Source organism: Elgaria multicarinata, chromosome 5 (assembly GCF_023053635.1).
Source record: "Elgaria multicarinata webbii isolate HBS135686 ecotype San Diego chromosome 5, rElgMul1.1.pri, whole genome shotgun sequence".
Classification (NCBI taxonomy): domain Eukaryota; kingdom Metazoa; phylum Chordata; class Lepidosauria; order Squamata; family Anguidae; genus Elgaria; species Elgaria multicarinata.
In genome coordinates, this window is record NC_086175.1 from 76,252,110 (window position 1) to 76,314,609 (window position 62,500).

At 40.6% G+C, this 62,500-nt stretch overlaps 3 protein-coding genes across 6 annotated transcripts; 2 read left to right on the plus strand and 1 right to left on the minus strand.

The window, feature by feature from the left end:
* The first annotated feature begins 13,703 nt into the window (after nucleotides 1-13,703).
* Nucleotides 13,704-27,703, plus strand: CCT8 (chaperonin containing TCP1 subunit 8). Of its 3 annotated transcripts, none has more exons than XM_063126719.1 (16): nucleotides 13,704-13,858; nucleotides 16,170-16,260; nucleotides 16,592-16,671; nucleotides 17,228-17,377; nucleotides 17,888-18,068; nucleotides 18,876-18,937; nucleotides 19,689-19,826; nucleotides 21,062-21,240; nucleotides 23,102-23,168; nucleotides 23,250-23,337; nucleotides 23,460-23,575; nucleotides 23,993-24,064; nucleotides 24,145-24,309; nucleotides 25,682-25,801; nucleotides 26,105-26,213; nucleotides 27,386-27,475. In XM_063126719.1, the coding sequence occupies exons 1-15, from the start codon at nucleotides 13,799-13,801 to the stop codon at nucleotides 26,195-26,197; spliced, it is 1,662 nt and encodes a 553-aa protein (XP_062982789.1). In that variant the 5' UTR covers nucleotides 13,704-13,798; the 3' UTR covers nucleotides 26,198-26,213; nucleotides 27,386-27,475. The 3 variants fall into 3 exon arrangements, with proteins under 3 accessions (XP_062982789.1, XP_062982788.1, XP_062982790.1); XM_063126718.1 differs by having other exon boundaries at nucleotides 26,105-26,203; nucleotides 27,386-27,467; XM_063126720.1 differs by lacking the exon at nucleotides 26,105-26,213 and having other exon boundaries at nucleotides 27,386-27,703.
* Nucleotides 27,704-28,224: 521 nt separating this feature from the next.
* On the minus strand, nucleotides 28,225-54,947 carry USP16 (ubiquitin specific peptidase 16). Its single transcript, XM_063126724.1, has 18 exons — nucleotides 54,860-54,947; nucleotides 52,163-52,263; nucleotides 50,305-50,486; nucleotides 48,726-48,829; nucleotides 47,492-47,595; nucleotides 46,655-46,842; nucleotides 45,213-45,308; nucleotides 44,534-44,664; nucleotides 43,207-43,294; nucleotides 38,422-38,500; nucleotides 37,094-37,185; nucleotides 35,663-35,719; nucleotides 34,618-34,791; nucleotides 31,576-32,269; nucleotides 30,305-30,399; nucleotides 29,578-29,664; nucleotides 28,616-28,772; nucleotides 28,225-28,499 (listed from the first exon to the last, which is right to left on the minus strand). The coding sequence occupies exons 2-18, from the start codon at nucleotides 52,221-52,223 to the stop codon at nucleotides 28,375-28,377; spliced, it is 2,514 nt and encodes an 837-aa protein (XP_062982794.1). The 5' UTR covers nucleotides 52,224-52,263; nucleotides 54,860-54,947; the 3' UTR covers nucleotides 28,225-28,374.
* A 2-nt stretch (nucleotides 54,948-54,949) lies between these two features.
* RWDD2B (RWD domain containing 2B) lies at nucleotides 54,950-60,176 on the plus strand. 2 transcript variants are annotated; one of them, XM_063126725.1, is made up of 5 exons: nucleotides 54,950-55,027; nucleotides 56,576-56,804; nucleotides 56,900-56,967; nucleotides 58,508-58,870; nucleotides 59,828-60,176. In XM_063126725.1, exons 2-5 carry the CDS (start codon nucleotides 56,598-56,600, stop codon nucleotides 60,060-60,062), a joined length of 873 nt encoding a protein of 290 aa, XP_062982795.1. In that variant the 5' UTR covers nucleotides 54,950-55,027; nucleotides 56,576-56,597; the 3' UTR covers nucleotides 60,063-60,176. The 2 variants fall into 2 exon arrangements, with proteins under 2 accessions (XP_062982795.1, XP_062982796.1); XM_063126726.1 differs by having other exon boundaries at nucleotides 58,508-58,874; nucleotides 59,834-59,909.
* Nucleotides 60,177-62,500: the final 2,324 nt, after the last annotated feature.

The window sequence follows — 62,500 nt, forward strand, 5'->3', positions numbered from 1 at the left end:
ACTATGACTCTGAATACCAGTTGCTAGGGAATACGAATGGGAGGGTGGTACTGTGTTCCTGTCACTTATAGCCTTCTCGTAGGCATCTGATTGGATATGTGGGAACAAAATGCTGGACTAGATAAGCCTTTGATCTGATCCAGCACACCTCTTCTTATGTTCTTAACCTATGTACAAATGTTGCTACATCTGAAATGACCCTATGGACACACTATGCTGCTCCCAATGCACATATGTCCGGTGTGCATATAGAATCATAGAATAGTAGAGTTGGAAGGGGCCTATAAGGCCATCAAGTCCAACCCCTTGCTCAATGCAGGAATCCACCTTAAAGTATCCCTGACAGATGGTTGTCCAGCTGCCTCTTGAATGCCTCTAGTGTGAGAGAGCCCACAACCTCCCTAGGTAACTGGTTCCATTGTCGTACTGCTGTAACAGTCAGGAAGTTTTTCCTGATGTCCAGCTGGACTCTGACTTCCTTTAACTTGGGCCCATTATTCAGTGTCCTGCACTCTGGGAGGATCGAGAAGAGATCCTGGCCCTCCTCTGTGTGACAACCTTTTAAGTATTTGAAGAGTGCTATCATCTCTCCCCTCAATCTTCTCTTCTCCAGACTATACATGCCCAGTTCTTTCAGTCACTCTTCATAGGGTTTCCACAGACCCTATGATCATCCTGGTTGCCCTCCTTTGAACACGTTCCAGTCTGTCTGCATCCTTCTTGAAGTGTGGTGCCCAGAACTGGACGCAATACTCAAGATGAGGCCTAACCAGTGTCAAATAGATGTGTGGACAGACTACAGGGGATCTCCTAATGTGGGAAATTACTTTACACACAAAGTTCCCCCTAAGACAAGAGAAATGGAGATGTATGGTATTGGTGATAAAGGTAATATAGCTAACTGGTATAAGGAAGTTGTGATAATGACCTTTATGCTGAAGATCTTTAATACCTGGTTGGTTGAGCGTTAAGTGCACATTTTGGAGGTTAAAGTTTTCATTCTTCCATCATTATTCAGTTTTAAGGAAGGTATGAACACTGTTGATCTTATGGTGTTTCTGACATAAGGTGCTTCCAGATGACAGTTTGGCCATTTCTACACCAGCCTTTTCCCCCAGGATCGTCCCTGGATCGTTTCTGTGCATCCAAATGCCACACAGGGGATCCTGGGAGCAGCCAGAGATGATCCCTCCATTTTCCTGGGATAACCCTTAGATGAAGACAGGGCCTTAGATCATGCCATCTCCCTGCCTCATTCATGGAATTTCAAGGGTGGTTCAGACAAACAAATACAAAGAGCAAGAGGTCCATGAGATAAGATGTTTCTGGAGAATCCAGTTTCAATCACAGAGTAACTCTTAGTGCAGAAACAAGATTGTAAGACTCTTTAGTTTAATTACAGTGGCCACAGGTGTATTTAGATTGGAATTGAACAAAGATACAAATCACCCAACACTAGATCAAGAGTTCACAATTTAATTTCGTTTAAGCATATTACTACAATACATACAGAAATATCTAGCTAATAAAAACACATACAAAGGAAATCATGCCTCTCTTGTATAGATCATTCGTCGCTCCTCTGGCTTACATAGGTGGGCCAGTCATTTATGCCCAAGACATTTTACTGCCTGAAGCAAAGGACAAGATGGTGCCCCCTCTCATCTTCAGAAGCTGCTCAGAATGGTAGTTTAATTTTATTTCAACATTGGCAGTTTCACCACACTGCAGGCTAGTTTAGGCAGCACAAGGAAAGCTATGTGGCACCACCATTTTGCCACCCCTCAGTATCTGCCTCCTGATGCAGCTGCTTCACTCTAATTAATAGTGGGACTAGCCCTGATTCCAAGCACAGAGAATAAAGATGGGTACAATCTCTTCTATAGCAGGCAGGTGAAATTAGACAGTCAAGATTGCATCAGTTCTTTGATTTCACAGCGATGGTGAGAGAGTCCCCAGGCATGTACCCACAGTTATTCTTGGGCTTCTTACATAATGCTTTCTTACTGGGCTTGTCTGTTTTCCTGGCTGTCTTATCCTGGTTTCAGTCTAGGCTAGTTGTTATAGGCAAAAAACCAAACCAAACAACAACAACAACAACCCCATACAATCGAGTTAAACCATGTACAAGGGTCAGTAGCAAGTTCCTCGCATGACAGCTTTCATGACTGGTATGAACAATTAAGGTAGGACTAGCCATCCTGTTTGCTTCTAACATGATCCTTGGAACACTTCTTCGTATTTTCTATATGTTGTACCAAGCCTAATCTTTTTTTTCCCCATTTGTGCATTACCTTAATTGTCCAATTTGCAGTTAGTTCGCCATTTCCTAATATATTTCATGCAGAGGGGAACCCAAGATAATGTATGTTGTACCACGGACCAGTTTAACCACAAATTAGTTAATTCATTCTTGTTCCATTGTCTTACTTCCAGTCAAACCTACAGCCTAACTGTCCCCAACCTGATGCCTTCCAGATGTTTTGGACTTCAATTCCCATCAGCCCCAGCCAGCATTGCCAGTGGTCTGGCATACTGGAAACTATAGTCTAAAACATCTGGAGAGCACCAGATTGGGGAAGGCTGACAAAGGGCATCTTACCACATATGCTGTTAGACATTTCTTATCCCCAGAGCCACTCTGCCTTTCAGCTTAGATCCTTAGCCATGTTCTTAGTTCTTGGAGACTCATTCCAGTCCCAGGTTTTTGGAGTTCCTGCATCATTACAAGACTCAGAGATATAAGCTTTCATGAGCTAGAGCCAACTTCATCAGCTGCATGAAGTTTCTAGTCCACAATAAATCCATCTATTAAAGTGACACAATAATCTCTGAGTTTTTTTGGTGTGACAAAGCAAAAAATTGTCTTTGGGTGTTTCTAGATGAGCAGTGCTACCATTCAAAAGATATTATGCAGCTTTTCCATTTTTCCCTCCTTAACTGATTTTGTGGGGGGAAGATGGGAAAACATTTAGGAAAAGAAAGGAGGGTTACAAGTAGCAGATGATGATGTTTGGACCCCCTGTAACATTCCGTGAATGAGCCAGGGCAGTTGCACAATCAAAACCATCTCTGGAAGCACTCTTAGCCCAGAGTGGAAGTGAAGGGAGAGAATATGAATTAATCAAAGGGGACTCTTTTAGACAATAGGAAGCTGGCTGTCCTCAAAGACTGTTCTAGAATGCCCCCTTCTGATCTTCATGCACTTGCTCTACACCAATATCCATGCCATAAGGACAGGCAAATTGCTTCATTCATGAGTATACTACTAGCTGTGTATCTTGTCCACGAGGACTGAGAAATCAAGAGTTCTCTTTAATCTGTACTGCTGTGGCTGGCAGCAAGGTATATACCCCCCCCCTCCGGATTACATTCCCTATGAACTGATAATTTAAAACTCATTTATGGATGTATTAAAATGTATTTGAAGTACAATTCTGCATTCAGTATTTCTCCCTTTAGAAGTAAATTGCTGGCTTTTAACAATAAAGGAATTGTCAAAGGTTTGACTACCAAAGTGCTGAAATAGGCAGTGCTGGATATGAACCTGGGTCTCCTTGGTCTTAGTCCGACACCATGCATTGAGCCACATTGGCTCACATCTTTTTATCCTTTATAGCTCTAGACAAGATGAGCTCATACTTTTCAGCGGACTTTCTACAAATGGCAAGGAATGAAGAATGCCTGTTACTACTAAAAATAAAGTCTTGAAGAAGATACAGAGAGCCAGTGTGGTGTACTGGTTAGTGTATTGGACTGGGAGTCGGGAGATCTGGGCTCTAGTCCCCACATGGCCATGGAAGCTCACAGGGTGACTTTGGGCCAGTCAGAGATTCTCAGCCCAACCTACCTCACAGTGCTGTTGCTGCAAGGACAAAACGGAGAGGAAGAAGATTATGTATGCCACCTTGGTTTCCTTGGAGGAAACAAAATGGGATATAAATGCAATAAATAAATAAATAAATGGATTAAAGCATCCTGTCTTCATAAAGAAAAACAAAGGTGGGGGGAAGATAAGGAAGTTTTTACAAAGTCAAAAACAAAACACCACCACCTATTGCTAGGAGGAACTGAGATGAAATGCAATATTGTGGCATTCACTGCCATACATATGGCAGTAGGCATCTGTTTAAACAAGGGTGCTTAAACTGGCTGCATTTATTTCAGACCCTACTCCAGTTTTCTCCTGAAAATTTCCCCTTGTTTGACTGCTATTTGCCCTCAAATGTCCAGTTTGTAATAAACACCAAACCAGACATTTGGAAGGGGCAAAAAGCACCCACGAGGAAGCAATTTTCAATAGAAAACTAGCATTGGTCCCAATCCACCCCAGGAGCCCATGGGTGCTTTTCCTCCAAAATAAAACTGGTCAGGTTAAGCACCTTTGTTTAAATGTGTAACTAATATCACATGTAATTTGTCCAGAAGCTCATGTCAAACAGAGGGATGGAGACAATTTGAAGCCATGCTGTCTTCAGAAAATCTGAGTCTGTAATTATTAGTACTTTAAGCTTTAGAAATCAAAAATGCTGTTTAAAAATCAGTGGCATTCCTGTATCAATGAACTGGAATCGGTCAAGGATACGAGGCTATCCCTAGAAATAGCTTTGGAGGAGCACCTTGCCTGAGAAGAACAACACTGTCTTTTTTTCATTGGTGTTAGGTCAACAAAAGACCCTTCTGACCTTTGACTCTCCTTTCTATAGGTTCAAAAGCAAAATGAGAACCCAAAGCAGATATCGTTTTTAATGCACTTCTTATCATTCTACTGCAGTCTCTTTAACACCACAAAATAGGGCACCCATCAGAGGGAATGTTCATAATGAATTTGCTCTCCAATACTGCCACCAAGAGAACACATTTGAAAAGTTCTTTATATATAAAAAATGGTAAAACGTAGTTTGATAAGAGACAAGCTGATCTGTTTTCAGACTAGAAGTGGTTAAGTGCTGAAAAATTAAGGGTTGCATGATGCTTTTATTGATGTTACTTTGCTCATAGAAGTTGCCTCCATCTGATTTTGGAGGATCCCCATCATCCCTCCACCACAATCCACCCCATTCTGCAGGGTCTTCAGGGGGCTAGTGGAACCAGGGAAGTAGGAAAAGGAGAGGAACCTCTCATGCAAAGCACTTGAGTCATTACTGACTGCTAGAGGGACGCCTGCTTTCGTTGACATTTTCTTGGCAGACTTTGTAGCGGGGTGGTTTGCCATTGCCTTCCCCAGTCATGGTTACCTTTTCCCCAGCTAGTTGGGTACTCATTTTACCGACCTTGGAAGGATGGAAGGCTGAGTCGACCTGAGCCGGCTGCCTGAGAACCAGCTTCTGCTGGGATCGAACTCAGGCTGTGGGGAGAGTTTCAGCTTCAGTAACTACCGCTTACCACTCTGCGTCACACGAGGCACAGTAACACATGCCTAAATCTGGATCCAGCCCTAGGCATCACTTAAAATGCCCGCCAAATTGTAGGAATATGTATAAAACTGTTGCCTAAAGAAGAGCAGTATGGGTGGAATTAATTACAGGCCCAACTTTTCTTCCTAGCTGGTTTTGCTGCATCTTACTTTCAGTGGGACCATTATGTTTGCATTTCTCTGTTCTGGGAGATTCTTACTTCTGTCCTGCTTCCCTAAATCCTGCATCATCACTCAAGTCTTGTTGTTGTTCATCTCCTCCCTCATGCCCCCCCCGTCATGTGTGTGTGTGTGTGTATGTGTATTCCTGTGTGTCCATCTTCACTCCTAAATATCGCCATCCATTCTGTCTCTTGCTGTGCAGTCACGGATGTTTCATACGATTCCCCCTCTGGACACATCTCATATTGTTATAGAAATATCCAGTCTCTCAGGAAGCCACAATACAAGAAACAGAATAGAAAGATATCCTATATCAATGTATCTATGATGTCCAGTATTTTCTTACAGCCATTGCTCAACTATGGCAGATTCACTCTGAGGAGAATCTTGAGTGCGTTCCTTTTCTCAACTGACATAGCTGAAGAACAGCTGAACAAATCATGCCAATTATAGTGTGTAACATTTTCTTCACCAAACCATATGTTGTACCCTTAAGGCATATGGTCCATGTTTCATGATTTCACAGTTGGCTGAGATTCCAATTCATGCACTGTCATCATTATTTTGGATTCTTACAACCAAATGTGCCTGTCTGGTACAGAAATGGCTCAAGTTTTTTATACAGAGAGATTCACTGGAACGTCATGACACCAACAGCAATTCAACCAACCCACATCATAATCCTAGACCTATGCATGTATGCACAGCATACTCCATCTGGGTAAGTAAGTCAGCAAATCACCTAAAAGAACCAGTTCAGCCTAAAACACTGCTATGCTTAAGAGGCTTGGAAGCAAAAGTCAGGAGGGAACAAAGGAATACAGAGACAAGCAGTTACTGAAGATGCATAACTGAATGACAGTGCAAGACTTGGGGTAGCACGGACATGTTTTCCAGATGCTTGGGCAAACAAAAATAAAAACAAACTCTGTTCATTATGATTTGCATTTTTCAGAACCTGCCATTTTGTGGGCATCGTGCTTATAATGTAGGGGGACTACACAAGTAAGGTGAAATAATAGCTGCTTTTATTTCTTGTTCTTTCTCCATACAATTCTCCCTCTTGGAACCACACTCAAAAAAGGACCAAGCTGGAGTATGCTAGTTCCAATTTTGACCATTAGGCAATAACAACTTAAACATGTATTACACTACGAAAATGATTATGGGAATAATTGCAGCTGAATAGGATTGAGGAAGACAATGTAGGCAGACCACACATCTAGGGCTAGCACCATACAGCAGTTGCTGTGGGTCCATTGCTGACGTAAAACACTGCCTCCTGGGCTCAGCAGCCCTTGTAGCACTGGATGGCCCAGTACTGGTTTTCCTTGGCCCAGTGTTAAAGCTTGGGCTGCTGCTACTGCTGCCCACCATACTAGTTCCCCCCAAATGCCTCTGGGGCCCTACTGTAGCATTACTCTAGAGAGACACTATGTTGGCCCCTAGGGACATCACAGGAGAATTAAGGTGGTGGATACCAGCAACAGTGCTTGCTGTGGGACCATCTTTTATGCTACTGCTGGGTCTGCCTGCTATTGTCAAGGTAAGAGGAAGGGGGCCATCATCCCTGGAGAGGGAAATTGGAAGAATCCCCTGCCCTGAATGTCGAGGACTGAAGGAGGAATACAAATGTGGACAGAGTCCAGAAATAGGGGGATGGGTGTCCTACTTTACAGAAGACAGTTCTCTATTTGAAGAGATGTTCCAGTCCAAGTCTGGTTTAAAGTCAAAGTACCATAAGGAGAGAGAGAGCGGGGCCTTGAAGTTGCCCATCAATTAGCACTTAGACAGCAGACTGAGCAGGCACACAAGTCACCGAGGCAGGATCTACGCTACTGCTCTATAATGGTTTATAACAGTATCGACACCTGTTGGGGCCCAGGGCACATTCCATGTACCATTTTCAAATCGCTTTCAAAGTATCATATCCTGCTTGGTGTAGATCTGGTATTTCTATTTAAATTCTTATTATTTCTAAATTTTCAACAATACATATACATTTTCATATGCAGATTGGTGTCCTCTTTTACAGTGATGAATTTCCTCTTTTTGGTTACCCTACCCGGAAAAGGAAAGAGAGAAGGAGCAGGGGACCTAGCAGAGGAGGCCTGGAGGAATCTAGGGACAAAGCAAAGAAATCTGGAGCAATGCCAGCCAAGAACAGGGCAGAAAAAGCTTCACATCCCCACTTTATGGACATGTTTATTTACAGATCCCCATGCCTTCATGTCCAAAATGCCTAAGCCTGGCCTGCATAGTAAGGAATGCTGTATCCAGCTTCACTTTGGAGAGCCACCTCCTCAACATACCATTCATATTATGAATGGGTATGCACATGCATACCATTCATAGCATAGGCAAAAGGTCTACTAACTTACAAAACTGTGTTTCTTTAATGTTGTTTACTGTAACTGTAAAATAAAAAGAAATGCTTTCCTTCCTAGCTCTTGGAGAGCACTGACAATCCATCCCTACATGTCAACTAATAACACAATCGCAGCTGCACATATCCAACTGTTCACAATTACATTGTCCCCATGTAAATGAGCAGAGGTTATAGCACCCATGGAATGGCAACAGCATAACTTGTGTGTGTAACTTTAACCATGGACTTTTGGTATTCTGGGTATGCCAAACAGGGCATAAAAATGGAGATATCCTGCCTGGTGTGACTGATGAAGCCAAAGGGACATGTTTGTCGGCCAAAATGCAGGTGACATCTCTAAACATTTTGTGAGCTTCTGAAATGTTTTCACAGCCATCGACCAAATATTTATTGGCAAACTGCAAGACGTAGGAAGAAATAGCTTGGATGTTACGGCCTTATTGAAAAACTATTACTTGGTGAGACTAATAAAAGCTGGCAAGTAAGGGGATGGGGGGATGGGAGGAACCATCCAGGTGTTTTTGGCTGGTTGCTTTCTCCAAGAATCCCATACATGTACATATGATATAGAAAATGAAATCTGTGTCTAGCATCCAAGCAGAAGTGCAAACCCTGCACAGTCTCTGCTGAGAGTTTTCTAGCGGAAAGCTGTCACTTCCCAATCTAGTCTATCGAAGGGTGAAACTTTGACACACACACACACACACACACACACACACATATAGTCTACTAGTTTTCATTCAATCCATTCCCTGTCCTTTATATTCAGGGACAATGATTACAGCTTCAGATACAGAGTCCAGTTTCCAAGGTATTTATGTTTAGTATCCTGCCAATTTATTTATTTATGAAATTTATATACCGCCCCATAGCTAACGCCCTCTGGGCGGTTTACAAAAGTGAACATTAAAAAGTATACAGTGAACATTAAAAAGTATACAAAATTTGAAACCATCAAAAATATAAAAACAACATTATAAAACAACAGTATCCATTTAAACAATTCTTACACATTTGAGTTTTCTGCTCCAGCAATTGCTTAGGTCAGTGGTTTCCAAACTGGGAGTCCTCAATGAAAAAACCAGTAATGGTGAACAAGATTTTCTGACAGACAGTTTGTGCATCATGCACCCTCCTGAAATGTGCAGCTTGCAGCATATTGTTAGAGGTGTTTTCGTATGCCTGGCCAGTATCCTGCATGAGCTGGGTGTGTACCCAGAATTTTCTGCAATGTGCTGAGGTTCTGTGGCAGAAATGAAAAGATTCCTCACAAAAAAAGCTATGTGGAAAATGTTCCATGAAGTTAGAAAGTATTGCAGTTTATTCTTTTAAATAAAACATAGCCATCTAGTGGTGGAATAAATGCCATAATAAATTAGACACTGGGTTATCTCTGTATTTTTAAAGCACGGGATTACAGGTGGGAAACCAGGGGAGGTGTCCTGGTTGTTGGTGACTTCATGTAATCAACCTGCAAACTTCCGTGAGTGGCCAGTCACGAGCGTGCTATAAATCACTTTAGAGAAGCCCTCAACCTGGCCTAAGTACCATTTGTATTTTACATACTGTATCAGTTTGTCAAAGCTTTTAAAGTTTTCCACCTACCCATTGCAGCAAATCCTAGATTGCACGGATAACTGTGAAATAACAAACTTGTAACATTCTCATTTCCAAAATTTTGCGAATTTTTGTTAAAAAATTAACAACCACCCATGAAATTTGTCAGAACGTGTGTGCAGATAAGCTGAGGATTTCCATCTGTACAGTAATAGATTTTGGCTGGTAAAAAGAGGACTACTGCCAACAGTCAAGTCTGTGACCTTTGGATGGTCCTCTATCAAGGCCAACCACCCTGCAGAATATAAACCGTGTGGCTAAATAAAGATCAAGGCCAACTCAAAGTCATGACCAGACGCTGAGCCCCAAATAAATATTCAAGACACATTCCAAGTTTGTGGGGACATATGCTTTTCAGTTATTTTAGTCAGTTGTTATTAGGAAGGCATTTTAAGAAGATACCTTAATATTTGAATAAGGCACTGGAAATCCAACTCTACCACATCTGTCCAGCATGCTCAATCTGCACAACCTTTATGTCATGGTTTGCAATATGTGGCAGTGGAGCAACCCTTAGAATCAGGACACATCAAAAAATGTTATTTGACAAATTTATTTAGTATAAGTTTTATTATAAACAACAAAATAAAGCTCTAGAATATCAGCTAAATTATTTACTTCCTAAAATTGTTGACATTTCAAAATTTATTTTATTTTGAAATTGTTGACATTTTGAAATTCTGCCTCCTTGAATAAAATAAGCATTTTATCAGTGACAAGAGTGGCTTACATGCTTTTTCCCCGTAACTCCCCAAAAGGTTTCCCTGGAGGTAGAAAGTATGGATCTATCTGTTTAGGTTATGTATTAAGGAAATACAGTTACTGCATTTATATTCAGAACTTTAGATATCAGGTTGCTTTATGAATAATTGCATTACTCCCAGGTAACAGTTTTGCAGCTTTAAGCAATATATTTTATTGCATTTCATACTGTGGAACTGTAATACTACACACAGAATACTGACTGCATGGAAAAACTGAGGGTAGTATCCAACTCTGCCCCAGCGCTAGTGCTAATGCTGTTGTGCTAGTTTAATCCTATGGGCAAAATCCAACATAAGTCTTACTTAGGGTATACCACTTATATTCCATACATTTCAATGGGTTTACTCTAATTAAGGCTTATGCTGGATTTTTCCTAATGCTTGCACAAATAAAGCTTGCTAGTACAATGGGGAAAACAGTGATTTGCTGAACTTTGGTGGCACTACAGAATTACAGTGGCAAAGTGCCACTTTTCCCATTGCCCTAGCAAATGCTAGTTATGTTGTATAAGCATTGGTTTATGCTAGTGCAAAGTCATTAGCAGTAACGCTGGGGTACATTTGGATATTACTCTAATTAATTACAATAAACTGCTGCAATCAACATTCCTTGTACTTATCCCTGCATTTTCAGTATAACACCATAATAATTGGGATGACTGTTTAAAGCCATTGAGCTGCTTTAGTTTCATTATCTTGTTCTCTATAACATAAAAGTCAGCATACTGTTGTCTTACTTTCCTTTTTTATTCCATAACGTATATTTTGGGTGGGGCATGTTGACAACTGTATGACCTTTTTCTTTCTAAACATGGATAGGATTGCACCCTTATTTTCAGATTGCACCGTGCTGTCGTCTCAAGTTAGTAGAGGGTTTTGTTCCTTTATTTCATGTGTTGGCAAAGATTTAAGGATACTAAAGACAAAATTGTTCTGTTCTAAATTTACTGACTTTAAAGAATATAGTTTTTCTACTTTTAGAGTATTAACTACTTAGAGAGCAATTCTATGGTCCCTAGGCAAGTGTCACAGGGACCAAAGGATGGCTTGGAAAACCCCTCCAAGGTCAGAGACAGCACTCCGACCTTGGAAGGAGGAGTCGGAGATCCGCTCACAGACCCCTTCCCTTCTCAGTTGGTGGAGAAAGAACTGCATCAGCTGTCTCTCCAATACGGAATGAAGCCCTGAGAGTTGGCCCTGTTCCAGGAACCAGCCTGGCAGAGCACTAGGCAATGCACACTTTCCAAGGCCTCCAGAAAGTGTGCAATTTCCCCAGCACACCGTTAGCATGCTGGGTGGAATTGTGCACTTTCCAGAGGCCCTGGAAAGGCCATGATCGGCACAGGTGGGGGAACACGATTTTCCCAAGGATGGGGAAATCGCGTATTTCCCCCTCAACTCTAATGACGACCACCTTGGGGAAATAATGTTTCTCTACCTCCCACCCCACCGAGGGGGCCCTTAAAGACCCTGTCAATAGGGCCTCTAAGGCCCCCATCAGCAGGGGGTGGGGAGAGAAATGTAATTTCCCCAAGACTGCAGAAATTGTGTATTTTCTCCTGCTGCATTGGTGGCTGCCATTAACAAGGACAAAGGACATGTGCCAGTCTGAGTGGAATGGAGTTCTGCCCGGACCTGCACCCCCTTTGTCCTGCAGACAGCGATGGGACGAAATTCACCAGGCACATCTGTCAGGGCCTGGGAAGGCTGGACGCCTTTTCAGTGGTGGCCCCCCAATTATGGAATGATCTCACCGACGAGGCTCGCTTGGCGCCAACATTTTTCTTTTCGGCACCAGGTCAAGACTTTTCTTTTCTCCCAGGCATTTAACAGCATATGCTGAGTTTTTTAACTGACCCCAGAATAGTTGTTTTAACTGGATATTGTCTGTTTTTATGCTTTTTAAATTTTGTATACTTGTTTTTAATTTTCAATGTTTTAATCTTTGTAAACCTCCCAGAGAGCTTTGGCAATGGGGCAGTATATAAATGTAAATAATAATAACAACAACATCAACAACAACAACAACAATAACTACACTGGTTTCTTGTCCTTCAAACCTCTCCATGCAGTTTTAATATAACTGGACACATTGCGCTTGTGACCCAGCTCTGAAAATCTGCTGCTCCCTGAAATGACTCCACGCTTTCTCTCGTTACCTCTTAAATTTAGAACTGCATCCCAAACCATGTCTATGGTGGCACCCAGGGCTGGGCAAAGCTGGTAATAGGCCCGGGCCAGATGGTAAATGTAGGCCCCATTTCAAACTGCTCATTAATTATTTTTAATCAGTTCTAAATACATATGAACTAGAACGATTTCTAAAGAAAGTAATAGCAAGCGCTTTTATTCAAAATGTATATAAGACATCACTTCTTCACATTCAGAAATGCTTTATGTGTTTTTCTTTGGGCAAAGTCATCAACAACAGAAAAATCAAGCAATTTTGCCTTGTCAATGTTAGTACTGCTCACTCACAGGAGAGCTACTTTGTAACAAATCTTTACCAAAGGGTCCCCCTTTGCCTCTACCAGGGGGACTCGGAGTAGGCCCCCTCAAAATCGTAGGCCCATGCCAACTGGCCCCACTGGCCCCCCTCTGCCCAGCCCTGGTGGTACCCCGTTCCTAAAACCCCTCCTCAAAGCCCAGTTTTCCCACAAACTCTTCCCACAAACAGTTTTCCCACAAACCAGTTTTCCTCTGGTTCTCATGTCTTGCAATAACTAAGGCAAAGCATGGGTAATTGACATGCTTCAGTTTCCCTTCCCTTTGTCTATGTAGGGTAGGAGAAAGTTGTACCTGCCAAACTCTCCTCTTTTGTACAACTCTTAAGAGAAAGGGAGCTCTTTAAAACAAGAAGCTATACTGGGTATAAAAATTAAAGGTGATACTAAAATCAACAGTTCTCTCTATAACAGGCTTAAGACGAGGACATCCAAACCATTTCAAACACCATAATTGGAAATGGTGAAGACCAGTGGAGGCTGATGGCTCCGATTTCAGTGGGGCTGAGAAGCCACTCTGGGTTTCAGTCAGAACTCCCGAGGAGCTAGCCATGGTGTTGTACTTAGTCCCCTAACGGGTTCAGGACTCTGGATAGCTCCTCTAGAGCCGGTTCTGACTGAAACTCACAATGGAATTACAGCCCTGCTGAAATCGGAGCCACCAGCCCCAACCGGTAAAGCCCAGAGGAGGACGAGATCGCACTCCGCAGCAGGCCTTTGGCGCCGCTACTCGACCAGAAGAAAAACTCCGCCGGCGGGCGAGAAAACCAGTCTCCAGCTGCGCATGCTCGACTCCGCCCTGCTTTCTGCAGCCATTTTTTTTGGCGCTTAGGCCTTTGTCTGCGCTTGCGTTGGAGAGGGCGAGGCGGCGTGAGTTGCGCGCGCCGCTGCAGTCGCAAGGTCTCCTAATTCGGGTGTCGTCCGCGCGTGGCCCAGAGCAGCAGCGATGGCGATGCACGTCCCCAAGGCCCCGGGCTTCGCCCAGATGCTGAAGGAAGGAGCGAAGGTGAAAGAGGGAAGCCTGCGTGGGTGGAGCGAAGGGGGGGGGAGGAGGGTGGCGGTGGGGAAGGAGCACAGAAGGATCCAGAAGCGAAGGCCCGGTCCGGCCGTTCTGCGGAGCCGGCGGCTCCACGCGCTTCTCAAGAGGCGGGGCGAGTGGGCCTCATCGCCCCGTGGGCTGGAAAGCCGTTGGCAGGAGGCGCGTGCTCGCCATTGATAAGCGAAGATGAGCGCGCGGAGCGCGTGAGGGTTGGGCGGGGGCCGGGCAGCGGCTCCGGCTCCTCACCCGCCCCTGAGAGATGCGGTTGAACCTGCGTGCCACCTGGCGCGCTTCTGTTCGCCCTCACCGCGGTGCCCGCTGCCTAGCAACTAGGGGGCTCGCGCATGAAGGGGGTGTGCGGGTGGCAGCAGCAACAGCCGTTATTATGTGTTTATGCGCATGCTGACGTGAAAGGCGCGTGCCAGGTCTTTTTTCATCCAAGGGAGTTGCAAGGTTCTGGTTCTGAAGGCACAACCGCCCCAAAATGGCAGAGAGGGAAGATCAGGCGTAGTTTGGAGGCCTGGCGTAATGCTTCCGTTTTGAACCACGCTCCCTTGTAGTCTGGCTAGTGATGCTTTCCGCGGCTTCCGGTGCTTCTTTATCTTACTAGGGCACCCATACATTGTACACCTCCACCGCCAGAGGCCCAGGGTGCTCTGCTAGCATTATGCAGAGTTCTCCCTGCCACGCTGAACTCTGCAACCTGTTAACAAGCCTAGGGGTGACTGATGGGCGTGAGGATGCTGATCTTTTACTACGTACATACCTTACTGCCTGGAAGCAAGCCTGGCCCTTGTATTTTGTATGTAGGACACGTTTGGAAAAGGATCCAGGTGTGTTCATACCCTGTACCTCAAGGTCTTAACAGGCAGGGTCGTTCATATTGGAGGAGATGGTCCTTTACATATCCTAGTGCCAAACCGTAAAGTGCTTTGAGATACCCAGTATATTGAATTTGGTCAGGAAACAAAATGACAGCAGTTGCTGTTTCAATAAGGGAGTCACAAGCTTCCTATATGGACCCAGTCCATCACATTCTGAACATGATTCATAGACAACCCTGTGTTGAGTGATACAGATGTAAGTAAAACGTGTTGGTCCAGTTGCACACTCTTGGCCTAACTTGGATTGTTGTTAGGCTAAAATGGTGGGGAGTGGGGGAGAGATTTTGTGTGTCATACTGAGATCCTTGGGGGCAGGACAGAACAAAATTCAATAATTATGATTTTTAAAAAGTAAAAGCTTAGTGGTTCTCATAATGGAAGGATATAAGAAGTGCCCCCCCTGAAGTTTCTGTATAATTTTTAAACTTCATACATTATCTAGAATTAGGGGTGTGCTATGATGTGGGCAAGTTTGCTGATGACATATTATTCAGGGTGGTAAACAACAACAAAAAAAGGATTGTTAAAAGTTTTTAAAAGACTCGCTCTGAAGTGGGGAAATGGGTAACAAACTACTAAATGCCATTCATTGTATGTAAGTGTAAAGTGATGTACATTGAGGCATAAAATCCTAGCTTTGCATATACACTGATAGTAAACACTGGTGATGGCTAAAGAGGCAAGGGATCTTGAGGTTGTGGTAAATAGCTCAGTGAAGATGTCAAACCAGTATGTGGCTGCTGTAAAAAGGGTAATTGCATTAGGGATTATTGGTAAAGGGATAAATTTCCAATGTTATAATTTATAAAGAGATGAAATTGCCAATATCATAATTTTCTTGTAGAAATCTATAGTAAACTGCCTTGGAATACTTTAGACAGTTCTGGTCACTGCACCTCAAAAATGATGTAGTAGAGCTGGAAAAGGTATAGAAACTCAATGCTGAGTTCAGGATAAAACATGCAAATTTAGAATACACATACAAGTTTAATAAGTGCATATATTGTACATATTTGTATGTGAGAAGTGGGGTTCCATTAAAGTTTGTTCTTTGTTTCAGTAAAAGAAACTAGAGTATTTCTAACTCCTTTTGAATTTTTTCTCTAATGTTTAAGAATAGTGATTTAAATGTGATTCATGCACCTGAATAAAAGTGATCCATGTTTGAAGAAAGCTCCTATGAACTGTTGATGTGTCTAATTTAGACAAAATATTTTGAATACAAACAAACAAAACTTCTGGCTGTTAAACTATATGGTAGAAAGCACTGATGAGCATCGATTCTGGTTTTGGTAGTTTAGAAATATTAGGTTTGAATTTGGATTAAACTCTGGGCATGCATCTTAGCATTTTATGTAGAAGCCTCACATTCTGATGTTGCTTTGTATCTGTAGCATTATTCAGGATTGGAAGAAGCTGTCTTTCGAAACATTCAGGCATGTAAAGAGCTTGCCCAAACAACTCGCACAGCCTATGGACCAAATGGTAAGGTTCTTCAAAATATTCATAAATATATTTCTACTTTACAAAAATGACTAGTGTATACACCATTGTAATATCTCACAATACATAATTCATAATAATTTAATCATATATTTGCTTGTTGACAAACCCAGGAAACAGTGCCCTATGTGTTTGACGAATTAACTGGAATTTGATAAAGTTTTAATTTTGAAACTCATTTCCACTTTTCATTTGCATATTATTACCATGGTTGCCCTTATTAACTGCTTGTACAATTGATTGGCTAGTTATATTACATGTTCAATCAAAAGTGCATAACAGTATTTGAGCTATACTATTTTGTTTGTTTTAGGAATGAATAAAATGGTTATAAACCATTTGGAAAAGCTTTTTGTTACTAATGATGCGGCTACCATACTAAGAGAATTGGAGGTAAGTCCTTGCCTGTCTTTCTTTTAGAATCTGCTTAAAATATACTGATTGTACTTGGAAATTATTTCTTTATGTACTTCATATGGTATCCATTACTAAGATAAGCTTTTCTTCATTTGCATTTTCCTGTGAGAGGATCCAAAGTAACACCTTTTGCACAAGCGTGGGAAAAGATAGGACAGTGTGTGTTGAAAGAGATTTGAAGTACAGGCAGTTGGGTGTCTAAGTGAATTGATTTAGGATATTATAAGAAAAGTGTGCTGTTAAGGGCACATGGAGAAGTGTGCAGCTTTTCTACATTCAAAACGTTTACAATGTTTTCTCAAAAGATTTAGCAGCAGTATATGAGCTAAATGTCTTGAAGTCATGTAATACAGAGCGGAGCATGCTATTATATATTGAATATTCATGGGTGTGCTTAATAGACTGTTGTTTGTTTTATTATGCTTTTCATGGTTTTAATTTTTGTGAACCGCCCAGAGAGCTTCGGCTATTGGGTGCTATAAAAATGTAATAAATAAATTAATAGTTTCCTTTGATACAAAATCTTGAATAGGTTCAGCATCCTGCAGCAAAAATGATTGTCATGGCTTCTCACATGCAAGAGCAAGAAGTTGGGGATGGAACAAATTTTGTTCTCGTTTTTGCTGGAGCCCTTCTGGAGCACGCGGAGGAACTTCTAAGAATGGGTCTTTCTGTTTCAGAGGTAATTTTTATTTTGTTTGCATTATTGCATTCAAATTAATGTTCCAGGGCCATACATACAACTCACTGCTCTATCCTTTACCTGTCTGCTCAGAAGTAAGTCCCTTTGAGTTCAGTGGGGTTTATTCTCAGGCAAGTGAGAACAGGATTGCAGTCTCAATCTCATTTTTTTCTTTATTTTTTTTCCAATTAATCTAATGTTCTTTGAAGAATACCAAGATTTTATGTTCATTCAATACTTTTGTGGCACCCTTCTTCCAGTTCTGGAACCCAGGGTGGTTAACAATACAGAAAACCAAAACAACCATAAAGTAAAAGCATAAACTCCCCTAAAACCGTAATGCATTAAAATGCCATAAAATGCTTTGATCTTGTCCCATTATGACTTGTATAGGGTCTTTTGGAAACTATTACGGATTTTTTTTCAAGGGAAAGATACTAAACTGACTTTAAACTTCTAACAAAAACATTGTGTGTGGTGATACCGACATGTTACTGTATATAATTACAGGTAATTGAAGGCTATGAAAAAGCTTGCAAGAAAGCCCTAGAGATTCTACCTGATCTTGTGTGCTGCTCTGCAAAAAACCTTCGGGATGTTGAAGAAGTTGCATCTTTGCTGCAAACTTCAATAATGAGTAAACAATGTGGCAGTGAAATCTTTCTAACTAAGCTTATTGCTCAGGCATGTGGTGAGTAAATATTAGTATTGTTTTATTAAACTGTTTTGTAACAAAAAAAATTTCTTGCTAATGTGTACCAAACATGGCTTTGTAATAGGTACCAAGGTTGAAATCAATCCCTGATCTCTTCTTAATTCTGAATTTCTTGTTATTGAATGTTGCTTTTCACAGTTACATACATTTCTATCCCTACACTGCTAGCTAGATCTGCAACAATACCTATAACAGAAGAATAAAACTTATTTGTTCATAATATAAAGCATAATGTTTTCACTGGTGTCTTTCCCATACATTATTTAAGCCTAATATATAATTAACTGAGGGAGCAATCCTATGTCCCCTAGACAGCGTCGGGGGACATAGGATTTTTCAGTTTTCTGGCCCAGAGCTCAGAGACAACACTTCGAGCTCAGAGCCAGAAACTGCACTCCCCTCCCCCTTGCAGCGAGGATGCAGTGAAGTGCAGTGGCTGCCTCTCAGTGCTCGTAAAACTGAGAGCGAAAAGGAGGCGTTCTTGGGGAGGGGAAGAGTCTGCAGAAGCTGCTTTAGGCAGTTTCCTGTGTGATGCGTAGCCTCCCCCTCCCACCCTGAAGCTTCCTGGGTAGATGCTCAACATTGAAGTTCTAGCAACGACTGCAGGGTGGATGAAACACAGAGAAGATTATCCCCTCTGCCCGCCCCGCATTGGATACTTGTAAGTTCCCAAGTTCAGGAACTTATGAGTATGCAGGATTGTGCCCTGAAATAACTGAATTATAGAATTTGGTATAGAACAATCTTTTCTGAACTCCTGTATTTTGTTTATAATTCTCACAGTATCTGTTTTTCCTGAATCGGGCCACTTCAATGTCGACAACATCAGAGTGTGCAAGATCTTAGTAAGTTGTCATTTGTTAATCTTTTCAGTAGTGTATGACTAGAAGCTAAAGATGCTTATAATTGGAAGTAAGTGTCCTTGTTCTTATCAGAACTTAACTTCCTGGTCACTATACTTAAGGGTTGCAGCATTGCTTTGATCAGCTTGGAGTTTTAGGAATAGAACATCTTAAATATGTATATATGCTTAAGTTAACTTACCAAATGTTAATACTATTTTTTTAAATGCATATGAACTTTTAGTTGGAGCCAAATAGAGGAGAGAGTGTTAAACATACCAGTTGAAGTTTTTAAGCCTTCAGCAGACATTTTTTCTATATTTTAAATTTTTTTCTCAAAGTGTAGAGTCTTCATAGATGGGTACATGTATACATACTGAAGTTGAGACTCTTAAGTCAGTTTTATAGAAAATAAAGAGTTCTGGCTTTGATAATATCAGTATAATGGTGAGTCATGACAAGTTATTTTACTATTTTTATTCATTCGTAAGTTGGAAAGATTGGACTAAGTACTCTTAATGTGTGGAGACAGGAACATATCGAGAGAAATAAAATCTGAACCGCAAATATAACACACATTGTTTGACTGTATGTTACTAAGGGGAAACATTCAGAGTTTATATAAACATAGTTTATATCTAGTAATATGTAATAACAAGTTCTCAACAATATAGTAATAACAAATTACTTTAAAATGTTATTTTGGTGAGTTAACTAGGATAGAATGATGATTGTTTCACTTGAATTCTTTCAGGGTTCTGGCATTTGTGCATCTACAGTATTGCATGGCATGGTTTTTAAAAAAGAAACGGAAGGTGATGTTACTTCTATCAAAGATGCTAAAATAGCTGTGTATTCTTGTCCTTTTGATGGTATGATAACAGAAACTAAGGTATGTTATAGGTGTTTTCTGGAAATTACCATTATTATTTTAAGCATTTATATCACTGCTTTTCAGCCAGAAAGTCTCTCAAAGAAGTTTACAAATTAAAAAACACACACCAAAAAACAAAACTGAAGACAGTCCCTGCCCTCGGGATTGCAGCCTGAAAAGACATGAAACAAAAGGGAAAAGGGATGGAGAGGGAAAAGGAAAACCAGAAAATTCAGTCGCCAATTAATACTATAAGGTTCTCACAAACTTTTAGATCGTATTTTATCATCTTGTATTTTATGGTTTAAATTGCTGTGAACTGTCCAGAGAGTTTTGTCTATTCGGTGGTATGGAAATGCAATAAATAAATAGTGACCAGTTGTAATGCTGCTTTAATGTAGCTGGATGCTATTAGTTTTCTTATCATCGCCAGCTGGAATGGAAGCAATTCAAAGGAAAGAGGAGCCAAAATTTCTGGTGTCTCAGCTGAACCCATACAGTGGCCCTGTTTCATGTCCTTCCCTCTTTCCCAGTATTCTCTGTACATGCCATAAGATTGAGGCATAGAGATCAGTGACTGCAAATCTTGGCTGGTTATATCTTGCTAGGGTTTCTGCAGGCAATGCTATACATTTAGGTCTCTACCATATTTCTTTGATTCTTTAAACATTTGGCTTCATTAGAATTAGTTTCTGGAGCTCTGTAGACTGATGTACCTCGATTGGTTTCCACCATATGTGCAAGTGACTTAGAGTGAAACCTTTGATGCCTTTGCAAAACAGCTTGAAACATAATGTAATCCTGGAGAGGACACTTGAAGCCTCTTTGTGTTAGACTGTTTAGATAAACACACTTGACATTTGATCAGCTGGAAAATTTCAAATAGTAAACGCTAGGCAAGAAAACAATGTTCATGATTTGAGTCCATGTATCCACATTTTTTTAGTCTCTTCAGCAGCTATAAACTCTGTCTACTACTAAATCTTGTCAGAGGGTACAGCTGGTAAGAGAACAGATTAGAGATTTTGGACACATATATTACTGCTACTGATTTGTATGTGTATTACTAGGATCATGGTTCTGTCTACTGTGACAGATGTCACTTGTGGAATTATCTGTTCCTTCATTTTTCAGGTTCAGTATATTAAACAAAATAGCATGAATAAGAATGAAAGAGTTAGTTTGATTTTTATAATGCAGAAATTTGATATACAGCTTTTGTGAGTGATGGGGAAAACACTTTATGCTTGCAGGGAACTGTACTGATAAAGAATGCTGAAGAACTGATGAATTTCAGCAAAGGAGAGGAAAACTTAATGGAGTTACAAGTCAAGACCATTGCTGATGCTGGTGCAAATGTTATAGTAACAGGTGGAAAAGTGGCAGACATGGCCCTTCATTATGCTAACAAATACAATCTTATGCTGATAAGGTAAGACTTAAAAAGATGTAAGTAGTCCAGATATCCTGTCCTATTAACTAACTTAGTTTAGTAATATACACATTCATCACACAATGACTTAAACTTCAGGTGATAATGTAGGGTCAAACTAGTCTTGGTTTGAATCTTTGAATCCCTTGCTTGGGATTCTCCTTTATTCCACCCCCTTAACAGGAGCTTGGGATCACAGCATATAAAATTTCATCCCTTGCCCCATTTTTCACTATTTGCTGTGAATTTTGTTTATAAGGTGGTGATCACGTGTTTAGTGGAGGTGGGGTTTTATTTGCTACATCTAATGTATAGCTAACAGATTCAGCTTAGGTTTTCAGTAGGGGTGTGCACGGACCCCCTGATCCGCCCGCGGGCCGATCCGAAAATTTCGGATCGGCCCGCTCCGCCCATAGTCCACTCCTCTTCGCCGCGGAGCTCTGGCTCCGAATCAGAGCTCCGCAGTGGAGGGGAGTGGCGCCAGGTAAGGCCCCCCTCCCTCCTCTCCCTTACCTGCAGAGACCAAGGGAGAGGGGGGCTTTACCTGCGTCCGTCTGCGGTCCCTTGGCTTCTTCAATTGAGCCTGTGGCTCGACCGGGAAGTCTGGGCTGCAAGTGCGGCCTAGACTTCCTGGTTGAGCCGTGGGCTCAATTGAAGAAGCCGAGGGACCGCGGACGGACGCAGGTAAGGGAGAGGAGGGAGGGGGGGTTACCGGGCCCTGCCGCTGTCGCCGCATGGGCGACAGCGGCAGGGCCCGGTAAACCCCACTTACCTTTCTGGTGGAGCTCCGGATCGAGGTGAAGGATCCGTCTTCACCTCGATCCTTTTCGCCACGCTCCACCGGCCCCCCAATCCTCTTCGCCTCCGCCTTAAGGGTAGGCGAAGCCCCCCGCTCCGCTCCTGCTTCTCCGGTTTGAGGAGAAGCGGAGCACATCCCTAGTTTTCAGGCAGTTGGGAAGCACTTTACAGGGGAAAATGCAGTATTGGTGTGTATTTGTGTTATGCAACATAGTATATTGAAACACTCTTTATTTGCTAATAGTTTTCTTGCTCTGCAGTCACCATAGAAGTTTAGTAGTGGGGGATACTTCAAGGTTGGTGTTAAAAGTCAGGACTAGGGCCAGATCTACACCTAGCTGGATATGACACTTTGAAAATGGGTTGAAAACTGTCTATGGAGTGTGTCCTGGGCCCCAATAGTTGTCACTACTGTTATAAACCATTTTAAAGCAGTAGTGTAGATCCTGCCATGGTGAAGGAGAGGCACTATCTTCAATCCATCAACAGAATCCCAATTTGTACCTAAAGTAGGAAAGTGGTGAGAGGCAGTTGGTAGGTTTTGGTGTTCTGGTGCACCAGCTAGTGTGGACTTCCCCAGCCCTGGTGCTCTCCAGATGTTGTTGACTGTGGATACCAGATTCCTGACCATTGCCCATGCTGGCTGTCTCTGATAGGAGTTGAAGTCCAAAATACCTGGAGGACCCAGGTTGGGTGAGGCTGATATAGTGTGGAATCATTGCAAAGAATGCTGGCTTTGGATCTGATCCAGCAATTCACCACTTCTTTTCTTAAACAAGAATGTGAGTTCTGGATTGCTTAACAAGTGTTAGGGTATGCTTTCAGTATTATGCAAGTGTGTATTTGCGTGGGCGTGGGGTGGGAGAATCAATTTGTTAGATGGTGTGCTCTTCCTTTCTGGCAGAAGCCCTACAATAGGGTCTCTACTGGTCAGTAAATATTTACAATGTTCAGATATCCCCGAAAATGTTTATTCCATTGTAACAAGAATTTCCAAATTATGGAGAGAGTGTGGCCTCGCCCTACAAAACTATTTATATTTATGTATTTAATTTTTTTTAAGGCTAAATTCTAAATGGGATCTCAGGAGACTGTGTAAAACAGTTGGTGCTACAGCTCTCCCCAGACTGGTATGTAACCCACCCCCCAAAGATTCTTTTAGTGTAGATGTACATCTTGACATAGGCATAATTCATCTTCTTCTTTCTCAGACACCACCCAATCCAGAAGAAATGGGTTACTGTGACAGTGTGTACTTGTCAGAAGTTGGGGAAACACAAGTAGTTGTATTTAAACATGGTATGCTTTTTAATCAATTTAGTATATCACTTTGATTTGTGTTTTTTAATACATTGCATAGACTAGCTTTGCGTTTTAAGCATATTTCACAAGTGAGCTCTTGATTGCCCTCTCCCCCACAGAAAAGGAAGATGGTGCTATTTCTACAATAGTAATTCGTGGCTCTACAGACAATCTCATGGATGATGTAGAGAGAGCAGTGGATGATGGTGTCAACACTTTCAAAGTACTCACTCGGGTGAGTAAAGTCCTGTGCGCAGATAACTTCGTACTGAGGGGAGTGAGTTTTGTTAAATGCACTTTAATCAGGTGCAGTTGCGGAAGGGCTAGCATATTTGAATATGCTATACAGTATATTATACATTATGTACTTGTGTGTTTGTATGCACAAAATGAGATATTGGGAAATTACCATGAAGGTCCCATGGTGTAACGGAGGCATCCAAAAGACTGGATTGTTTCCTGGGCAGTGGGAACGAGACAACATAGTCTTTTGGACACCTTATGAATATACACAGAATTTGTATATTGTTGTACAGATAGCAACTTTTGGTAAGCGACCTTTAGAAACCAAAACTCTTATGAAGCCTTTGTGCTTGAATTAATCCTTGAAGCCCATACCTTTTAAATGGTGGTTATTACCATTCTTTTGTAGGATAAGCGCCTTGTTCCAGGTGGTGGAGCAACAGAAATAGAGTTGGCTAAGCAGATCACTTCATATGGAGAGGTAAACTGCAGTTTCCTTTTACTTATTAAATTCAACCTTTCATATAATGCAATGTAACAGCTACCCACATCTGTCTTTAGACTTGTCCAGGTCTTGATCAGTATGCTATCAAAAAATTTGCTGAGGCATTTGAAGCCATTCCTCGAGCACTGGCTGAAAATTCTGGAATTAAGGCAAATGAACTTATTTCTAAGCTCTATGCAGTACATCAAGAAGGCAACAAAAATGTTGGGTTTGATATTGAGGTAAGTCTTAAGTTTTTATGATGTCCAGCACTGATAGTTTCTGCAGTACTGTAGCTCTGTAATGCTTTACCCAAGGAGAGAAGGTTTGCAAGGGCAGTTATTTATAATATTAGATAATGGACAAAAAAAATTGTTTTGTTAACCATTGATGGTAGTCATTTTTCCCAATCAGCCTGTGTACATTTGACAACTGCATGAATATGACAGACAAAATGGTTACATGAAGCATATCTTTGGTGCAATTTTCTCTTACTGCATCAACTGCAGAGTTGATACCTCTTGCTTTACTTAGTGTGAACAGTGACAAGCCCTAGAAGTTCTGAGGTATCTCAACATCCCAGGCAAGCTAAGTATGTCCCTAGACTAAGCCCTGGGTTTGATCAACTTTAGACCCAGTTCTACTTGGAAAAGACATCTTTTGGGATGTTCACACCATTGTGAGTTGTTCAGCTTACAAACAACATAGGCATTTAATCAGGCAGTGCCCTCTATATTTGAAAAAATGGCCAGTGTCTGGTCCAGATTGGAAGCTGCTGGAACATCTTTATGTCAGCATCATAAACATACAACGTTGAATTACAGCACAGCTAGAACGTTATGCCATGGGTTTTTGTGTTTGGATGACATATACTGCCTTTTTGGTTGCATTCCATTCAATGGCTCTAATTGTTTTATTAGTTGTAACATTCTTATGTGGTACGAAGAACTATGGAATACTCTTTCAGTTGGAGCAGAGAGGTTTGGCTATTGGGTGATACAGAAATGTAACAAAGAATTGTTTAGATAAAACGAGATGTTGAAAAAAGTGAATAACATCAATCTTATTAGGAAAATACTTTTTCTTCAAGTTGTATGGCTATTTTGTACAACCCATAATGTTATTTTTCTCTTGTTCGGTACAGATTATTCTAAACACATACTGAACTAATTTATTGAAATCAGTGGAACTTGGTCTATGCTTCAAGGCTTACTGATTTTTAAAAAGATCCCCATTTTAATTCTCCCATATCTGTAAATAATTTTGTGGGGTAAAGAACTGCAGATTATTCGTAATTCTGGAAAATGGCAATGAGACACTTCCCCCTTTTAATTATTTTTATAGATATTCATAAGAGTAATAAAAAGGGGGGAAAGTGTAATTATAATGGGGGTGACATTTGTAATTTCTGATATGTGAAAAGATGGGGGGAAAGTGTAATTATACCAGGGGTGACATTTATAATTTCTGATATGTGAGCAGAGTTTATTAAACTGAATGTTACTGAAAAGTTTGAGTGAAGTTTTCAAGTTGAGGTTATTAAACGATACCATCAGAGCAGAATGGCTTCATGTAAATGTTCTAGCCATGACACTTCTGCTAATGTTTTGACAGGCTGAAGCAGCAGCTGTGAAAGATATGTTGGAAGGGGGTGTACTAGATACACATCTTGGGAAATACTGGGGCATCAAGTTGGCCACAAATGCTGCAGTAACTGTACTAAGAGTTGATCAGGTAAGTTGGCATAATGGGCTTTAGGTTTCATACAAAATAATTATTTTATGCAAAGGAATGGCCTATTGTAACAGTAATATATGTTTCCTAGCAATTAGTTATGTTTTTTGTGGTTAACGTAGTATCTCTGTTGATGTATAAAGTCTTATTGGGGACCACAAGTAATAACTTGTTATACATATTTTCAAATGGTCAGCTGTATACTAAAATACCATTCAAACTCTTTAAGTTGGTATGCAGTGTCTTGTCTTTTTTTTTAATGAAACTTAGTGGAAATGTATATTTGATGTGAAATTTCTGTAGATTATTATGGCAAAAGCAGCAGGTGGTCCAAAAGCTCCCAAAGCACCAGAACACTGGGACAAGGATGACTGGAAAGATGGCCCTGAACAGTAGCATGCAGTAAGATTTGGTACCATGTCTTCTGTTGAAAAGAACAGAGACTTTGCATGAACACCTTTAAACTCTGCCTGAAGTTTGAGTGAGGTTTTTTTGGCATCCAAGATCACGTGTTTGTAGGCTACATCACCATCTAACACTCTGCTTGAGATATTAAGAGTGCTGCATATTGTATTAGATATTTCTAAAGTTGGGTTTTAAAAATGAATATGCATGATCCTATTTATAGTATTATATGCCTGGAGCAATATCCAACTGTCATTGTTAGTGCAAACTAGGTTTGAAACTGCGTAAGAAGAGAATTCAACTGCTTAGATTTTATTAAAACAGTATTTAAATATTACTAATAAATAATAAAGTTGTGGACGTGTGTACTAGGCTTGCACAGCCTATTATGTAACAGTTGTGCAAGCATAATGTGCAACCAAAGTATAAGGTGGAGCTCTAATAGAGCTATACAAGTTTGCAGAATGACCATTGGATACTGCCCATAATGTGCTAACCCTTTATTTTGGCAATTTAAACATTTTGTGCAGGGTATTCTTTTAACGCTTTGGCCTAGTTGACTACCAGTTGTTACCATGTAGTGCACTCAAAGTCTACCCAAGGGCACGTGTTGAGCATTTATCCATAGGATTCAGTCACTGTTTTTTGGAGACAAGTCATCTAGTTGTAGCCATAGAGAACAGAAATCATAATTTTAAAACATCTTTAGGGGCCTCAGGAGTATTGGGATAGAGTTGAGATTGGCAACTGGCCCTTAAGTATTTTGAGTCAGAATGTTCCAATTGTCAGACTTTTAAATTGCATGCAAAGCCATACCACAGAGTGATTGTTTCATGAAGGCATTGATTTTCCTTACAAGGAAGTATGTCCTGAATTGTAGTTTTCTTTAGGGTTTGCTTTTAAAGAAATAGTATTTCAGTTCTGGTAGAATGCTAGTAATAGCTATTCTAATATTTTATATAAGAAATAGAAGAAATTTTATTAAAAACACACTATCATGGCATAAAAATATGTAGATGACCACAACTGAATAAATGTAAGTATTAATTATTCTAGCTGTTACTGCGAACTGTTACTGGCAGTGTATAAAGGATAATAAAGATACATACTAAATAATAGTGGTTAAAATCCAATTCTGCCATACAGCCTAGGCAAAAGTCTTTTTTCTTTCTCTTGTAGATCATCATGGCAAAACCAGCTGGTGGCCCCAAACCACCATCAGGAAAGAAGGACTTGGATGATGACCACAGTGATTGAAACTGTTCCGTGTACTTCTGGAGGGCTTGTGTGTCTTGTCATGTGTATTACTTATCTTTAAATTATGAGACTAATCTGTACTAGATTCATGTCTCGTACTCTTTCAATAAAAGCAGTTTCAGTACAAGAGGCTTCCTTTCTGTTCTAGTACGCATAGCTATTTAAAGTGTTTCAGCTATTACATACTGACTAAAAGTTGTATAAAATATTTGAAATACAAAACATGAATTTTCAAGTGAAGAGCTAGCTTATGTATATTTCATTGTTTATCCTGTACACAAACTTGAGACACTTGGCTGTATGTGCATGTTAGTAATAGACAGGCTACTCTATTCTTCTCTGCCCTTAAGCTGCCAGTTTTTTCATCCTTCTTCTGTATTTCCAGTTTATTGCTATCTTTTTCTGATTTCCTTTATAATCCCCTCTGGCCGGAAGCCCCTCCCTTCCATGTTCAATAGTCTTCCCGCCCTCGTGGCATATACACACACACACACACACACACACCAGTTTCTGGTGTCATTTCCTAATACCAGTTCTGAGACAAAGGAGGTAGCAGTTGCCTTGTCCAGAAGGTACAGCAGCCCCTGCTGTTTCTTTATCTCTCCATCTGTTGCATTCAGCCACCCACTCTGTTGTCCATTTTCTCTTTCCTCTCAACCAATTGTGCAATGCTTTTTAAAAGGAGGAAAATGTTTGAGTGGTAAACATGATGCAAATTTGTATTAGCTGCCACATTTAATTCCCTGTCTCAGACAAAAGAATTAGTTAAGGATGTAATTTATTTAAAAGCATGAATGGTAAATTCTGTTCAAATGTAAATTAAGACTAAAGAAAATCATGGCACATAATATAAAACTGAACATGATAGTTTTTGGTTCCACAAGAAATATTGCTACTGCTGTAGTCACAGTTTACAGTAGTCGTTCATAGAATAGGAGATATGCTTGTGAATTCAGTACTCTGGATATAGGCACTGCTTGCACATGGGTATCACTAATATGAAACCATTGCCCTTTGGATGATTCGGTCTCTGAAGCTGTTGAAGAGAGAAAAATACAAAGCAAATCTGCTTTATTATTACGTTCTGGCCTGTTTATAGGAATTTAATTTAACATTTGTCTTCTGGGGCAAAAGAATACTGGTTTTACTTACTTCGTTGAATATTACCATGGAGGACAAGATCAGAAATTTGGTTGTTAGCAGTTCTTGTCTTCACATAGGCAGTGTAGTGACCAGATCTCATAGTACCACTATGTTCAACAATTCCATATAAGGAATACAATACTTTAGAACTTCCCTCCGCAACGTTCTGTGGAAGGATAATATATCTGAAATACTTTGGAAATAACTTGACTTTATTACATATCAGCAAATAAAGTTAACATTTTTGGTTCCTCTACATCTACATACAGTATCATTTGAGTTTTGATCCAAGGTAGACTAAGCAGGAAACCCTTTTTAAGTGGCCGTGTATCTACTAGCAAAAGGAGGGCTTAAAGATAAAGGGGAGCTGCAGCCTGCTGGAAACCTAGGAAAAGATGCAAGGCGCAGCCAAGTATTAAAAAAAAAACAAATAAAAAATCAGAACATCACACAGCTAAAGTACACAAAAACTGAGACCCAACCCACTCCTCACGTTTCAATCCCTAAACTAGGATACTATGAATTTTCCAGCATTGGGAAATGAATTTCTACTAATGATGCCACTGTATTTGCTTTTACTCCATCCACAGGGTTAGGGACAACAGAGGGAGAAAAGCACACAGGAAAGCTTTATAGATGGGACCGGTTGCAGTTAACAAGGCCTAGGAAGAAATAGTTTACTGGAATTGAATTTGAGCCCAAAACAGGGGCATGGAGGATATAACTGGCATGATTGGAAAGAGGAGTATAGAGAGTACTGAGAGACATGGCCTGTGAGGAAACAACCCAGAGCCAATGTGTAGAGAGCATAAATGTCAGAGGGCCAACAGAACAAACCCTAGGGGACTCCAATGGAAAGCGGGAAAGCTGTACGGAAACATGGAAAGAAAGGTAAGGAGGGAACCAACAAAGGACAGAATTGGAGAATCTATGGGGGGAAAATGAGTCAAATAGACTTCCTTCATGCTTACCTTGCACTTAACTGAGCAGAAAGGTGCCAAATCCATTACCTCGGGAAATTTAATGTGCTTGTTCACTTTTTGGAGATTATACCCAGTCTAGGAGGGAACCAGAGGGGAAAAAAACATGAAATGCATTAAATGACAAAACCTAAAGCCCTTGAAGATCAGAGAGGGCTCTGTTTTTACATGTCTAATTACCTATTTAAAAGATTTGTTTTATAGCTCAAATGTAATGTGGCAATAAGTGAAGTCATCCTGTTCACTAGTGTCTCTCCTGAACATTTCTCTAACTCAAAGGTGTTGAAGCTTTTTAAGCCAGTAAGCCAGACTCTATTTTGGAGAAAGTCTGGGGGATTGCATTCCAATGGTGGACATGGATGGGGCTGAAGGCAAAAGGGACAGAGCCCAAAATAGGAGCATATTTTATCTTAAAGCTCTTACTGTCAGAAGCTAAGCCTTAGGAGAGACATTTCAATCTTTTAGAATAGGGTGGGTGCGGTGGAGTGGAGAAACTGCACAAAAGCTGCAAAACCATCAAGAGGACACAGGATGGGGCCATGAGAAAGGGCCACAGCCATCTGTGGACCCATAGAAAGTCAGCCTGGGATCCCAGGTGCACCAGACTTGGCCTCCAAGCCTGAGGTCCTGCATCCGTGCTCTAACCGCTAGCAAATGCTGCTTACCAGGAAGTGATTGAGCCAAGGTTTTAGAACTTACTTTACAGAGATAGTTATACCTGTTGAAATCTTTTTAAATGAAGAGTTAAAATTGGAGGAGCGAGAGAAACAAGCATTTGCTTTTTGGCATTTGTGTATACATGTTTCTTGGCATCTGGAGGAAAAAATAAAAAAAACAACAATGCTGTATTAGATATTCATGACCACAACCTCTTGTGAAAAGGTTCTAATGTAGTAATATATAGCTGATCACAGAATCAGGCACAATCCACCCAAATGAAGCATTTTGAATCCTGATTTCAATGTAAACAGATAAACACATGCTTATCTCCCCACAAAGTTCAACAAGATTTAAATGTACTCAACTTTGGCTAAACTGAGCTTTCCAATAAGACTGCCTGAAAACACCACCATTTACGCCACTCCCCTTCCAGTTTTATGGTGAGCGGTGGATTTTTCATTGACGTAATGCCCTTAATCATATCCTTGAAACAAATGCGTGTATACTAGAGGGCAAATGCAAGAGCCACCTCTGCATCTTCTTTCACAGGAATAACTTAACTAAGTTGGCAGCGTATAGATCAGAGGGTTCGTTATGAGATTACATCCTCTAATTGTGCCTAAGATGGAAGTACAAGAATCAAACACTAGGATCAACTCTCAGCCACAGCAAGGACCCCAACCTATGAAGTGTATTTTGAGACAAACACACCACACTAGCACAAACATGAACCATATTGTGTATTACAACAATGAAGGTGCATACTAAAATTTTGTTGACTACTGCATGTACGGTACACCTCATGGTATTTTGTGTGTAATTGTTTTGTCTGTGAAATCTGCTAGGGTACTACTTGTTGCTTTATATCATACAGAAATACATTTTTAACTGATATAGAGAAGGCAATACCAGTAGAGGCATTGGCGCTAGGGTGGATACAGAACACACTTGGGACAACCCACACTATCTGGAAGCAGGAAGCCTAGTCATTTGGGGTGCCAAATTTGAACACGCACTATCCTACTCCACATATCCAGAAACAGGAAAATTGCATACATTTACCAGTATCAAAATTGAGATTCCCATTCAGGTTTGCCATGTAATTATTAGTTTCCAAAGCAACATCTATAACCAAATTATATACTCACTCAAAGCTGGCTGGTAGTCTAGGCTTACTTATGACAATGCTACATGAAAACAATCTCATACCTTTATAAAAGTTAGACATGCATTTCCTACTTCGATCGCTGCTCCACTAAAACAAGAGCTCTGTGAAGTAATTTATACTAAGCTGATTTACTAAGAAAACATTTAAAATACTTAGCATACTTTTTCCAGTGGTCTTTGGTCCACAAAGTTGCCTGTGTGTGCATATATCACAGAGCAGTTTATTGTTTTCGCAAAGTTTCTCATTATGAGTGAACTGGTATAAGCAATGAAGGATTGAATTTTCTTCTACATTCATAGCTTCCCTGCTTGCAAGAGTAGAAAAAGCTGTTTCTGGGTCCTCATTCACTACTTCATACAATTTTGCATCGGAATTATGAACACCATTCAAGCTAGCTATATCATCATCAGGTTCTTCATCCAAGGATAATTTATTGAAGTCATTGGCAATATTCTCTTCTTCCTCAATACTATCTTCTTTGAGAGGCAGATGATCAAATTTATTAACACACTCTACAGTAGAAACCAAACCTTCTGAGGGAACATCCATACTAACTTCATTGTTTGCCTCCTGGTCAAAACCGTCTGTATTTTCATTGTGTTTTTCTGTATTCTGTTCTTCCGTTTTTATCTCTTGCCCATTTATACTACCTTTTTGATCCACACTATGCTCTTCATATGGGTTTAATAGCTCCTCCTCTTGATTTAGGCAAGTAACCTCAGTGTTAGCTTCTACTGTTTCATTACTTTCTACTGTTTCATTACTGCAATCATGATCAGCTTCCTTTTTTTTAGTGGCACAGCTATTCGTTAGCGGAATCACCTTTTCTTGAATTTTTTGCTGGCGACGCTGGTTCTGTCAAGGGAGATACACAATGGAGAATTTATACCATCAAAGCAAATTACACTAATTTGTGCTGTACAGAGAAACATGCAGTATGAGGAGAGACGGAAAGAACTGGGCATGTTTAGCTTGGAGAAGACTGAAGGAAGACATGATAGCACTCTTCAAATACTTGAAAGGTTGTCACACAGAGGAGGGCCAGGATCTCTTCTCGATCATCCCAGAGTGCAGGACATGGACTGTAACTCAAATTACAGGAAGCCAGATTCTGGCTGGACATCAGAAAAAACTTCCTGACCTTTAGAGCAGTACGATAATGGAACCAATTACAGAGGGAGGCATTCAAGAGGCGGCTGGACAACCATCTGTAAGGGAGGCTTTAAAGTGGATTCCTGCATTGAGCAGGGGGTTGGACTTGATGGCCTTATAGGCCGCTTCTAACTCTACTATTCTATGATACTGTGATTCTAAATGTAAGTGATACAGCTTGTAGCACATAAACTGAGCTTTGGTTTAGTACAGACATGTCCTGATGAGTTATAAGCAAAAAGGCTGCATCACACCTAAATCATGGTTCAGCGTTGCCCCAAAGCTGCGGTAGCCTTGGGCTGACATACTCCCTCTTCCTCATCCCCATGCATACCTCCATCCCCTAGAGAACTTTTAGTTTCTTGGCAAACTATGGTATGAAATTGGCATATGCTTGTGAATGCAGAAAATAAAATTATACCTACAAGTCAAGCTGAGAAACCAGGATCAACTCCTGTTTTGAAGATCAGCAATGGTTTGAGCAAGTGATAACTTGCCAAGGAGAGGGATAGTTTGCCAATACTCTTCATGTAACTCCAAACCATGGGTTAATGCTATGTTTGAATGCAGCCTATGGAGTAGCCAGTAGAAGGAAACATATCCAAGTTGAAAAAGGGTTACCCTAGTTTTATTGAAGTAAGAGTCCTACTACTCATCTCTTGTTTTTATTTATAAGGATTAGAAGGTAAGAAACAGAAGGTAAGAGTTGGAATGAGTACTTGGAAATGGAGTTAGCTTAAATAACAACTTGTTCTTAATTCAAGAATGAGTTGTCAGAGCTTAAGGAGGTAAATGTTTATTTGCCACATTTGTATCCATTCTACTTCCAAGGATATAAATGTCCTCCTCTCAAAAGAATCTTTACAGTGCAATCCAATACATGCTTTAACTAGATTGCTTTTATAACAGTTGTAATTTTAGTTATTTTAATCTGCTGGTCAGCAACTTCCGTCTCCCTGTTCTTAATTTGGCTTGCTTCTATAATTTATGTATTTCTAGCTATTTTTAATCTGCTGGTCTATGACAGTAATAAAATTTGACTTATTGATACTCAGCAATTGATCCCATTGGACCCTAAAGTGAGGATTGTAGTGTGGAGGTATCAAGGTTGGACTAAATCTCTCTCGTGTGTGTGTGTGTGTGTGTGTGTGTGTGTGTGTATTTACTTAGGTCTTCTTCTAGAACCCTTACATTTGACTGCATGGGATAGTTTACACCAATAATTATTTGAGGCCCTTGCCCTGTATTCTGAACGAGAGAGATTACAATGGGGAAACCAAGTTGTAGTGATCTCTGACACAGTTACAATTATTAGCTTTTGATGGTTCTTTGGACTAAGTAATGAGCTTATTGTTAATTATCATTAGCTATATGATTCCTGGGGAGTTGCAGCCCATTAAGCCTTTGCCATAGAAGCTCCTCTAGGAAATGTGATTTTGCTACCAATGAAAGTTCCAACTGTTTCTTTTGTTTGTGTTACCTTGCCAGGCTTTGTTTGTGTCAAAAGATGGACACAGGATAGATGGAAGTCTTGCCATGCAGTGTTGCTGAACAATGAAAGCAACAGTGTGATGTGTTAAGATGGAGCCTTAATTCTGAGGCAATACATATCCTCTTCTATCCCTCCATTCAAGTGAGGCAATGAGAAGGCTGTCTTTGCCCTAAGTTGTGTGGCTACTTTGCACCATGACATCATCATGTACGCTAAGTGATTTCTAATGGTTTGGGATGCCTGGCTGGGATCCGATACTGCAATGAAGAAGCCCTTTCAAAGTAAAGTAAAACAGGTGCAGAAGCAGCAGGAGACCCGAGAGGCAACAGATTTAAGCAGTGATCCACTCTTGTTTACCAGAGGGGGGCACTTCTGGAGAGCACTTCTCTCCTCCTCCTCCCCAAGAACTCTGCATAAAAACTAAACCTCACAAAATCGTCACAGCTCTAGTAACATGTCTTCAATCCACTAAATAACACCCCATTAGGTCAGTCACACACTCATATTTAAAAACAACAACAAGTGCGCTGGATACTTCCCTACCCTCCTCACGACTAACCTTTGCTTGCTTCTTGGCTATTTTCTTTGCCTTTTTCTGGAGATGCTTACTTGTGCCAGGAGTCTCCTCTCTCTCCTTCAAATAACAGTCATTGTCCATGTTGTCTTCATCATTTTCTGCCTCCTTTTCCTGTACCTTTTTAACATTTTTTTCATTCATTTTTTTCTTACCACCCTTAAAAAAAGTATGAACAGCTTAGACAGGGAATGGGACGTCACTCCCACTACGTCACAGGTTTCAGACTGGCGCATCAAATGAATGCAGAAGAAAACCAGAAAACAAATATTCAATTGGAAACTGATATTATTCACAAGCACATTTGCAGGGAAGTGGAATTTTCTTTCCATTTTCTTGGCCTTGTTCAAATCCTCAGACAAAGGGTAGAGCTTTACTTCATGAGCAATCTCACAGAAATCTTTTTTGTGATGTTAACCTCTGCCTCAACAGCACAAAAGGAAGCAGGAGAAAGCAATATATCCTGCATTTTTACTGTGGAGGACTAGTTTACTCCATTAGCTTTTAATGAATTCTCTACATATGGTGAGTGTAGCAGAAAGCACCCACAACATGTGAGCAAAAGCACCACACACATACATTTGTACAACCATATGCCTGATTTATAGAATTCTCTCTCCTATTGCAGGCCCAGTGTCTCCTCCCTCCTGTGGAAAACCACACCTGAAGCCTGAAGACCCCCCTGCCCCCCCCCACTCCTTGAGGCACAAGGCATTTCTGCTGGAAGAAGAGACGTCAGCAACCCCTCCCCACACAGACTCCTTCGTATCTCCAGCCATTACAATGATACTTTTCTTCATAAAAGGTCGCATGTCAAACTTAATGTTTGTTATCATACCCTCCTTTCAAACAAGCTTTGTACAAAGAGTGCTCAAAGAGGGCTGACAAAATAAGCACTCTTATTTTTATGTTTGATTATTTTAGGGGAAGGTACATTTTCATTTCTCCTCCCCGCTGCCCCCTTCATGATCTTGACAATAAAGCCTGGATTTTACAAGCTAAAAACAAGAGCAGACTCCTCTGTGCTTACCTGATCATTTAAGACGGGGAGTGACAAATCAAGGAACGACTCGTGCACTAAAGAAACCTGAAATAAACATTTTAACCTATTATTAGAAAAGTTGACTGACTTTAATTTGATCTTGGAACCAGGACAGATGAAATGAAATTTACTGAGAAACAAGGAGAACTCACAGCTTCACAAAAAAACTGTGTGTGTGCGTGTGTGGTCCACAGGACTTGGAACATCGGGTAGAGAATAATAAAAGCACTTCTTAGTTAGAAGTCATTTGAAAGACTTAGCACCCCAATGACTGAGCATCTATATAATTTAGTATTACATTTATATACCACTTTTTTTTTCCTTTTGAAAGGCACCTTTCCTCCTCCTCACCAATTAACCCTCACAACAACCCTGTGAGGTAAGTTAGGCTGAGAGTCAGACTATCCCAAACTCATCCAGGGAGCTTCATGGCCAAGTGGGGACTAGAATCCAGATCTCCAGAATCCCAGTCCAACACTCCAACCACTACCCTAAACTGGCTCTCTATTTCCCTGAACCACCTGAGAGTACTGGCCATCATAAAGACTATCTTACAGGGTTACTAACTGTATAACAATTTGCCTTAGGATACTTAATTTGCTTTGTATTAAAGCAGAGAATAAATAAATAAGCTTCCACTTGTTTTTACCAGAAGGTAGCCAAGTGTGCCATTTTTTCAACAGTAAGTGACTGAGGGATCAAATACCCAAAGACTTGTTTTCTTTCTATTTTAGTGTGTGTGTGTGTGTGTGTGTGTGTGTGTGTGTGTGTGTGTGTTGGGATGGGGATTAAAGGAATTGGGCATATTATCTATCATCAGGGACAGACGAATCTGTCACATTGATTTCTCTGTTTCTCATTTTTCCAATCTCCAAACCCATTTTGTTTCCTCATCAGTTTGGGACTTTTTGAAAAGGTGTCAATGCATTTTTATGTGCAGTTGGTCTAATATATGTAGTTATTGCAAGATTTTCCCTTCATGCCTTTTTCTACATTTTCCCTACTAATATTTGCATGCTTGTGTATAATTTTCCCTAATATATATGCATTTTTGTATGCATTGTGTGTTTGGAAAACTTCATCACAATTTTGCATCACAAAATTCTTAGAAGTGCGAATACCAAAGCATAACTGTATTCAGGCTCACATATTGATTTGGGATGTGTGAATTTGATAAATCTTTATCAAGAAATGAACCAAACACCCTTACCCACCACTTCCTTAGCCAAATACTGCCTGAGTCAATCATTTGAACCTGGACATCATGGGTTAATCATGGGTTAAACAACCCAAAGTTAACCTAACAACGAATTAATTAAGGCAGGGTTTCCTGCCATTACGTGCAAACCGGGTCCTTGTGTCACTCTGTTTGCTACTAAACCAAATTTTATGGACTATTTCCAAAAGAAAGGCACTTACAGTTTGGCACTCTTCGCACATGATCGTGCTTGTTAATTCTCCACCAAAAATACGGTCCACAAAGCTTTGTGTTACTTTTCTCTTTTCATACTCTGAAATGAAAAGAACACCATTGCATGCTGAAAGAAAATGGTGCGAGGCAGCTTTGATTTTTCCACAACTAAAGCACAAGCATTTCCTGCCAGACATGAGCCCAAGATGGCAAAGCCCCCAAAATCTGAGGCACACAAGCACATGTCTTTCAGAGAACAGATCAAATAACTACAAAGAATTGTACGGTGTAGGCTAAACATAGGAAAGCACTGCTGGGGTAAAAAAAAAAGCATATAACTGTGCTGGCTGAATATAAACTAACATAACTACATAGGTTTTCAGGAGACTATCTAAAGCAAGGGTGCAGGACCCATAGGGCACCCCAATCTGGCCCACGCAGTATCTTGAGGGTCCCCCAAGGGGTGAGGCCTAGGCTCCAAGCCCTCCCCCCTAGAGCAAAGCCCTAACACTGGGGATGACCCATCTGGCGCACTCCAACAGCAAAGCTCCCACTGTTATCCCCGGTCAGAGAGAGCAGGATGGGGGAGGTAGATGTTGGGACTCGCCTGCACTGGGGAAAGCAGTTGCTCTCCACATATGCAGGCAAGTCCCTTTCCGCTTAGGTCACCTCTCCTTCTTCCTGTAATGAGAGAAGGAAGCTGGGGCAAGTGAGGTAGCTGAAAATGGTTTACTCCTCCATTAGAGAAGTGAACGGGACTCAGCAGTTTCTCCTTCATGGGAAGCAGGTGGGGTGCATGAAGATGAGGTAGAACTGACCTGGTTCCCATCACTCCTCCACTGGGACTATGCTGGCTTGGCTTCATGGCACAGGGGGGCTTCCCTAATTGGGAAAGCCCACACACAGTCAAGTGTAGTCCCGGGCCTAAGCACTGGGTGGGAGGCCCACCTGGCACTTGGGCCAGCTGGCACCTGACATAATATGGCCTACAAGAGGGCTGGCTGGCTGATCATTAAGCCCCCACCCCACCCAAAACCAGTTCTGCACCAGAGATCTAAAGAAATACCAATAGTTTTTAAAGCAATGTTTGGTTATTTATTAAACTGGGTATTTGCCTGAGTGGGAAGCACTGCCATGTGCACATGGGGCAGAAGTTTGCTTAAACTCACAGATGCATCCCCCTGTGCTCTATCCCCTGACCCTCAAGAGTGGCTTTTCTGGGGGCAGGTAGGAAAAGTGCCCGCATTCCATACACAGCTCTCTGAATCCCAGCCAATATTTGCACGGCGTCTTTCCAAAGAATGCCCTAGGTGATGAACAGATTGGAAGCAGTTACCTTTGATTGTCCTTTTTATCTCTTCATTTTCTTTGTCAACAGAATTATTCAGTGCCTTAAGAATTCCAGCACAAGTCCGCTAGAAGCAATGTAATGTTTATTATTATTATTATTATTATTATTATTTATTTATATAGCACCATCAATGTACATGGTGCTGTACAGAGTAAAACAGTAAATAGCAAGACTCTGCCGCATAGGCTTACAATCTAATAAAATCATAGTAAAACAATAAGGAGGGGAAGAGAATGCCAACAGGTACAGGGAAGGGTAAGCAGGCACAGGGTAGGGAAAAACTAACAGTAGAAAGTAACAGTAGAAGTCTGCACAACATCAAGTTTTAAAAGCTTTAGGAAAAAGAAAAGTTTTTAGTTGAGCTTTAAAAGCTGTGGTTGAACTTGTAGTTCTCAAATGTTCTGGAAGAGCGTTCCAGGCGTAAGGGGCAGCAGACGAAAATGGACGAAGCCGAGCAAGGGAAGTAGAGGCCCTTGGGCAGGCGAGAAACATGGCATCAGAGGAGCGAAGAGCACGAGCGGGGCAATAGTGTGAGATGAGAGAGGAGAGATAGGAAGGAGCTAGACCGTGAAAAGCTTTGAAGGTTAACAGGAGAAGTTTATATTGGATTCTGAAGTGAATTGGAAGCCAATGAAGAGATTTCAGAAGCGGAGTAACATGGTCGGAGCGGCATGCTAAGAAGATGATCTTTGCGGCAGAGTGGTGAACAGAAACCAACGGGCTGATGTGAGAAGAAGGAAGGCCAGAGAGAAGAAGGTTGCAGTAGTCCAACCGTGAAATAACCAGTGCATGAACAAGCGTCTTGGCAGAAGAGACAGACAAAAATGATCGAATCCTGGCAATATTATACAGGAAAAATCGACAAGATTTAGCTACTGCCTCAATATGAGGAATAAAGGAGAGCGAGGAGTCGAAGATAAAGCCAAGGCTACGAGTTTCCTTGACCGGAGTAAGCGTAACATCATTGACAGTAAGAGAGAATGAGAGATGAGGAGAAGGTTTAGGAGGAAAAACAAGCAATTCAGTCTTTGCCATGTTAAGCTTCAAGCGACGATGAAGCAGCCAAGCTGAGATATCTGAAAGACATGCCGAGATACGATCGTGAACATCAGGAGAAAGTTCCGGAGATGACAGATATAGTTGTGTATCATCGGCGTACAGATGATATTGGAGACCATGAGATTGAATAAGCTTGCCCAAGGGCAACATGTATAAGGAAAACAACAACGGGCCAAGCACCGAGCCTTGCGGAACCCCTACTGAAAGGGGAAAGGAGGAAGACGAGCTGCCATTAGTCAACACGCTGAAAGAGCGACCCGCTAGATAGGAGGCAAACCAGTTATAGACAGAGCCACAAAATCCAAGGTCATGAAGGGAATCTAAGAGAAGATCATGATCAACCGTGTCAAAGGCTGCAGTTAGATCAAGGAGAATAAGAACGGAATAATGGCCTTTAGACTTGGCAGTAAGGAGATCATTGGTGATCTTAGTAAGGGCTGTTTCGGTGGAATGCAGAGGACGGAATCCAGATTGAAATGGATCCAAAGCAGAGTTACTAGAAAGAAAGTCAAGACAGCGAGAGTAGACCGCACGCTCCAGGATCTTTGAAACAAACGGCAACAAAGAGACAGGTCGGTAGTTAGACAGAGATAGCCTATCAAGAGTAGGTTTCTTGAGAATGGGAGAGACTGTAGCATGTTTAAAAGCAGAAGGAAATGAACCAGAGGACAGAGAAAGATTAATAATATGTAGCAAGGAAGGGAGGATAGCAGGAATAAGATTAATAAAGACGCGAGAAGGAATCGGATCACGAGAACAAGTGGAAGGCTTCGAAGAGCGCAGTATTGTAGACAGTTCATCCGCAGAGACCGAAGGAAACACAGAGAAATTTGCAGGAGGAGCTGACAGATGAGGAACAGGAACTGGAAGAGGAGCAGAGCTGGCCAGATCAGAGCGGATAGTTTGGATTTTAGCATTGAAAAAAGAGGCAAAGTTGTTAGCAGACAGAGAGGCGGGGAGAGATGGCGGATTAGGCTTCAGAAGAGAATTGAAGGACGCAAAGAGCCGCTGAGGATGCCTAGCATTTGACTGGATCAGCGTTGAGTAGTACTGCTGTTTGGCCAGTGAGATGGCAGAAGAGAAAGAGGAAAGTACAAATTTGTAATGGACAAAGTCTGCCCGGTCCCTGGTCTTACGCCAAAGGCGTTCAGCTGCCCGGGAACAAGAGCGAAGGTAGCGGAGGGAAGAGGTGAGCCACGGTTGGGGTTGAGAAGGGCGAACTATCCGAGTTGTAGATGGAGCAAGATTATCAAGAGTTGAAGATAAGGAGGAATTAAAGAAGGAGACAGCTGAGTCCAAGGAGACAGCCGAACAGACAGAAGGAAGGGAGGAGGCTAGGGACTGGGAAAAAGCCTCGTAATTGATAGATTGCAAGTCACGACAAGAGCGAGAAGCGGGACGTGAAGGAGGAGGATTATGAGTAATATTGAAAGAAACTAGGTGATGATCTGACAGCGGAAAGTGAGCAGTAGAAAAGTCCAACACAGAGCAATTCCGAGTGAGAACAAGATCCAGACAGTGTCCAAGGGAATGTGTGGGTGCATCAGACCAAAGCTTAAGATCATAAGAGGAAGATAATGAGCGAAATCGTAGAGCTGCAGCATCTTGAGGGTCATCCACATGAATGTTGAAATCACCCAGGATAAGAGTAGGACAGTTAAATGTTTTACAAAGGTAGGTAATTGGTGATTTTAAAGTTCAATAACCATTGTAATAGTTAAACCAAAATGTTAAACAGATTATAATATAGGCTACGTTACTCATATCTGTGAATTGATGATGCTAAGCATAGAATACTTGTGCAAGTTTATCTTTCTTTATCTCTCTCCCTCTCACTCCTATGTACATATCCAACTGGTGTCCTGGCACTGCCAGAAGGCTCCTGGATCCAGTAGAGACTTCCAGCAGCAAAATAGGTAAAGAGGTGATTTTGGCAATTCCCCCTCCTCCAGCAGCCCTGGTGTGACCTCCCATGCTGTTCTGAAAGGTCTCCCAACTCTCCAGAGCAAATTGGAGGTGTGTGTGTGTGGGGGGGGGGGAGTTGGTTTCCTGGGAGAAGGGTGAAGTTACTGACAATTGCCTCCATTCCTATACTGCTGACAGAAGTCTCTGCTGGATCCAAGAGCCTTCCATCACTGGAGGAACGCCAACTCAATACAGCCCATTAATCTAAATATGAGCCAATATTTCTGGTTTGCATGCAGGAGCTCCACTATGCATATGGGACAGAATTCCAAAGTTAGTCGTAACAATGCTTCATTAAAATCAATTTCATTTAAGTTAGCCATGACTGCTAATTTAGTTAGTTGTGACTACACAGTGTAGTTGGACAGCTCATATTGCTCCTTTCTGAGAGTTATGGAGGAAATACTCTCTATTGTATTCAGAGGTATCTTTTTCTTAATTCTGATACTGTTTTTTTTTAATATGCTGAAATTCCATTCAATAAAATTAATAGGAAAAAAGTTGTGACAACCCAATTCTTTGCATATTTACTCAAAATTAAGTACAAACTTGCTCTACAGTAAGTGCACATAGGACTGCATGCTTTCAAGAAGACTCAGTGTGGCATACGCATTTATTCAGGTTTTCTCAAAATATGTTAGCAGTATGTAGGCAACCTTAGGTTCCCTGTTGGACTCAACATATTCAGAGCACTCACACAATAAATACACCATCTGAAAGTAAGATCAAAATCTTCACTCTATATATAAACTATACAGAGCTTTTTATTTTTCAGAAATCACTCTGACAGGACCTGTCTATTTCTTTACATCAACATAACAATAGTAAATACAAAGCTTATATCTGTATAGATTCTAACACATTATACATTCAACATCATCTTAAATCAAGGCTTTGAGCACAGCAAAAACAATATCAGCATCAGTGATCAAGCTTATTATATTTATCTAGTCATCATATTGGGAGTAGATGATCCAAAAGGATAACTTCCAGTATTGTATGTTCAAAATCTTCTTTATATAGTTTTGGAGATTATAAAACATATCTACCTTATTTTTACTTAATTTATGTCCCGTTAAATAGATTCCTAAAGATACATTTTTATTCCAAAATCACCTGTGTCTGAAATCCAAACTTCTTAATAAGATTGATGCTTATCACACACCTATAAAACCATTCCAGATTCCTATGACATGTTAATGAATGTGATTTTATTTTCAACCTAATCATTTTACTAGGCTATTTACAATTCTATATGTGCTAAGTCATTGTAAATCTAGTATGGGCATTGACAGGGTGCCTATTTTATTTCTAAGACACTCCAAATGCAAAACCTAGCACCTATTGTCTGGATTCCTTTTTTATTAGTAAATAGTACCAATGAGCAAACCATCAATCGTTAAATGCCTATGTCTTCCATCTGGGGAGCCTCAAAAATAAGACAAGTTTAATTACACTTATAGTAAGAAGCCAAGCTTGGTTGCATTAGCTTTTGGAAACCCATAATTTAATCCAGAAACCTCTTGGAGGCATCTAATCATTGAATTTCCTAATTGTCCCGGGGTGGGTGGGGGATAAAGTAGTGCAAATATGGAAGATTTGCCACATCAGTTCATGACTAGGTTCTGCTGGATGAGCTCCTCAATAAACTGGGCTGCCTCACTCTCCTCAATGATATATATACACAAAAAAATGTGTGGAGTTCCAGGCTGCAACCACAGGATCGAACCTGTGTTAAATACCTACTTGGACTTCTTCTGTTCGCATCCCATCCAGTAAATAACGAAGCAACTCCTGGCTGTCCTGCTGCTGATAGCCCTTAAACCGTATAGCTCTGTTTAAAAAACAAAGGTACATGGATCCAGATTAAAGTACTTTCAAACCTGCATTCCTAGAAAGCATGTTTTGTGTAGAAATGTTTAGACACTAGACAAAAGGGATTTGATAGGGAAAAGCAAAAACTCCTATCATTTTAACAATTCTCCCCGGTTCTTTCTGAAATATTTTTTCTAGGAAGTTATAACAGGCATTCTATAAATATATAAAGTGATTCATTTTAGTCTTCCCTGTAAAATTTTGATAAGTCTTCAGAAGATCAGACAATCTTCTTAGAAACGCCAGACTTATTCCCAGGTAACTGTGTATAGGATTGCAAGCTGCACATTGCACAACTGTCTGATGATTGAATACTAATGTTTATAGAGGAATTGGTAACAATTAAATAATGTTTAGTTGATGAATTAAAAAGCAGATGATCAAATTTAAATTCATTTACAAATTCTTAAAACTTCAATAAAACGTCCATGAGATATTGAAATTGCAAAATATCCATAGTTAGATCTACAACATTTTATTTTTTATTGCAACTAGTAGCTAGCCTAAACATAGTCTTCAAAATAAATAGATGTGCCCTTTACTCAGTTCCACCAATTACAATTTTCTGATTAAAAACAATACCCATTAAACTGAAGTTTGAGTTTATTAATATACTGATTTATCTATTAAAGCTTGCAGCTCAGGTTTGAAAGGTATGGTAGCACCCAGTTTAAACTGATTTAGTGCTCGACCATCATGGAATGTGTTTTCCAATAAGCAGATGTCCAATTCATTTAATGAGCATGTGATAAGTTGATCTGGAATTTAAGAAGTCATGACAAAAGGGTGAAAATATTTTAAAAGAATTCATTTTATCCTGTTCTGGAATAAGTAGTACCAGCAACAGCATAGTACACCACATCTGTTAATCTATATGTTATATCCTGATGTTATATCCTGTTTAACAAACCAACATTAAACCACAGATTCAATATTCAGAAATTGTAGTTGAAATAAATTATGATAGCAGTGTCAAAACCAGCACATGAAGCATGGATTCTTAAGCAGAGATCACTGTGTCTGAACTAGCCTTATGTGTTCAAGTGATCTGTATCACTTTTCTGTTTCAATGATGTAGATAATGGAAGGTAAGATATCTTAACAGTAGTCCAGTTTCACTATAAACCAACCAGTGTGCATAATTATAAGAACTAAGCAAGTTTTCAGTATTAATATTACTCCATGGGCAGATACTTACTTTTTACAGACCTGAGAGAAGAGTTCTTTAGGGGTCACTGTTCCTTTTTTCGTCTCCTGCATTTCTGTCAGAAACTGGCACATTGCTAACGTAAGGGGTCTCGGCTGATCAAGCGTAACTACCAGAGGATCCTAAAATGCCACATAAAGAAAGCACATGCATTATATGCATTTTAATTCACTCATTTGCAGAGACATACACAAACAACTCTCCTCTCCTAAGCAAAACACAAACACTTGTAAATGTATTGGATTGTATCCAATAAGTACTCACAAACGGACACTCTACACTGCCGTCACCTTTGCCCCCCACCCCCCAAATCCTTCTGATAAGTTTCAGGGGACAAACTGTGCTTAATCTTAACTATGGTTTAGAAAATGAGCAAACTTCAAACCATGTTTTATGAAATAGTTCTTCTCCCTAAATCACACTTCATCTGTGTTTGGACACAATGCTAACTGTGGTTGGTTAAAAATGGGTGCAAAAGTTTTTGTCCTCCTTGTGGCCATGCCAGAGAAGTCGGGGGAGGGGGGAGAGGTCCCAAGGATTGTTGAAGAAATATTAGTCATACTTTAGCATTACTCCTGAATTCTAATTGTATAAATTTGGGGCGGGGGGGGGGGGGGAATTGCTTGGAATACTTCAATCCTAACATACCACAAAGCAGCAGCCTACATACTGTTATTGAGAATTCTGGTGGTTCAATCGTAATGGTTGAGTCAGGCATTTTAACCTCCTTCAACAGTTCCCTCAGAACTGGTGTCTGTGATAAATTCTGTAAGAAAAAAACAAGATGGGGACAGAAGCTGTATATAAAAACAATTAACAAATGCTAAAGAGCACGCAACTACTGTGCACACAAGTCTTATACAGATCTTATTGAAAAGTGTATTCATATATATTGGACATGTAATAAGATCAAAATATATACCCTATTTCTTCGATTCTAAGACACACTTTCCTCCCCATATAAACATCTCTAAAAATGGGGTGCGTCTTAGAATCGCGGGTGTGTCTTAGGGTTTTTTTTCTGTTAGTGGTACTGAAATTAGTGTGCGTTTTACAATCGATGGCGCCTTACAATAGAAGAAATACCGGTAATACCTAAACCTAATGCCACATAAACCCCATCAATAGATCCAACAACCGAAATGCATACATATGATGCTGGAATGAGAGGCACTATATTCTAAATTCTTGAATAAATAACTGTATATTCTTAAAGAAATAATACACTGACAAAGAAAGTAAAGCTACTGGCATCCACTAACACCCCTTTTTGTATGATGCTGGAATGAGAGGCACTATATTCTAAATTCTTGAATAAATAACTGTATATTCTTAAAGAAATAATACACTGACAAAGAAAGTAAAGCTACTGGCATCCACTAACACCCCTTTTTGTACTTCATCAGGTACGCCCATCAAATAACCAAGGTTTCTTGTCTGTATACACATATCTCTTTGTTCTTTCACAAAAAAGACCATGAGCTGCCTAAAAGCCAAGGTCTTCCTTAAAACACCTTCTCAGATTTTTCTTCATTCTCTCCAATAACATAAAACTATAGATAGCCAACTAAAGTCTGCCGGCTGCTGTTCAACACTGGCAGGTTGGCACAGGGGAGCTGTAGTGTGGGGGACGAGGCAAGAAAGCCCCGCTGTATGAGCAGAGTTCCACTCAGCTATCTCTGGATCCAACCCAGAGAAACTACTACATGTCCAACTAATCTCCATCACACTTTTAGGTTAGGAGGATGCTTAAAAAGGAAATTAATTGTTCATCTAAATTGGATCAGGCGAATATGATGCCATCATGAATTCTATGAAAACAGGGTTCTAGCAGAGAAAGCTCTATTAATTGTCAAAGACAATGTAACCTCCAAAAGAGGCAGCACTGGCACCAGAGTCCCAGTAATGGAACTCTGTGATCAGGGAAGCACACACAAGAGTATGTGTTTTATCAGGTAGCTTGGACCCAGGCTACATAAAGGTTTAAATCTAAGAACTTCCATCTTTGAAATTAGCCCAGAAACAAAACTAGAAAGTAGTGGTTTTCCTGATCCTCCTTCAATATACGCAGAAGGGCAAACGAAGTAAAATTGCAGGAAATTTCAGTCATACCTGCAAGACAGCATTAAAGAAACATGTATTGCCCAAGTTACTGAGACCCTTCACCATCACTTCAGCATTGCCGTTTAAATGAAATTTGTCGTCTTTGATCAAGATCTCCTTTTTCTCCCTCTCTTCCTCATTTATGTGGTCTTTTATTTTTTTGTTCGCCAACGGTTTGTTTTCTTCATCTTTAGATGCTGAAATAAAATGATTTGTTTCACATTTTAAAATATTATAAATCAAGTTGCCATGTGAAATGTCGGAATGCCAAAATTACCAACACTACTTAGGGCAAAACGAGTTGTTCTAAAACCACACATAGGGCTGCCACCACATCCTTGTCCGTTCTTCTATGAAAACGCAGAGGCACATGCCCAGGTGCATTACCCATCTCACATGCTGGAACTGGGAATTGCGCCCCCCACCCGAAAACCCACATCACTGATTGAAGGTAAGAGAGAGTTCTGGAAACCCTTCACTATATTAAAAATGCCCAGAGGTGTGAGGATTTCAAGTGTCTGATACACAATGGCGAGACATCCATTAATAGGGGTATAACAATTACAAATTCAAGTACAGTATAAGATTAGTCAGTATTAATTTGAATGCAGATAAATTGTAGTAGTCCCGATTCTCTTTACTTCCACCTTCCCAGAGACAATTCATTATTTAATCTATGGATGAAATTTTGGCATTATTCTAATCTGAAAGTTGGTGGTTAAAAACAATTATATTTCTAAAACCAGTTGGATGCAATTACTTAAAGCTCTAAGCACTCCCCACCATTACTTACTGGTAACTAGCACACATTATAAGTTGGCTTGTTCTAGCATTTTAGGAACTTACATGCATTCTGGACGTTCATACGAGCTTGCTTTCTAACATAATCCACAAGTTGACCCAACTGAGTAGAACCATTGTACTGGACCTCATTATCACATAAGTAGCACCTGTTTCCAGAAAGAGGAACAAAGTTGGTCAGTTAAAAACGCCACCACCCAAGAGTTAAGAGTGTGGCTATCATCAAACTACAGCGTCATGATAGTATGACACAGCATAACACACACAAGTTTTAGATTAAGATATATTTGCATTTGATATACAACTGAATTAGTTAACAAAGCTTTAAAAAAAAGAAAGAAAGAAGACAAAGGAGCAGGAGTAAGCAACATGGAGCCCGTGGGCACCAATGCATCCCTGGATATCTTTCCTGGTGCCCACCAAGATGTCGTACCCCACCTTCTTCTTCTTCTTTTTTGTTTAAAAGTTTTCTTAGTGTTAGCTGGGATTGCTATGGAATAGGATTCTACTGTTGCTGAAAACTGTGGGATCAAAGGAGTTGCACAGTGTTTGGAACTCAGACCCCATCTCTGCCTTGTACTCAGTCCTTTGCCCCACCATCCATGGCAGCCATTCTGTAGTGGTGCCCAGGACAGTTTTTTTAATCAAATTGCTAGATGTGCTTACAACACCAAAAGGTTGCCTCCCCTTGGCTAGAGATATTTTCATAGTTCTTTAAAGCAAGATGTCTGATGTCCAGATATTAAGATTATCAGAACTTGATGACTATTTCTATGATCCACCTTTCCAACAATGGTGACAACAACGGTGTATAGTACACAACCCTAGGTAATTTTAGTGTGTATCTGTGTGCATGTGCGGTAGTGGTGGAGGTAGAGAACTAAACTTGATTTTTCAAGTCCAGGGACTAAAACAATATGGTAGCTAATTCTAACATATTCTTCTTAATGCAGTAAAGCAGTTTAGGATCAATTCAGTTTTAGCACTTATCACTGCCATCGTCAATTGTTGATGTATAAGATGTTTGTGTGCGCAAAAGAGCTTTATGAGCCTTTTTTTTCCAGAACAGCACTATGATAAGGGGGTAAGAATCTTTAAAGAAATGAAGCCTATCAAAAAATATGTAAAGCATTTATGAAATACATGTAACAGCTATCAAAAATCTGAAGGAATATTTTTGTATTTAGGAGGCACAAAAGATTATGTAACCATTTCAACAGCTTTCAGGGAGGGGGAACCCATGTCCTTCCAACCGACACTAGAAAACTGAAAAACTCACCACACGCTCCAGTTGTCCAGACTGAGAACCAAAGCGTGAGGTTCTGATCTTGGTGTTTCATAGTGCTTTAAAGCATGTTGTTCTTCAGAGTTTCTGCCACAACCCTGTAATATTGACAATCCCAAGGATTAAAAGCACAGTTAGCAAATGTGTGATGAAAAAGGTTTGTAAGTTAAAACAGAACATATTTATTAAATTAAACTGTATTAAGTGAGACTTTCAAATAGTTGCAATGTATCTAAGAACTAATTCCATATTTATTGGGTTGGATCCAGTTACACTTCCATTTGCAGAAGGGATTTGAGATCTACTGGAAAGTCCCACTGGAGAAGGGCAGAGACGATTTTCACAAATTCCTCTGTTCCCCTGCAGCCTCCCACTCTATTCTGGAGGGTCCCCCAGAACAGATTTTCAAGGGACATAGAAGCTCCAGAAGGACTCAATGAAATTTTCTCCCACCAGTGGGAATATCACATGAGCAGAACTCGGCCCATGGGAGGTCTGGATCCAACCCACCAGGAAAAAATAAGGAGAAGATGCTCTCCAGATATTACTCAAGTCTGAAGTTTCTTAAACATTTAATAAAAAAAACAGGAAGCTATATCACAGCAAGATTAACATATTGTATGACTACAATTATGACTACATCTTGGCCCTGTGGGGAAGAAGAAAGACCGAGGGGACAGGAGCAGGCCGAGGAAACATCGGGGACTGCTCCTCTTGGACTCTTCCCCCACCCACACAGGGCAAACTGCCATCTTGGCCCTGTGGGGAAGAAGAAAGACCGAGGGGACAGGAGCAGGCCGAGGAAACATCGGGGCCTGCTCCTGTTGGACTCTTCCCCCACCCCCACAGGGCAAACTGCCATCTTGGCCCTGTGGGGAAGAAGAAGGACTGAGGGGACAGGAGCAGGCCGAGGAAACATTGGGGCCTGCTCCTGTTGGACTCTTCCCCCACCCCCACAGGGCAAACTGTCATCTTGGCCCTGTGGGGAAGAAGAAGGACCGAGGGGACAGGAGCAGGCCGAGGAAACATCGGGGCCTGCTCCTGTTGGACTCTTCCCCCACCCCCACAGGGCAAACTGCCATCTTGGCCCTGTGGGGAAGAAGAAGGACCGAGGGGACAGGAGCAGGCCGAGGAAACATCGGGGCCTGCTCCTGTTGGACTCTTCCCCCACCCCCACAGGGCAAACTGTCATCTTGGCCCTGTGGGGAAGAAGGACCGAGGGGACAGGAGCAGGCCGAGGAAACATCAGGGCCTGATCCAGCTGGACTCCCCTCCTTCGGGAGCAGGACAATCCCATCAGCCCTTTTCCCAGTCCACTTAATTTCTCTCTCTCTTTACCTCTTCCCTCCTGAACTCCTTTTCCTTGTGTGTCATGTCTTTATTAGACTGTAAGCCTGAGGGCAGGGACTGTCTTTTTTGCTAAGTGTAAGCCGCTCCGAGAGCCTTTTTTGGCTGAGGAGCGGGGTATAAATATGATAAATAAATAAATAAATAAATAAAATTAAGAATAACACTAACTACGAATTACACATTTTCCAACCTCATTATGTCTATTATAGGAAAAGAGAGATACCCTGTGGCCACATTTTAGACATAACCATATCGCCGGTCTATCTTCAGCTTCCTCTTCTGATTTCTCACGTGTCCCACTGTCAGACGTCCGGCAATCCTGGCAGGAGTTCCAGTCCACATTCTGCAACACCTTTTTCAGGTGGCCTTGTTCCAATCCTTTGCGAAGGTGTGTGCACACAGGTTCTATCAGGAAGTTTAAACAAGGTGAGACCCACAATTAGAATGGGTGAAAGGGCATTATTTAGAACTCATGTGGTGTAGGACTGGAAGTGCGTGGCCTGAAATCTCTGGGCAAATTATTGTCTCTCAGTCTAACCTACTTCACAGAACTATCATGAGAATGAGTGGGACAGAGCTACAGATTACACAGCTCCTCGGAGGAAGGATGAGACAGGTGTGAAAAACTAATAATATTAGTTTCGTAATATTCAATATTACTTTATATTTTTAAATATTCAAAGAATGAAAATAGCTCCTAGTGGTGTTCCAATAATGCTTCCACCAGAGCGTGAATACATGATGTCAGCTCTAAAATAGTTCTCATATGCGTTTTAAAGGAAGTTGATTTTTTTTTAAAAAAGGTGTATGAACTTAAAGCCAGTAATGCTGCCTCTTGTCATACAGTGTTGATTCACCCATCCTTAATCAGGCCACATGCCAATGTCCTGGTTTTTTAAAATTTATGATTAACTTATGAGGTTACAAGCATAAGTACAATGATAAGGAGAGTAACCACCTATGCCCCAGTGCTAGTGCTAATGATGTTACGGCAGCGTAAACAATGCTCACACAACGTAACTGGCACTTGCTAGTGTAATGGGGAAAACTGGGGATTTGCCACTGAAATCTGGCAGCATCAAAAAAGGGGTGGATTTATTTTGCTGCTGCACTGTTGAATTTGGCAGCGTCGCCACTTTTCCTTGTTGCACTAGCAAGTGCTAGTTAGGTTTGCAAGCATTGGTTTAGAGTAGCGTAACCTAATTAGCATTAGTTTGGGGGCACCATTGGAAAATGCTTTATACAATATTCTGGTTCATTTTTTTAATTCCCTCCCCTGCCCCATCTTGTATGTTGGTTTCAGTTATGAGAATCACTCTAGACAGAGTCACTTATCTACTGTCCATACACTCAATACAGACATAGATGTTCCAAGAGGTTGCACTGATAATTAAACAAAGGGATTTATTCATTTAGTAATTTGATAGAATAGGGTCACAAACATGTCATATTGGATGAGATAGACAGGAGAGAGGAATTCTATCATTTTGATACCCTTTATATTGTGGATAACATTACCCTACTGTTATTCTTTTCAGTTTTCACCACTTAAGTTCATCATAAACCACTCTTTCCCAATCTAGAGCCCTGCATTAGCCATGCTGACTTGGGGCTGATGGGAGTTGAAGTACAAAACATCTGCTTTTGTACTTCAACAGGGTATAAGTTTGGGGAAAGCTGTCAGAGTGCATTAAGGAAACGATGTTGTCCCAATACAGAGAAAATTAGACCTTGAAACCAACAGTATTCAAAGTGCAAAATTAAATTTAAGTCCATCCTTTTCATTGGGATAGAAAACTTTTTTTCTAGATGTAGCCTTTGGCAAATTCATTGCTATCTAACTTGATACTGGCTAATTAAAAATTAGATTGCTATACATGGATTACACCTTAAATGTGAATTGGGAGAATCATGTTTATCAATAGACACTGTTGTTCTCTTTACAGGAGTTGAATCGTAATAGGGCAACCCCTTTCATAATGACATTAAACATTTTGCTGAGGAAATAAGTAGCTATTATAAACTCCTTTCCCCCCAGAACTATATCGCAGCCTGACGCTACTTTCACATACAAAGCATACCCAGTGTGTCTGGTGATTCATCCGGCTGTATGTTTTTTCCTTTCGCTCGCCTTTTCCCCATCTTAGCGATCCGGGTTTTACTTCATTTCAAACAATCACGGCTTAAGAGAGAAAGAGATGTTATCGTTATTTTCAAGGACACCTCAGTGCCTAGCAGCAGCTGCATTGCCAGATATTAAAGACTCAATTCTTCAAGGTGAACAGATACATGGAACATAACGAAACACCACAGAGCAAATGTTATTACCATGAAGGGATGGGGTTCATGTTGCAGACATATTTTCCTTTCTTCTTTATCCATTATCTTTATGTAGAAGAATGGGTGGTGGAAGGCACAAAACAGCCACCAAATCTAAAACCCAGATCCACAAAGCAACTTACGCAGGCCAGGGTATACCAATTTGTTTATTGCAGCAAAGTGCACATTAGGAATATATTTATGCAGGAAGGCCATAAGCCATTGAGGGCATCCATTTGGTGTATGCCAGTGTTAGACAAAGATCTGAGTTGAAATTCCTGCTTAGCCAAAAAGTTAATCGGCAAGTTACTTTCTCCCAGTGTAGCCTATCTCCTAGTGTTTTAAGGGTAAAATTAGATAACCCCAGGTAACCTCTGAACTTCTTGGGAGGAAAAGTAGGATATAAATGCAATAAAATAAAAGAATGTACAAATGTTTGAAATGATATTCCAGAGAATAAATCATATGCATGTTTAGACAGAAAAAAGTCCTACAACTCCCAGGATGCACCAGGTATGTTCTTGTGTTGCAGGTTAAGCTAGTTGGATGCTGTGCTATGATAGAAGGGTGTGGGTTTAAACATTTTAAAGTGTATCCTTTGTCTTGAAAATACTGAGAGAACAGTGCAACATCCTGCAACAGAAAGTATTATGAAACCAGCTAGTTTGCCGATTAGTAATGAGTGCAAGTAATTTAGATTGTTGTTGCCTTGCTTAGTTGTTCTCTGTGCTTTATATTGCTGTTCTATCCTGATACCCAAAGATGTTTGTACATATTTTGCTTTTACTCTTATTTCCCTATTAAATGAAAGATTAGCCAGCATTATGTAGAACCTACATTCTGATTTGGATTTTAGCAAGGATCCAAAGAAACACATGACTATTTCCATGTCGCCACTGGAGTTCTGGCCTTTTATTTCTTGAACAGCAATCCTCATGGTGTGTGGCAAACCAATCTGGATTTATTTTTTAATTACACACTAAAGGCAAGTGTCATTTTATGTATGTCAACTAGGAACAAGCACCAATTGGGGTAAAGATTTGTAAGTTAAATGGGTCAAGTAAGCATTCATGTGGACTCACCAATAAGGTGCTTCCGGGCATATCCCCCCTCCCTTCTTTTGTATGCCTATTAGTGAATGAAAAGGCGGGGTGGGATACAAAAACAGATCTGCTCTTAAACAGGGTCACCAACTTATTAAATGGCTATTTGCTTGTCTTTAATAAGGGCATAGAGAAATTAAGCAAGTGAAAAAATATCGTTAATTTTTATCACCATGCCAGAAAAAGATTTAAGTGATAAACTTTTCCATGCAGAGTGATAGTTAAAAGGACCAGGATGAGAGTGGGCAACTCTGAATAGTCAGATGCTAGTGCCTTTTGGAGATACTATTGCCTTGATGAGGGGCAGGTCCTAGCTAAGGTTTGTGCAGGGTTTCACAGATCCTTTGGCAACCTTTCTACACAGAGACAGAGCCATTAAGAAGTCGGTAGTTTCAGGTACGGGGGCAAAACATCTTGCTTCTCGAAGGCCCAGACAATACAAAACTGATGTTGCTACTGCCACCTCTCCTATTACATGTGCTTAGAGAAGCGATGCCAACTCCCACTTTCCAGAGGGGGTAGCCATGTTAGTTTGCTTAAGCAAAAACAACCAAGAGTGTTAGGTCACCTTTAATACTAAAAATAAATAAATATTCTGGCATAAACTTTTGGGGACATGTACATCTGATGATGTGGATTGTAATCCGCGAAACTAGTATATATATTTTTAGGTCTTTAAGGTGCCGCAACATTCTATGCTTGTTTTGCCAACTCCCAAGTGTGTAAGCCAAGAGCAGGCAACCGGGTGCCCTCCAGGTGTTTTGAACTACAATTCCCATAAATCTCAGCGAGCACAGACAATAGTCTGGGATTATGGGCGCTGTGGTTCACAACTTATGCAGGGCACCAGGTTGCCTATTCCTTCTTTAAACCCCGGTACTTGCAAAATGAGGGACGGGGGAAGAAAGGAAATTAGGGAAGCAGCAGGTCAGCACGCGCTGGGGATAAGAACGGTCGCCGTAAGAAAGCCCCCGTGGCAGTTGATGGAGAGGGCCACCCCTCGGGAGTCGTGGGGAGAGGACAAAACACGGAGCTCTAGAAATGGCCTCGCCCTAATTTCCTTCCACCTTCGCTTCCCTGTGGACAAGGACGAGCTGCTGCTGCTGCCGCCGCTGCAATCCCTCCTGCAACGCCACGCACCTTCCCAAGCCGAGTCAGAACCTGCCCTCCTTTGATTGGCCACTTCACTTCCTATTCTGCCCTTACTGGCACCAGTCGAAACCAATGGGGAAGCACCCCTACCTTCCGTCCCAGCGAAGAACGTTGGGAGCCGCTGGAGTGGCCGGTAAGGGGGAAGACGGAGCCCGCGCACTAAGCAGCCGGAGGACACCCGAAACGCCCGCTGTCGCTCCTTACCTGGGCAAGGCGTCCGCAATTTCAATATTTTACGACACATCTCCACGTCTGAAGTGGGGACTTACGGCTACCTGACGACGGTCCACTGTCGCACTGAAAAGCGGCGGGCGGCCCGCGAGCATAGAGACTTTATGCCAGACGGGCCACTTGGCTTATCAGGAACTTCCGGTATGTTGACTGTCGGGAAAGAAATCTCTAAGGAACTCACGGGACCGGAAGGCGTGTGCGGAAGTCTAAAGTGCTGGCAAAGGCTACAAACATATGATAAATAGTCCTGTGCATGAATCCAGGCTCACTTGGGGTTTTCTCCTTCTCGGGTTAGAAGTGAGAGCCGCCCATTGAAAACTGGACAAATCTAGTATTTTAGCGTAGTTGTGATTGGGTAGCAGCGTATTACCCCCGTCCCCAAGGCAGCAACAAAGACAGAAACTCAAGATCATTTTCTATCCATATTTTAAATACGGAAACAAAAACAAAAAACACGACAATGAACAATGTTTTTAAATATGTAAAAGTGCAACGTGTCTCCATGCAATGCAGTGCAGGACTAACTTTCTGCATACAATTGAGCACTGCATTTTGGATTGCAAGGGGCCGAAGGTGGCAATTAAAGGCTGATATTGAAGGGAATTAAAAGGGTGCTTTGAAGGGTGGAATTTGGGTGCTAATCCGTCCTTCGATAGTAATAGACTATGGACTACCCAGAAGGGAAAGCAATTTTTAAATGTTTAAAATCCAAAACTCCCCCACACAACTCATTTTTCACATTTAATTAGTCTTGCGGTAGAAAAAGGCACAATATCGTATATTTGCGGCTGTCATTTGTTGTATCCAATCACAGATACACTAGCATCCTAGCTTTCACCATTGTTTTCTATGGACAGCTTCCATAGAAATGTCTTCCTGTAAAGGAGAAAAATATTGCCAAAGGGCTCCAGGAAGTTCAGATTTATGATGCGATGATGATGATACTACACATTTACTATGTTTATGAAAAGCCCCATAATCCCAACAGAGCATGCACAGTCCATTTCACATTTGCCCATGTCATTAATTGTCCAAAGTTCTTCTGGCACACAAAATTCGCTGTCACATCATGCAATTTAGGCACAATTGGCACATGTTATGCTGCCCAACCATATGCATTCTTTTCAGATGAACATCTGGGGTAATTGAAGTGCACTCTTCAAAACATTTTTTCAATTGCAAAATTATCGTATAAGATACATTGATTAATGCGCCTACTGATGCAATTATGTATCCATTAACTTGGGAGTAAACACATTAAACTCTATAGGATTTACTTCTGAATAGACATGTATAGGACAGATTACACTTTAAGGCTGCAGTAATAAGCAAGCTTATTTAGCAGTAAGCCCCACTGAACACAGTAACGTGCATAGGATTGTAATGTATGTTTGCAAGCCCATAAATTATTTGGGAATAAGGCTGCAATCCTACATAGACTTACCTGGGTGTAAGTCCTATTGAATCCACCGGGCCTTACTTCCAAATAAATATTGATAGGATTGGGTTGCCAATAAAATAGATGGTGAAAATCTGTTATTCTGCACCTTGACAATCATAATATACATTGAAATTAATGCCATGATTCTGGAACCACTTGAAGATTTCAGGTGTTTGTCCCATTAAATATAGTAACTGATAGAACTAGAAGCTGTAAATGCTAACATGGTTTTTCTCTAACTTTTTTAGGAATCACATAAACATATCCAAAATGAGCAATTTGGAAGAGGCTGAACTACAGCTTTCTGAATTAGATTTGCTTTCTAGTATGTTTCCTAATGAAGATGAATTTAAGGTGATTGACCAGCTGGCTTTAGCAGAACTGAAAGATCACGTTGATAGAGATACTTTGGAGGTGCCATCTTCAAAAATACAGTTTATGCTGAATTTAGAATTAGAAACTCCTGATGGAAAAATGGTAATGTACTATTGTCCTGATAGAAATATGCATTATATTGGAGACTAGGTTGATTTTAGTAATCTCTATTTTAATTTTTAAATATCTTTTTATAGGTTCCACTTGCTTTGTCTTGCGCTTTCCCATTAAAATACCCAGCTGTTCTTCCAGAAATCACTATCAGGTACTATATATTTTGATATAGAGATGGGCTAAAACTGAACTGTTCTATTGTTGTACTGGATAGCATAATGTCCACATTTAAACTTCCCATGGAGTATAATGATCCTAATGACTGGAGAGAGGCTTAGGTAGCAATCCTATGGTCCCTGAGTATGTGGCCCAGGGATGATAGGATAGTTTGAAGTGCTCTTCTGAGGTCAGAGACAATACTCTGACCTTGCAAGGGGGAGTTGGAGATCTGCTCCCCCTCCCCTGCAGCCGGTGCGGAAAGATCCACACCAGCTGCCCTCCAAGGTCAGAAAAGCAACCCATTCTAGTGGGCAGGGATAGTAGACCAGAGAGGTCAGGATACGAGTTATCCTGAGCCTTCTTCCTTCCTCTGTCTAAAGACATTTGCAGGGCAGGAATATGGGAAGGCAAAGTTCACATCCGCTACTCCTCCCACCCTTTTAGCTAATTTTAACCCTTTTGGCACCCCATAGCCACTCTGGATGCAATATTTTTTGTTATATATATATTTTAAAATATTGTGGTGCATCATGGGGTTCCCCTCCCCTGCAAAAATGACCCTGGGCCTCCTGAAGTTGCCCACTCCTGATGTAGAGCCATGATGCCTGGGGGATACTGGGAGTTGTAGACAAACACATCTGGAGGGCATCAGGTGGGGAATGCTGCACTTAGGTGTGATGTTATTGAGTACTTTGTTTCTATAAAATAGTGGTACTAATAATGCAATTTCTACTTAGAAGTCCCATTGAGTTCAGTGGTGCTTACTCCAAGATAAGTAGTTATAGGTTTACACTCTAAGGATGCAATCTTACGCATGTTTAGGCAGAAAAAAAACTCCTACAACTTTTAGCATTCTCCAGCCTGTCTAAACATGCATAGGATTGCATCTTAAGAAACAAGTTACCAATTGAAACGTAACATTGCTGGCTTGATAAATCATAGTTTGTTAAGCCTGGAATGAGCACTGGGACTGTGTGCCTACCACTCTTTAAACCAAACTGTTTTTGGTTTAAGAACAAAAGGGATATTTTTAGCCAAGGTGCTTGGGTGATACCAATAAAAATATATAGAACACAAACTCCATAAAGTCATCAAAGTATGCTTCTCTGTAAGTTTATTAAGCCAGGAACATTACATTCATAGTTTTCTCCAATATAGATTACTGTAGTACATCTGCAGATAATACTATCATTTGCAGATAGTATTAAGACTACAATCTTACATTATTTGGTTTGTAGTGAGTATTGAAATATTTCAACTAAAGCATGTGTTATTTATAGAGCCTCACAAACACTCTGTATAATCTAGCTAAAGTTAAGCACATTTAAGATCCACTGGGTTGGAGCCAAATTTAGTAATTCTTATAGTAGACCCATTTAAATCAATGGGACAAGTCCCATAAATCTGGTTACAATGCAGTGTTTTCAGTGAAAAAGAGTTAATCATAATCTAGAACAATTTTTTTGCATTTATCACAGCAGAGTTATGATTTTCATTTTATGTTCCAAACAATACCATTTATTTATTTATAGATCTCCATCAATAAACCGATCACAGCAGGCTCAGCTGAACACAGATCTTATAAGCTACTTGAAGAAACACTGTGCTGGTGAGGTCTGCATATTAAGCGCAAGAGAATGGGTTAAAGATCATGCCGCTGCTTACATGACCAAGGATTCCTCGCCTTCCACTGTTCAGAAATCAAGTGTTCAGAAGTCAGAAAATATTTTCACTAGACTATGGATTTATAGTCACCATATTTATAACAAGCAAAAAAGAAAGAATATACTTGACTGGTCTAAGGAGCTTTCTTTGTCTGGATTTAGTATGCCTGGAAAACCAGGTATCATTTGCGTAGAAGGCCCACAGAGCATGTGTGAGGAGTTTTGGGCAAGGTTTGTTTTTCATGTTTTGCATTTCTTAAATATATCTAGCATTTTAGGTCCTCGGGTTTCTACTTTTGGTTGGTAATTTCAATGTTAGTAAATTCCTAAAACTGTAATATTTTATTTCTGTAGATCTGTAATCCTCCTTCATATGTTTACTCTACAGCTGGCCAGAGATTTGAGTTCAGCCCTCTTGGATCCAAATCCAAACTAACTTTACTTGATAATTCCTTGATAAAGCATATTTCTTTAACAAGCAGGTCTAATATTCACAGCAGCCCTTTAAGCAAATCATGGGTTTAAGCTACCTCAGTTCTTAGTATTGAGGTAGCTTAAGCCTTTTACTCCCCTCAAACATGCTGGGATTTTCCCTTTCCCCCACAATATCAGTTATATCTTTCAACCAATAACTTAAAAATGATAACTTAGTTTTGTAAGAGAACATATGGTTTCATAGGGATGAACCCCTAGCAGGAATGGGAAGGAGAGTGATTTACTTAAATCAATAACTGTACAGTAATAGTAGACACACATACAGTCCTTTATATCCAAGTAAAGACTTCACATTGTGATGTTACAGTCCAAGATCTTAATGATAGCAGAAAATCTGGAAGATCAGGATTCTGTTCCATGGCGAGCCTCCACAGATACAGAAGGCTTTCAAGAAAGCCACACTCCACAAGTAGAGGCTGACAAACATGTATAAGGAGGGGGCTGGGCTAGCACACTACCTCTCATGTATTTATTTTAACCACTTCGAGTGTCTCAATACAGCTTATGAGTAGCATTATCAATTTTAGAATATCTATCTACAGCAGTTGTATTTAAATCCCATTACTTTCAATGGAAATTATGTTAGCCACAGGGAACATATTCCATTCGTTTCAATGGGAAATTGTCAGGAGTAACTTCAACTGGATTAGGTTTTTAAGTTTTCTGAATTTGCAATACTCTCATTGTATTTAGAATCAGAAGATTATCATGGCATCGAATCTTAATCCGTCACAGAGAAGACATTTCCTTAGAAGGGACTGAAGCTGAAATGGAGAAACAAAAGAAGTTTTTAGCTTTTGAAGAAAAAATATTTGATGCCCATGGTGCCAGAGGAAATCACATGGATTTGGGACAATTGTATCATTTTTTACTTGACAGCGGATGTGCTGATATGTTTCAACTGTACTTTGGAGTTGAAGGACAATAGATCAATAAGAAGTGGGAGGGGAGCACATTTAAATGAAAGCTTTGTCAAATCTCATTGTTTTTCCTTTTTAAAAAATCAATAAAGGATTGCTAGACTTTAATAATAATGTTATTTATCTGAAGTACTGTTCTCCCCCGTGTGTTTGTTTTTTAATCGAAGTTGTATGATTTTATTGTATTTGATTAGTTGTATCCTGCTTTAGAATTAATTTATAATGAAAAGATAATATAATTAGTGATAATAATTTATACCCAAAAAAACATGGATGCCCAAACAACTTTGGTTTTAAGAGGATATTTGAATGCTAATGACAAATATTAAAACTAATCAAATTAACCCATTCAACTCATGAATTTCCATTGAATAGCTCTGATCTGAAGCACATACACAATTACATCCTTTGCAGAATTAGATATGCCTTAACTGTATAGGACTGAATTATAGAAAAAGCTAATATCTGAAATGCTATCTGCATTTCTAGTCCACTCATAGCAAAATATGATGGCTGGCTTTCAATATCTCTCTCTGGATATACTACTTATACATCTACATACCTGTACCTTTTTCCACTTCAGAGGTAGCAAGACTATATAGGGAGGCTGGGCTTGTGACACTCATAGGGTGGTTTTAGATGGAGCTCTTTACACTATGTTCTTTACATAATGCTCTTTGCATTATGTGGATATTCATGTTTGATGGAAGAAGCAGCAGGAAACATAGCAGGATTATAAATTTAAGATGACAATTCCAATTGCACAAGAAAAGCCTCATCTGCAAGCACCCATAGTTAGGCAGAAGAGGCTATTGTGTCAGATTCCTATACCTCCTACACTAGCTGGTTCTCTGTTTCTAACATATGGACCCCCAAATATGTCAAATATACGATGAACACTAATTTTATTGAAGGTTTTTCAGAATGAAAAACACTTCTAACAGCATTTCCAATCTTTCTGCCAACTGGGTAAACTTATTTATTTATTACATTTTTATACCGCCCAATAGCCGAAGCTCTCTGGGCGGTTCACAAAAATTAAAACCATAATAAAACAACCAACAGGTTAAAAGCACAAATACAAAATACAGCACAACCAGGATAAAACCACGCAGCAAAATTGATACAAGATTAAAATAGAGTTAAAACAGTAAAATTTAAGTTAAAATTAAGTGTTAAAATACCGAGAGAATAAAAAGGTCTTCAGTTGGTGATGAAAGGAGTACAGTGTAGGTGCCAGGCGGACCTCTCTGGGGAGCTCATTCCACAACTGGGGTGCGACAGCAGAGAAGGCCCTCCTCCTAGTAGCCACCTGTCTCACTTCCTTTGGCAGGGGCTCACGAAGAAGGGCCCCTGTAGATGATCTTAAGGTCCGGGCAGGTACATATGGGAGGAGGCGTTCCTTCAAATAACCTGGCCCCAAACCATTTAGGGCTTTAAATGTCAATACCAGCACTTTGAATCAGACCTGGACTGGCAGCCAATGAAGTTGTAAAAGGACTGGCGTAATATGGTCTCGCCGGCCAGTCCCTGTTAGTAAACGGGCTGCTCTATTTTGTACCAGCTGAAGCTTCCCGACCGTTTTCAAAGGCAGCCCCACGTATAACGCATTGCAGTAAACTTCCCACTTTAGTTACTCTACAGAGGAAACTCTGTGCACGACAAGAGATTTTGGAGCATGTTCTTGTATCTGGAACACTGGCCACGCTTATTGAACCACGTTGTTCTATGTGTGAATCAAGAATACAACCTAAAAACATTCAATACTCTCCTGCAGCAGCATGTTACAACGGATGATCAGTAATGATGAGCAAATTGTCTTTCATAGAAACATCTTCTGTTACTAATCTGCCCACTGAACAAGAGGGAACCCCAGTGCTCACCAGTACATACTTTAAAAAGAAACCCTAAACTGAAAAATCTTCCTGTCTGGTTCCAGGTATGCCAACATATGCTCTCACATTTATAAATCCCTATTCCTCAGGGCATCCCCAAGCCCCAATTTTAGTGCCAGTTGGTTTGGAATGGGAGTTTTAGAGGTCTCTAGTGCCTGTTCAAAATAAATCCTGAAGAGCTTTCGTTTCTTTTTAAACGAACCTTGATGGATATGATTGTACTCAAATGTATAACCCAAGATGACTCCTCAAAACCAGCAAATGTTTTATGTTGCTTTAGAATTAAACTACACACAAGATGTGAACTAAGAGTCTTGGGTCCAAATCTTTGTAAGTCAGCCATGAAGCTCTCTGCTTGACTTGAGCAAGGCACTAGTTTTTAACTAACACACACACACACACACACACAGAGAGAGAGAGAGAGAGATCGAGAGGGAGAGATCCATGGACTCTGCCCCGAAGAGGCTTACAATCTAAAATCAACATAGTTGAGAGAAGTGGGCGCAGAAATAAACAGATATATACAGTTGCTTCAATAACACGTACTTAAG

What these genes read in the sequence shown, in the direction of transcription:
- USP16 (XM_063126724.1), bottom strand. Translation starts at nt 52,223, where the DNA reads ATGGGGAAAAGGCGAGCGAAAGGAAAAAACATACAGCCGGATGAATCA. An exon ending in TGAATCACCAGACACACTGG is followed by an intron (nt 50,487 to 52,162) that starts GTATGCTTTGTA and finishes ACTTCCTGATAG; the next exon opens with AACCTGTGTGCACACACCTT. An exon ending in TCTTTAATGCTGTCTTGCAG is followed by an intron (nt 45,309 to 46,654) that starts GTATGACTGAAA and finishes TTTTTCTTACAG; the next exon opens with AATTTATCACAGACACCAGT.
- CCT8 (XM_063126719.1), top strand. Translation starts at nt 13,799, where the DNA reads ATGGCGATGCACGTCCCCAAGGCCCCGGGCTTCGCCCAGATGCTGAAG. An exon ending in AGTAGTTGTATTTAAACATG is followed by an intron (nt 23,338 to 23,459) that starts GTATGCTTTTTA and finishes TCTCCCCCACAG; the next exon opens with AAAAGGAAGATGGTGCTATT. An exon ending in CTTTCAAAGTACTCACTCGG is followed by an intron (nt 23,576 to 23,992) that starts GTGAGTAAAGTC and finishes ATTCTTTTGTAG; the next exon opens with GATAAGCGCCTTGTTCCAGG.
- RWDD2B (XM_063126725.1), top strand. Translation starts at nt 56,598, where the DNA reads ATGAGCAATTTGGAAGAGGCTGAACTACAGCTTTCTGAATTAGATTTG. An exon ending in AAACTCCTGATGGAAAAATG is followed by an intron (nt 56,805 to 56,899) that starts GTAATGTACTAT and finishes ATCTTTTTATAG; the next exon opens with GTTCCACTTGCTTTGTCTTG. An exon ending in CTTCCAGAAATCACTATCAG is followed by an intron (nt 56,968 to 58,507) that starts GTACTATATATT and finishes ATTTATTTATAG; the next exon opens with ATCTCCATCAATAAACCGAT.